At 47.1% G+C, this 60948-nt stretch overlaps 1 protein-coding gene across 1 annotated transcript; it reads left to right on the top strand.

Annotated features, from left to right (window-relative positions):
• The first annotated feature begins 5193 nt into the window (after positions 1-5193).
• Positions 5194-29733, top strand: GRP (gastrin releasing peptide). Its single transcript, XM_068271853.1, has 3 exons — positions 5194-5690; positions 25899-26146; positions 29370-29733. The coding sequence occupies exons 1-3, from the start codon at positions 5528-5530 to the stop codon at positions 29415-29417; spliced, it is 459 nt and encodes a 152-aa protein (XP_068127954.1). The 5' UTR covers positions 5194-5527; the 3' UTR covers positions 29418-29733.
• The last annotated feature ends 31215 nt before the right edge of the window (positions 29734-60948 follow it).

Genomic DNA, 60948 nt, shown 5'->3' with positions numbered 1-60948 from the left:
GTATGTGGGTGTGTTTGTGTGTCTGTGTACATTGTGTGTCTGTGTATTTGTGGCTCTGTGTATGGGTGTGCCTTTGTAAGTTGTGCCTCTATGTCTGTGTGTTTTGGTACAGATGCTTAGAGCTGGCGGCGTGCTGACAGTCTGATCAGATAACGGACAGCTTCTGCTATAACATAATTTATATATGCCAATACATTGTGCGTTTGCCAGAAAACGTTTGTGAGGCTTCTGTCTGCCCTGATAGACATTTTAAGAGGGCGAGATAGCATTGAGAAGCTCCCATGTGTCCCTGATGTGTTGTTTGCAGCCAATAACAACTTGGCGAAAATTATCAGACATTTATTGTGTCTCTTAATTGTAAAACAGACCTATTCTTTTCATCTCAGTACAGAAAAACAATAAGCACCATGAATCAGAGAACAAGGAGAATGGCGTTATTTGCATAATGTATATCTGATGTCACAGGATGATGCGGTTGCTGCATACTGTGCGTACTAAACGAGTCTAACACGTCACTCTGCTACGTCTACCGCACTAACAAAAGAGGTGGAAACAAATGTATGGAATGAATACAGCTGAAAACTATGTATAGCTATGTAAAGAAATGTGATGTCATTTCCCACATTCAGGAAAAGGCCTATTATAAGTGGTCGTAAGTTTTCAGTGTAAATCCTTAGCTCATCCTTCCTGATTTGCCACTATTAGGTGAATAGGGGACAATGGGCTTGATTTACAAAGCCGTGATAACTGTTATATCATTACTAACACAATTTACAATGGTATATTATAATTTATAATGTCATTTAAGATTCAACTTCTCCACCACTAGTTATTTCCCCTTTAAAACCCAGAGCAATATTCATACACCACGCTCCTCCCATTCATTTGCCAATAACTTTATCGCTACGTATCACTCCTAAATGATCTATACATGGGGGGGGGGGGGGGGGGGGAGCTTGCCACAAAGTAGGCTTTCTTTGGGTGGTATGTTTTGCTAAGAATTATTTTATTTTATCTGCATTTTTAAGGGAATAGGAAGAAAACAATGAATCATTATTTCTCAGTTTCCAGCTAATATAGTTTTAAAATAAAAAGTGCTACTGTAGATAAAACCCACACGTTTTATTTTCCTATTTTCCCGGTTATTACAGCATTTCAATTGTGTCCCTAGTACAAAGTATGGCAACAGTGTTTTATTTGGAAAATAAAGGTGTATTTTTTTCCATTTTGTGTTTCCTTATACTATAACAATGATTACAATCCCTAATTTGCAAAAAATAATAGTGCTATACCCTTATGACATATATATTAAAAGAGCTGAGTCCCTAAGGTAACTGAATTTTTTTATGCTATCACTTTTTTTTTTATAACTATAGTGGAGCAGGAAATAAGGAGTTAATGCAGTCCTAGAGACATTTCCTTTGGAAAAGTCAGTCATGTGACTCAGGATCCATTCACAAAATCTTTCAGTGTTTTTTTCCTTCCCCAGCTAGGAAGCAGTGCTCACTGCTAGGCATGGTATGAACACACTAATCCAGTGATCTGCAAACTTGGTTCTCCAGCTGTTAAGGAACTCCAAGTCCCACAATGCATTTGCCTTTATGAATCATGACTGTGGCTGTCAGACTCCCACAATACATTGAGGGACTTGTAGTTCCTTAACAGCTGGAGAGCCAAGTTTGCCTATCCCTGCACTAACCTCCTTCCTTATGTTACTTAGAGATTAACTCTTTGTGTCCAGCACTGCATCTCTAGTAGGTTCTTATCCTAATAAGACTCTTCTGTAGCTGTGCTGTCACACTCCCACCAGCAGAGGGAGGAGGTGGGAGAGGTCAGATGAACAGTGAGTGGGAAAGACTAGTAGATGCCCCCTTGCAGCTACTTCCTGACTACCTCATGGCATAGGGCAGGAGGCGGAACAGTTTTCTGGCCAGTAAAACTGTACTGTTGTCTAAACAGGAAATTAAACTGCAGGAGCCAGACAACCAAGCACTAGTTATATATTTACTATTTAAACTACAGGCATTTACAGCACAAAACACTGTATGTTGCAAATAAATGCACACTTTCCAACAAAAGCAACAAAACTGAGGGAAAAAAACTTGTACAACCTAAGAACCCAACATTAAAATACAAGCAAATCAAACTGGTGTATGTATGTATGCCAGTGTACTAAAGAGTGCAGATTTGTACATTACTGATACCAAGCAACCCTTTAGTAAGTGAATGGCCCAACATAGCAGGGCTGACTCTGCAGGCTGCCTACACCATTGGAAGTAAGGATACTCCTTTTAGGATGATTAGGTGGACAGAGAAGTCATTTTGCTAACAAGTGGAGTGAAAGAGGTCATGTATGGCAAACCTTAACAACCATACCTAAAAAGGGGGAGGGCCTTCAACACTATTTGTCATCAACATGCAGAGCTGTTTTATCCGGTTTGTCGTTTTGGAGGCAGTACACACGTTCAGTCAGCCAATGGCTGAAGTATGCAGATTACCAATACTTATAACATGCCCAGAAATATCCTCCACTCATTAAAGGGAACCCGAGGGGAGAGGGATATGGAGACTGACAAATGTATTTCCTTGTAAATGATGACAGTTGCCTGGCAGTCCTGTTGACCTTTTGGCATAAGTAGTGTCTGAGTCAAAACCCCGGAACAAGCTTACGGCTAATCTAGTAAATCCTGAGTCAGCTGAGTCAGAGTACCGGATCTGCTGCATGCTTGTTCAGGGTCTATGGTTAAAAGTATTAGAGGTGCAGGATCAGCAGGACTGCCAGGCAACTGGTGTTGTTTAAAAGGAAATAAATATGTTAGCTTCCATATCCGTTTCACCTCAGGTTCCCTTTAAAACTGTAGAAGTGACAAAACAACTTCTAAAAAAAAGTTTTAAATTGAAGCTGAAATGTTTTAAAGTAAATAATAAAAATTATGGGAAAGTAGATATTAAGAAATTAATTTTAATAATTGATATACCTAGTAAGATATAACTACAGTAGTTAGATACTTTAAAGGACACTTGAACTGAGAGGGATATGGCCACTGCCATATTTATTTCCCTTTAAACAATACCGGTTGCCTGGCTGCCATGCTGATCCTCTGCCTCTAATATTTGTAGCCATAGACCCTGAAGAAGCATGCAGATCAGGTGTTTTTGGCTGAAGTCTGACTGGATTAGCTGCATGCTTGTTCCAGGTGTGTGATTCAGACAGGGCCGGGCCGAGGCAGAGGCTGGAGAGGCTCCAGCCTCAGGGCGCAGTGTAGGAGGGGGACGCACAACTCATTCAGCTGCCATTCCCAATTGTGTTTGAAGCAGAAATAAATAAGAAAAGGGGATACATGACAGTGACTGCAAACCAGATAACTAGAGATTAAGGTGTTGGGGAGGTTGGGGGCTCTGGGGCACCTATTTATCTAATAGCAATCTGTGTGTGACAGCTGGGGTGGGAGGGATGGAGGGGCGCACTTTGCTGTCTCAGCCTTGGGTGCTGAAGGACCTTGTCCCGGCTCTGGATTCAGACAGCCAGATATTAGCAGGGCTGCCAGACAACTGGTATTGCTTAAAAGTAAATAAATATGATAGCTTCCATATCCCTCTCATTTTAGGTGTCCTTTTAAGAGAATCTGTACTGTAAAATTCTTACAATAAAAAGCATACCATTCTATTCCTTATGTTCTCCTGGGCCCCTCTGTGCTGTTTCTGACACTCCCTGCTGCAATCCTGGCTTGTAATTGCCAGTTTTAGGCAATGTTCACAAACAAAAGACATAGCTGCTAACCAGAGTGTGATAGGCTCAGAGGAGAGCTTGGAGAGGGTGTGTAAAGTTTCTGCCCATCACAAGCAGTGCTGCACATTCCACACATTCCAGCCTGAGCCCGACAGAGCCGACAGAGGAAAGAAGATAAGATTTATTACAGAGACAGTGCAACTAGAAAAGGCTGCAGTATGCCAGAGCACATTAGAACAGGTATAGGAACTTATAGGATAGAAGAAATAAGGCTCAACATGTTGTTACAGAGTCTCTTTAAAGGACACCCGAGGTGACATGTGACATGATGAGATAGACATGGGTATGTACAGTGCCTAGCACACAATTACTAGGCTGTGTTCCTTTTTTTCTTTCTCTGCCTGAAAAAGTAAAAAATCAGCAATGCAAGTGACAGTCTCTGTCAGGGTCGGGACTGGGTCAGACTGGGTCAGACTATAGCATAACTCTCACTGATAAGTAATTACAGCCGTAAAAAACACTTTCCTGTCAGTAAATGGCTTCTGAGAGCAGGAATGAGACAAAAAGGGTCAATAATTCATAGATTTGAGCTCTGACATACTTAAGTGAAGGTGTCATTGGGCAGAGACAATGAAACAGTAAAAACTCAAAAAAAATACATTTAAATATAAAATAAAACCATGGGATATCTAAAAAAAAAGTCATTTTTAGGAGAAGGAGGGTGGATACAATTAATTTTTTCATCAGTTTATTTTCACCTCAGATGTCGTTTAACAAATCTTCCAGTTCCCCTTTAACTATTGCATCGATTGTTGTCCACTGACATAAACCTGATATAGTATCCCAGTTATCTAAATTCCATTAAAAATGTCCTAACTCATCTCCACTTTCTCTATCTTTTTTTTTTTTTAATGTTCATCTGAAAAGCGCTCCTTAGAGACAATATTACGTTGTAGAAATATTGACATGCCTGACATTTGCCTCTGACATGAAAAACCCCGCCAAACCAAAATGAAGAATGTGCGTGTAGAGATAAATACTGGCCACCAATATGGGCTTCTGATGACGCAGCTGGGCTAATCTAATTACAAAATGTCATGTATCCACAGTGTCACTTGTAAACTGTCCCCTCATCCATTCATAGATTCAGTGTTTTCTAATGATAGCTGGCTGAACCGCCTGCACACACCCCGCGTGACCCCAGCAAACATTGGTGATGAGGATTTGGTGAAAGGTGTCGGCCATTGCCCATAGGTACAAAAGGGGCAGGGAAAAAAGTGAGATTTATGGCTGGAAACGGCAATAAGGTTTGATTGACACGGGCGGTAGCGGATACTGTCTTGGGTGACTCAGACGGAGGTGTTTGTTGGTAGAGATACCAGGTTGGGTGGCTGGTTGAGGTCAGTAAGTTACTTGTGGAGGAGGTGCTAGACTGATAAATTCTGACACCAAGACCTTCCTCCTTCACTTATAAATGCTGTTGAGAGAGGCAGAGGTGGCAGAACAGCTACAAAGCATCCAAGGAGAAAGGGAGAGAGAGAAGACTGACTTCACAGCCAATTAAAACTCCCAAACTTCCACTAGACTTGTATTCAGAATCAGCACTACTAGAGTCCCTGTGCAGAGCTTCAGCACCGCGGAGAGCGCAGCAGCCAGCTTCAGCACTGCGGACACAGATTCAGCACCGAGGACAGCTCCTGCCATTCGCTCCATAGACTGCTATAGAGTTCAGCACCACCAGAGACTGATCACCAGTTCAGCACCACAGACAGCTACTCTCGCTACTGACCAAGCAGGATGGAAGGGGCGCTGGTCTTCTGGAGATACCGCACGCTATTCTCTCTCATTCTCTGCTCTCTCATCCTCTTCAAGGTGCATTCCCAGGCAGCCCCTTCCCAGCAGAACGCCGACTCAGCCGTCCTATCCAAAATATACCCCCGGGGCAGCCACTGGGCTGTGGGTAAGTGATTGTTATTATTCTTACCCTAATCTTACATTACTGTCCATCTACCTGAGCTGAGGCAGCCTCCGTGCAGCTTAAAGGAGAACTGTAGAGAGAAGTGTATGTGGGCTGCCATATTTATTTACATTTAAGCAATACCAGTTACCTGGCTATCCTGCTGATCCTCTGCCCCTGAACAAGCATGCAGCAGATCAGGTTTTTCTGACAATTTTGACAGATCTGACAAGATTAGCTGCATGCTTGTTTCTGGTGTGATTCAGACACTTCTTCAGCCAAATAGATCAGCAGGGCTGCCAGGCAACTGGTATTGCTTAAAAGGAAATAAATATGGCAGCCTCCTTATACCTCTCACTACAGTTCTCCTTTAACCAGCTGAACTTTGTCTCATTTCCAGAGGCAGGCTCACATCTTTCCTGGGTTGTCCCTAGAAATTTTGGTAATTAGATTTTTCAAGCTGGTCCAGTCCATGTCTGTCAGTCATTAAGATTGAAGTCTACACTTCTGATACTCGCCTGTTTAAGTTGCTTTTGTAGGTGAAGTAATAGAACTTTAAAAGCAGCAAAATAGTTATTTGTTAGTGCAAGAGATGTATTAGGATGTACACTCTATTTTTTTTATTTTCTGCTTAGCCTTTGCTGATGGGCATAGCTTAGATACTCTTGCCTGTGTCTATATGGGTTTCCTTCCAGGTTTTCAACCCATCCCCAAAATCTACTTCGAGGTCAAACGGCTTTCACCCAACTGTCCCTAAACTCCCGGACATTAGATTGTGAGCGCCTGAGAGACAATTGCTGACTAGTGTTGGGCGAACAGTGTTCGCCACTGTTCGGGTTCTGCAGAACATCACCCTGTTCGGGTGATGTTCGAGTTCGGCCGAACACCTGACGGTGCTCGGCCAAACCGTTCGGCCATATGGCCGAACTAAGAGCGCATGGCCGAACGTTCCCCGAACGTTCGGCTAGCGCTGTGATTGGCCGAACGGGTCACGTGGTTCGGACCCGAACGCGCTCTGATTGGCCGAACTGTCACGTGGTTCGGGTAAATAAATACCCGAACCACGTCATATCTCCGCCATTTGTCTGTGGGTTTAGCTTTGGGTAGGCAGGCAGGGTAGTTCGCGCTCCAGCCACGCTAGCCAGGGTCCCCCCCAGTCATTGTGTGTCGCTGCTGGGAATAGTAGTACACCGCTCGCTCAGCATTCTGTTTACTGCCACTCTGTGTACCTCGCTCAGCCACACTATATAGCATTCTGTTTACTGCCACTCTGTGTCTGCTGGGAATAGTAGTACACCGCTTGCACAGCCACACTATATAGCATTCTGTTTACTGCCACTCTGTGTACCTCGCTCAGCCACACTATATAGCATTCTGTTTACTGCCACTCTGTGTCTGCTGGGAATAGTGGTACACCGCTCGCTCAGCCACACTATATAGCATTCTGTTCACTGTTCTGTGTCTGCTTGGAATAGTGGTACACCGCTCGTTCAGCCACACTATATAGCATTCTGTGTACTGTTCTGTGTCTGCTGGGAACAGTAGTACACCGCTCGTTCAGCCACACTATATAGCATTCTGTGTACTGTTCTGTGTCTGCTGGGAACAGTAGTACACCGCTCGCTCAGCCACACTATATAGCATTCTGTTCACTGTTCTGTGTCTGCTGGGAATAGTGGTACACCGCTCGCTCAGCCACACTATATAGCATTCTGTTCACTGTTCTGTGTCTGCTGGGAATAGTGGTACACCGCTCGCTCAGCCACACTATATAGCATTCTGTTCACTGTTCTGTGTCTGCTGGGAATAGTGGTACACCGCTCGCTCAGCCACACTATATAGCATTCTGTTCACTGTTCTGTGTCTGCTGGGAATAGTGGTACACCGCTCGCTCAGCCACACTATATAGCATTCTGTTTACTGTTCTGTGTCTGCTGGGAATAGTGGTACACCGCTCGCTCAGCCACACTATATAGCATTCTGTTCACTGTTCTGTGTCTGCTGGGAATAGTGGTACACCGCTCGCTCAGCCACACTATATAGCATTCTGTTCACTGTTCTGTGTCTGCTGGGAACAGTAGTACACCGCTCGTTCAGCCACACTATATAGCATTCTGTGTACTGTTCTGTGTCTGCTGGGAACAGTAGTACACCGCTCGTTCAGCCACACTATATAGCATTCTGTGTACTGTTCTGTGTCTGCTGGGAACAGTAGTACACCGCTCGTTCAGCCACACTATATAGCATTCTGTTCACTGTTCTGTGTCTGCTGGGAATAGTGGTACACCGCTCGCTCAGCCACACTATATAGCATTCTGTTCACTGTTCTGTGTCTGCTGGGAATAGTGGTACACCGCTCACCCGTCACTGTATAGCATTGTGCTCTGTGTCGCTGCTGGGAATAGTGGTACTGTATAGCATTTCTGTACTGCCACTGTACTGCTGCCAGTCAGCGTGTACTGTAAGGATAAGTGAAATGAGGAAGAAATCCGGTGAAAGAGGGAGGGGCAAGGGAAGAGGTGTTTCCCCTGACGGTTCACGTACAGGCCACAGGGGAGCACCCAAGAAAACCCACTCAATACCACCCATGTTGTCCAGGACAACAACCCTCACAAATCCAAAAGAACAGGACCAGATAATTACTTGGATGACCTCTCAAGCGTCCAGCAGTGGGTTAAGCAGCACCAGCACATCACGCACGAGGTCCGAGTCCTCAGCCAGTTACAAGGAGCCAGTGGGCACAAAGCTGACACAACCGGCAGCGACACCACGCACACAACTGCCAGATAACCAGTCCGATGAATTACCTCAGGACACAATGGGGTATTCGCAGGAGCTATTCCCAGCCCAACAAACTTCCACCTTTCAAAGGTCAATGGAGGAACAGCCAGAAATGTTGTGCCTGGATTCACAACCGTTAACTGTGGGAAATGTACCGCGCACTGAAATACGAGGCGAGTCCGAAGAGGACTCGGAAACCCAAATCCCAGAGCAATTTGGGCAGGAGGGGTTGCAATTGCAGGAGGTCGGCCGACAAGATCTGGAAGACGACGTTGGAGTGTGCTGCGCAGAGGTTGTTGTGGGGAGCTCTACTCCACGGCGGTGGCCCACAATGACATATGACGAGTTTGAGGAGATGGAAGAGGAGGGTATGGACAATGTGGACAGAGACCCAGATTTTGTTTGTGAACGAGAACATCGCCGTCGTAGCAGCAGCACAGATGAGTCTGTTGAAGAACACACTGCTGCACGAGTTCGCCTTGTGCCACAAGGTAGGCGGCGCGCAATTTCAGGCACCACAAGCGTGGAAGTTCAAGTGAGAGGCAAAAGAGGAGCAAACAGAAATCGCCAGCAAGGAGGCAGGTGCTCCAAAGTCTGGGCTTTCTTTGAAGACTGCACTGAGGATGTTACCATGGCGATTTGCAAGGTGTGCAAGACCCGCCTGAGCAGGGGGAAAAATATTAACAACCTCTCCACCACCAGCATGAGCCGTCACATGCTATCCAAACATCCCACTCTTTGGGCAAACGCGTCAGGACAGGGTACCAGAAACAACACTGCCTCCCTTGGGTTCACCAGACCCGCCTCAGCAGCAGCAGTAGCCCAGCCATTGCGTGGTTCACAACATTCACAAACATCAGACGACGCTGACACTGTCACTTTCCGGAGTAGTGCTCTTGAGGTCTCCCAGTGTTCATCAAACACAACAACCAACAGCCCTTCCGTGTGCAGCGCTACGGTTCAGTTGTCTGTGTCGGAGATGTTTGAGCGCAAGAGGAAATTGCCAGCAAATGACCCCCGGGCCGTGGCAGTAACAGCCAGCATAGCCAAGCTTCTGGCCTGCGAAATGCTGCCATATCGATTGGTGGAGACAAACAGCTTCAAGGGCATGATGTCAGTGGCCATCCCACGTTACGTGGTTCCCAGCCGCTACCACTTTGCACGCTCTGCAGTGCCTGAGTTGCATGAGCACGTGGTCAGCAAAATAACCCGAAGCTTGAAGAATGCCGTTGCCTGCAAGGTTCACCTCACCACTGACACCTGGACGAGTGCGTTCGGCCAGGGTCGATACATCTCCCTTACCGCGCACTGGGTGAACCTTGTGGAGCCTGGCAGCGATTCCTCACCTGCTACGGCACGGGTGTTGCCCACGCCACAAACAGCTGCACCGCCGTCCCTCCCACTGGATAACAGCAGCACCTACCTCTCTGACTCCTTCTCCTCCAACGCATCTCAAAGCTGTACCTCATCCGGAAACGCTAACCCAGCAGCAGTAGGATCGTGGAAGCAGTGCAGCACAGCTGTTGGCATGCGTCAGCAAGCGTTGCTGAAGCTAATCTGCCTTGGGGATAAGCAGCACACAGGGGAGGAAATTTGGAGGGGAATAAAGGAACAGACGGATTTGTGGCTGGCACCGCTGGACCTGAAACCGGGCATGGTTGTGTGTGATAATGGGAGTAATCTCATTCGCGCTTTAAGGTTGGCTAAGCTGACACACATCCCTTGCCTGGCGCACGTGATGAACCTAGTAGTTCAGCGGTTCCTGAGGACATACCCAGGCGTGCCCGATCTGCTGTTGAAGGTGCGTCGAGTGTCCAAACATTGTAGAAATTCCAGTACTGCTTCGGGGGCACTCGCCAAGATGCAGGAGCGCTTCAATCTCCCCCACCATCGCTTGCTGTGTGATGTCCCTACGCGCTGGAATTCTACGCTGCACATGCTAGCCCGCTTTTGCGAGCAGAAGAGTGCAGTGGTCCAGTACATGACGGCGCAGTACCGAGGCGCATCCGGCCAGCTGCCAAGCTTCTGTGGATCCGATTGGGCCAACATGTTGGACCTCTGCCAAGTCCTCCAAAATTTTGAGCAATCCACGTTGCTTGTGAGCAGTGACAACTCTTCAGTCAGCATTACCATACCACTGCTGTGTTTACTGAAGAGGTCGATGTTAAAAATCAAGGAAACAGCTGTCATGATGCAACTGGGGGAATCTGAAGGAGAAAACGATCAGCGTGATGGTACCAACATCAGGCCATCCGCCTCAGGGAACGCTGGCCCCAGCAGCTATGACGAAGAAGAGGAGGAGGAACAGCTGGAGTTGGAGCAGGAATTTCATGCCACCACTGACGAGGGCCAGAGCGGTGCACGTTGGACTTCAACAATTCAACGCGAATGGTCAGCAGAAGCAGACCAGGAGGAAGGTGACGACTATGATGCATCACAACAACTATCACAACGCTCACAAGAGGATGATGAGGATTCTGGTAGGACTCTGGCACACATGGCTCAATTCATGCTAGACTGCATTGAACGTGACCCACGCATTGTGCGCATTCTGGACAACACCAATTACTGGGTTTATACCCTTCTGGATCCACGGTACAAACACAATGTTCCAAAACTGCTTGAAGAAAGAGTCAGACAGGTCAAAATGGAAGAATACCAGCAGGCCCTTGTGGAGACTTTAGAGAGGAGATTGACATCCTCCCCCTCCTCTAGCCAGTTGTACGCAGACAGACTGACTTCCGCAAACCCAGGACGACCAGGAGGGCAGCAAACAACGCAAGCCGCAGCTAGTACCCAAAAGGGAATGGTATCGGCAGTGTCCTTGGAGTGGGAAAATTTTCTGACACCCATGCAGCCGCAGCCCACTGAACAGCAAGCGTGCAGATCCACCTCCAACACCGATCGCCTGGAGAAGATGGTCAAGGACTACATGTCAGATGGCGTAGCTGTGTCGAACCATCCATCTGCACCCTTCAACTATTGGGTATCGAAGCTAGACACCTGGCACGAACTGGCAATGTACGCAATAGAGGTGCTGGCTTGCCCGGCAGCCAGCGTTATGTCGGAACGCTGTTTCAGTGCTGCCGGAGGCATCGTCACAGATCGGCGTATCCGCCTCTCTACAGACAATGCAGACCGTCTGACTCAAATTAAAATGAATCAATCCTGGATTGGAAATGACTACGCAACACTCCAGGACCCCAACCAAGTAACATGACCAATGAACATCTGGGATGGTGTTGCGTTTCCGGGCCCTGTTTATTGAACCTCTCATCTGTATTACATTTATGACTGCATGGCGGCAAAAAGCATTGCTGCTATATCCGCACGCTTTTTGTCCACATGCAAGGCCTGGGTTGTTGTGTCTCACAAAGCGTGGCCTTCTCCTCCTGCGCCTGCTCCTGTTCCATCACGTCTGCTGCTGCTGGGTTAGCGTTGCCGCGTGGTCCCTGTTTATTGAACCACTTATCTTTATTACATTTATGACTGCATGGCGGTACAAAGCATGCTATCCGCACGCTTCTTGCCCTCATGCAAGGCCTGGGTTGTTGTGTCTCACAAAGCGTGGCCTTCTCCTCCTGCGCCTCCTCCTGTTCCATCACGTCTGCTGCTGCTGGGTTAGCGTTGCCGCGTGGTCCCTGTTTATTGAACCACTTATCTTTATTACATTTATGACTGCATGGCCGTACAAAGCCTGCTATCCGCACGCTTCTTGCCCTCATGCAAGGCCTGGGTTGTTGTGTCTCACAAAGCGTGGCCTTCTCCTCCTGCGCCTGCTCCTGTTCCATCACGTCTGCTGCTGCTGGGTTAGCGTTGCCGCGTGGTCCCTGTTTATTGAACCACTTATCTTTATTACATTTATGACTGCATGGCGGTACAAAGCCTGCTATCCGCACGCTTCTTGCCCTCATGCAAGGCCTGGGTTGTTGTGTCTCACAAAGCGTGGCCTTCTCCTCCTGCGCCTGCTCCTGTTCCATCACGTCTGCTGCTGCTGGGTTAGCGTTGCCGCGTGGTCCCTGTTTATTGAACCACTTATCTTTATTACATTTATGACTGCATGGCGGTACAAAGCCTGCTATCCGCACGCTTCTTGCCCTCATGCAAGGCCGGGGTTGTTGTGTCTCACAAAGCGTGGCCTTCTTCTCCTCCTGCGCCACCCTCCTCCTGTTCCATCACGTGTGCTGCTGCTGGGTTAGCGTTACCGGTCCCTTTTCCTGGAACCTCTTATATGTATTACATTTATGACTGCATGCCGACAAAAAACATGTTACCTGTGCAAAGAAAACAGACATTTCCCGCATTTAAAAGACAGTTTTCCCTTTGAAACTTTAAAATCGATTTTCTCAAAAACTATAAGCTCTTTTTGCTAATTTTTTTTTCCTCTTGTACCCACTCCCAAGGTGCACATACCCTGCAAATTTGGGGTATGTAGCATGTAAGGAGGCTTTACAAACCACAAAAGTTCGGGTCCCCATTGACTTCCATTATGTTCGGAGTTCGGGTCGAACACCCGAACATCGCGGCCATGTTCGGCCTGTTCGGCCCGAACCCGAACATCTAGATGTTCGCCCAACACTATTGCTGACATGCATTGTTTAAAGTATAAAATGCTGCAGAAAACAAATCAGTGTTGTTTATTAATATTAGGTCATGGTCTAGGAGATGCTAATAACTTTAAGATTATGCAAATATTACGCTACCTGCATAGAGACTGGAAATAGACTGCTTCCTTTGATTGGTCCATTTTCAAGGCTCATAAAATGTATATCAATTTGGAACTATTTTCATCTCATTGTACATCCCCAAATATTATTACTGTTATTAATGTTATTATTAGTATTGGTAGTAGTGGTGTGTTCATGTGGAGCTGTCAGTTGTTGAGTAGCAACAATTATCATAATCAAGCATTTCTGTAGCGCCATTACTTTCTGTAGAACCTGAGAGAGTTATTGAATGACTCCCATCCCTCTCTGTTCCTCAGTCTAATGTCTCAATCACAGTCTAAGGCCAGTTTAGAGTGGAAGTCGCTTCACCTATCTCTATAGCTTTGGGATGTGGTAGTGATTCGGAGTGCCTAGAGGTAACCAAGGCAGCCAGGCACTGGGGAGTAGGGATGGTCAGTGAGATGCAAATATATTCTGAATTGATGCACGATTATGCAAATTCTGTATGTATATTACCGTGGCTGGAAAACCGACCAATCAGATCCCACCAGTTAATGTGATTGGTCCATTTTCAAGCCACCTACATTTTCATACAGAATTTGCATAATCCTGCATCAACTCAGATTTATTTGCGTCTCATTGACCATTCCTATTGGGGTGAACTGAAAAAAATGCAATAATAACAGTGTCCTGGTCAGGATTCAAGTATATGACTCTAGCAGGGAGAGGGATAACCACTTTGCCAAACTATTATTATAATTACATAATAGCAGCAATACTTGTGTGATGATATTTATCCAGCTGTATATAGAAAAGTATTTACACAACACTACTATCTGAGCTATGTAAATAAGTGTTCAGACTGAGTTTATATATTTATACCTAATAGTGAAACTTGCAGCTAGGAAGTCTGAACAAGTCTCACTGATGGAGGGATTATCCCAGGAAGGGAGATCACACCTCTATCTTCAGAGATAAGTGACATCAGAGATCAGTGTCAGAGATAAGTGACCCAGTGCTACCGCCATGCGGCAGTGTGTACGTCTGTACAGCAGCCACATCACACCAAACTATACCTGAATTCTGCTCTTCAAGATTTCCACTTCACATAATTACTATAATCTGGAAATCTAGAGCCTCGGTCAGGTTTACTTGCTGTGTAGGTTCTTCTGACAAGCGAGAGGTCTCCTTACTTCCATCCCAAGTGATAGCGTCAGCGGCATAGAGGACAGGAGGGGTGAGCTCTTCTAGTGGGGTTACAAACAGCCATAAAAACACAGTTTCTATTTAAGCGATGAGAAAAGTTCAAAAGACCCGTGAGATGTTATGTTTATTGCCGGTAAGTGTACCGGCAGACAGATCTTACTGACATCCTGCCCTGGTGAGGGGATCACTCAGAACATGGAGGGAGGGGAAAAGTCAATAACAGGGACACAAACCGTAAAACAAACAAAAAAAATTACTGAGGTGTTGACTCCTGTCCAGTAAATCTAAAATAAAATATATTTAGGATAGAACCTATTTTATCTCCGTCCAAAGAGGGGGGGGGGGGGGGGGGGGGGGGGGAGTCGGCTTTCCTCTTCTGGTGGAAGATGTTTGTTGTGTAATGTTTCCTATATTGGCCAACCAACCATATGCTAATTATTGCTATTATTGAAAGTAATAATAATAATTAATTATAATACAATTGTAGGCAGCCCACCGTGCGGTGTATAAAGTTCTCAGGAGTCTCCCATACTACTAATATACGTACTAACTGCCTGTGAAGGGATAATAATCTTGCACTGTAAGCCACGCAAAAGTGACTTTTTGTACTGATGATGATAACGTTGTGTTACTAATTTATCAAATTAATTTATAAGTTCCCCTCTAATTACACAAATGCGGTAGCGGTGAAATCTTTTTAGGAAACTTATGGTATTGGGCAAATCCTTATCTTACGAATTATTATTATTTTTGGGGGGAAAACAATAGAGGGAATCACTGGGGCGGACTATGCGCGGACTATGCGGAGAAACGGCTGTGATAAGTTTTCTGGCAGCGCAGCGCAGTACTGAGATATCTCTGCCTGTATGAATAACTAATATGTGTGATTTTATTATACTGGGTGTCCCTGACGGTCCTGTGGCTTATCAGGAGACACAGAAAGCAGCGTGTAGGGGGATACTTCTATCTGCACTGTAGGCACTAAGTAAATAATTACATTGGACACAAGTTATGCCTAGTATCGAGTGAACATAACTAAATAACAGACAGAAACAGACAGAACAGAAAACGAATTTTAGAGCTCAGAAACAGAAACCATTATGCATTGTAGCCATACACAGTGTAGAAAGGGGGTCACGCCTTTTGGGGGTTTTAACTGCTGTCTGTGCCCCCGCTGGGACAGTTTGCTTGACTTCCTGTCTATGGTGTACCCAGGGAAATCTATGGCTTTAACCCCTAGGCTGCCAGCTAATATTTGTATTGTGTTTGTTAAATGTCTTGCCCAAATGTACATGTACCTTAGTGCATGTTAGTCAGTTGGGATGTCACTGAGGTGCACATAAATTTGAGATGATTGAGAATGTTGCTATGCTAATTATGATACAGACTTATGCTAATTATTATGAACATCTATTCTAGAACAAACTTTATATATTAGTTTCAGCTTCTAAAGACAGACTGAAGCTAAATAATAAATAAATAAAAAACATACTTACCTAAGGAAAGGTAAGGCTCTGAGTGCGATATAGACCATTTCTTTCCTGATCCCCACATTCAACTGCTGCCTCCCCCAAACCCATTAAAACTCTCCAACCAATAGGTCTCTGCCACAGCCACTGCCCGAGCAGTGTGGTAGCAATAGGGGTTGCAGAGGTAGCGACTGTATTGGGGCCCCTGGACCAGAGGGGCCCTCCTTCATCCAACTTATTAGCTTTTTTGTGTGTGTGTGTGCTATGCTCGTAATGAACACCTCTATGAGCACCGATGTAAGCCTTAACAATCTGTTTACTCGAAATACACCTCTCTGTCGCTGCGGCTGTCCTTGGTAGGTTTTGGGGCTCCATATCAATAGGCGTGCATGGGGCCTCATGTTAAACTTGCACAGGGGCCCCAAGCTCCTTACTTACGCCACTGTGCCCGAGGCTTTGAAAGTCTTTAGGAGCCCGAGTGCTCCCGAAGATGGGCCGCTCCTTACTGCATGTGCGAGAGCATGCTCTCTCGCTCACTCGCGCATGCGCAGTACAAAGCTGCCCCTCTTCAATCAAGAGCACTTGGGTTCCGGAAGACTTCAGAAGCCTCCAGCAGCGGGAGATTTGAATGGAGGAGGCAGCACTGGAATGCAGGACCCGTGTTTGGGTAAAAAAAACAAATCGCTGTGGTGTGCTCCATCCCATTGAAATACATTAGCCAAGCGCTTTTCAAAGCGCAAGCGTTTTTAAAAATGCTCAGAACCTCTCTTGCTGTGCACCAGCCCTTAGGCCTTGTTCACATTGCGTTCGGCTCGTGTGTCCGTCCGCGGTGGGCTTTTTTTCAGTGTTTTTTTAAAAGCGTTTTACTGCGATTTTCTGCACGTTCGCTCGTTTTTGTGGGCGTTTTTGTAAGCGCTTTTGCAGAGCACTTCCGTCTTTTGATCCGGAATAAAATCCAGAAACAATAAATACAATGTGTTTTTTTTTTTTTTTTTAATAAATGCTCACGCAATTGCTTGCCAAAGCGATTTTGTGAGCGTTTTGCTTTTTTCCTATACCTTCCATTGAGGCAAATCTCCTCAAAAATGGCCCAAGGACCGTTTTTTCTAAGCGAATCACAAACTAACTGCTCTGATATGAACTCTCTCATAGAGAATCATTGCACAAGCGCTTTCAGGGCGAATTTGAAAATTACCTGCGCTTACATTTTTACCAAAATGCTTATAATGTGAACAAGACCGCCGTCATTGTTTGCCCATTGTACAATTTTCCAGGGCAGGACTACATTCAGTATTTAATATGCATACATGCATTCTACTACATGTTGTTACAATGCCTCTTGAAAAGGACAACTGTAGTGAGAGGTATATGGAGGCTGCCAATATTTACCTTTTAAGAAATACCAGATGCCTGGCTGGCCTGCTAATCCTCTGCCTCTAATACTTTTAGCCATAGACCCTGACCAAGCATGCTCCATATCAGGTGTTTCTGACATTATTGTCAGATCTGACAAGATTAGCTGCATTTTTGTTTCTGGTGTTATTCAAATACTACTGCAGCCAAATAGACCAGCAGGAAAGCTAGGCAACTGGTATTGCTTAAAGCGGACCCAAACCAAACATTTTTTTAATTACAAATATTTAGTTGCACCACTCTGACACATCCAAAGATAAATAAACACTTCTTTAAACCTGTGATCATTTCAGAGCATGCTTTTCACCCTTCTCTTTTCATAGCTAGGGTTATACTGGGGGCAGCCATTAGCAATTCCTCCATTGCCAGACACCATCTACTCCACCAGTTTGCCTGAAAAATCCCGGCAATTTGAAAGGAAGGGAGGGGTTCCTCCAATAAATGTAAAATATTTTATATTTGTCATCATGCAGCTGAAAAAATGCTGCTATTTATTATTATAATTTAGAAAATAGATGTTATTTCTGAAATCTTGTATTTTTAATTTGGGTCCACTTTAAGGCTGCTTTTACAGTGGAAAGTTAAAGGCGCACGTTAGAGCAGCCTGTAACGCAGCCCAACTCACAGTAATGAAAAATCAATGGGCTGTTCACAGTGCCCACGTTGCATTACAGTGTAACGCTGGACGTTCAAAGAAAGTGCAGCATGCTGTGTGTTATAGGTGGTTTTAGCTGCGTTAGACTGTTTGCACATGCTCAGTAAGGGGAGAGTCCGCTATTGTTCCTAGTCTAGCCTAGCTAATTAATATTCACTGCACTGTAGTGTTGCCAGATCATGAACAATTCGGATCTTTGATCCGGATCTTTTTTGTGAGTTGAATCATCCGGATCATCACAATGAAGGATTCGGTTCACAGTGGATGTCTGGAAGAAACGGGAACTGCAGATTCTGTGCACAAGCACAATCTTCCTGCTGCATCTCTCCCTTCCCCATTAGCACCCTCAATGTGCCCTCATTCTCCTGCACCTCTCACTCTGCTGCACCCCTGCTTCCTGCTTCCCTAGTAAAATGATTCAAACATTCGGTTCAAAGATCCGGATCTTTTCAATGATCCGATTCGAATCATCCGAATCATTGAAAAGATCCGGACTTCCCAGGATAGCACCAAGAGCCTCATAACACTGCTCAATCTGACCTCCAACTTCAAAACCACCATGCGTTGCATTAGGGGCACGTTATGCGACCTTAACGTCCCCTAAAACGCAACGTCTTGGTGTGAAAGAGGTCTAAAAGGAAATAAACATGGCAGCCTCTAAATACCTCTCATTACAGTGGTCCTTTAAGATACAATGTTAAACCAAAATTTGATCAGTGTAACCTGTTATTGTGTCCTGATTCTTGCTCACATAAAATACTTGGCAACTGGTTCCTAATACACCCTTTGGTCGGAGGTCACACTATGCGCATTGCTGCCTGCTGTGTTGCCGCATGTGAACACACTGTCCATAAAACTGTATGGATATATTTTGATTTCTGTGTGGATACAGACATTATCCTAATGCACTTTCTGCAGTGTGTTTACATAGCAATTCTATATGCTATGAAATAATATAATGTGTATCACGCATGTTGCATTATGTTTGCATTATATCATGGGTGTTATGCAGGGCACATAGTGTGAACTTAGTTGTAATTTTCATATGTCGGTTAAAACCATCATATGTAGGGAAGAGCAAGCAAAATTTTTGCAGCGAACCGGCTCCAATCTCGCTTAACGAGATTCTAATGAGATCAGCAGCCACTTTTGTTATGAAGCCAAGCAAACAGTAAAATGTTAGCACGATCAATCTGTTTTAGCCCTTACCATCAATCATAAGATGTGGTTTATCGATTGTTTCACTTCAACTTACGGATTTAGCTCACAGGAGCCTATGTCCTGGCACCTTAGACTTCAGCCTCCATGAACCTACAAACATCCACCAAACTCCACCAAACTCCACCGCAAGTGCGCTGGCTGTCCCAGCTGTCACTCCTCCCTTACTTCCTCTGCTCGTCATAGGTAGCTACAGGTACCCCTTAGTATTATTTATCCAGAGGTATCCCCTCAGTATCACTGTAAGTAGATAGAGATGCCCCCAAGTATTAGGTAGCTACAGAAACCTCAGTATTAAGTTAAGTAGCTAGAAGTACCTCTGACTGAAGGGAGATCTCGTCAGTGGAATGACGAGAGCAGGGGGAGTGACCTCTCATTTACACTTTGCTCAGGACTCTGCATAGGGAGGGAGGGAGGCACTAGGGGAGGGAAGTGAGCCACCTTTCCTTCATCAAATGCCCGTAGGCATGTGCCTACAGTGCCTTATTGTAAATTCAACCCTGAGATGTATGTTCACAACTCTGCATTAAATAAAGATGTGAACATGCCCACACAACTGGATATGCTTAAAGTCGGTTACCTTTAGGTCCACCTGATTCCCATCCAACCTCCTGTACCTATCTGTGGCCAGGAGGACTTTCAACTGGTAAGATGGAAGTTTACATGTTTTTTTCTGCATAGTATAACTAATGACTAGAGAAAGTCAATGTGTAAGGCCTGCTGGACTCTCTGACTTTGCATCAGCCCCAGTCTATCACCGCAATCTTCATCTTGGGTGGCACGTCCCCGCTTGAACAGGAGACAGAGCAGCATCTATCTGACTTTGGTTACACACAGGCCTTAAAGTATACCACAGCTGATAAAAGATAAAAGTTTTATACATATCTGGGGCTTCCTGCAGCCCCATAAGCTTGGATCGTTCCCACGCTGCCGTCCTCAGCCTTCTCCAGCTCTGACACCGGGTCCCGTAACTTCAGCCAGTTGCGGACAGTCTGCACAAGAGAAGTGCGCTCTTTATGTATTTCTCCAGCAGCCACTGGAGAGATACATAGAGGGAGCACTTCTCTTGTGCAGACTGTCCGCAACTGGCTGAAGTTACGGGACCCGGTGTCAGAGCTGGAGAAGGCTGAGGACGGCAGCGTGGGAACGATCCAAGCTTATGGGGCTGGAGGAAGCCCCAGGTATGTATAAAACTTTTACCTTTCATCAGCTCTGGTATACTTTAATACGCAAGGTGATGAGAGGAAATGGCAGAGATACCAACAGTACCCACAAGACTGGACACAGGCAGGGATCATACACAGGAGTCAATACACGTAACAGGGCAATCCAATCTCGTAGTCGAGTCCAGGCAAAGGGTCAATCCAGGCAGAAAACAAGTCTTGGGCAGGAACAGGCAGGGCCGGGCCGAGGCATAGGCTGGAGAGGCTCCAGCCTCAGGGCGCAGTGTAGGAGGGGGCGCACAATTCATTCAGCTGTCATTCCTAATTGTGTATTAAGCAGAAATAAATAAGAATAGGGGATACATAGCAGTGACTGCAAGCCAGATAACGAGTGATTATGGTGTTGGGGGCTCTGGGGCGCCTCTTAGTCTAGTAGCAATTCGTGTGTGATGGCTGTGGTTGGAGGGATGGGGGGCGCACTTTGGTGTCTCAGCCTTGGGTGCTGGAGGACCTTGTCCCAGCTCTGGGAACAGGCTAAGGATCAAAATCAAGGTTATCAATGACAGAAGTAGATCAAATATCGAACAAGGAGCACCAAGCAATTAGTCAAGCTAACGCTATCATGGGCAAATGGGAAGTATCACAGGAAGACTCTTATACTCACAATCCTATGAGGGTAGATATGAAACTTCCAACACAGGTGAGTGGTAATTAATCATTCCTGTGTTCATCTGAACTGCAGGGTGATTGCAGATAGCAATGACTTGCATTACAAATGCTAGCAAACTTATGCAACTGAATGCGTGCAGAGACATCAGAACCACCAGGCTGAAGCTCAGCTGCAGCAAACAGGACGTACTCGAGGGGAGATCATGACACAATGAGATGGTAAATATCAACAGGAAGTGTATTTGCTTGGCTTAATTCCAGGCCTCATGCAATTTGCATTAAATTTACATGCAAGTCAGAATTATTAGCATTTCTTTTAATGTCTATGGCGTAATGATAAAGATAACTCAAAGGGATTAGAAAACTTGTGGCATGATTTATGAATGTAGATGGTTTAATTCTCTGTGAAGGCGGTTTGCATTGAACAACCTGTAATATGCAAATTAGGTTCCTGTTTTCTAATATCCTCAGTCTTTGTTTAGAAGTTGGGTTCTTCCAAGCATAAGCCGATCCCCTGTGGGATCTTCTGCTAGCAAAGTGATATGTGAACGTAAACCATTATTTTTTCATATGTATGGAACAGGCAGGAAGTGAGGAGGCAGCGGGGAGGCACTAGGGAGCAGGGCAGGGCCGAGGCTGAGGCGAGAGAGGCTCCAGCCTCAGGGCGCAGTGTAGGGGGGGCGCCCAATTCACTCAGCTATCATTCCCCTATTGTCTATGAAGCAAAGATAAATAAGAAAAAGGGATACATGCAGGGCCGAGCCTGGGCGGGTGCTGCGGGTGCATTGCACCCAGGCGCCTGTCTCTGACAGGTGCCGCCAGGCCGCCGCTCACCCCCTCTGGCCGCGGCTCCCTCCCTCCCTCTAGCCACCGCGTCACTCAGACCTCGATCAGGCGGCGACCAATCGTGCGGGCGCTAGGACCTAGCACACCGCACTGATATGTGGAAGTGACATCTCTTCCGCATATAGAGTAGGTGAGTCCGGCTCGTACTGGTCGGGTCGCCGCTGATCCTGAGGTCTGCAAGGTGAGAGGGGAGTGGCGGCGGGTAGAGGAGGTGGGCTCCCTGTCACTCACTACCTAAAGGGGCTCCCTGTCACTCACTACCTAAAGGCACTCACTGCCTAAAGGGGCCCCCTGTCACTCACTGCCTAAAGGGGCTCCCTGTCACTCACTACCTAAAGGGGCTCCCTGTCACTCACTGCCTAAAGGCACTCAGTGCCTAAAGGGGCCCCCTGTCACTCACTGCCTAAAGGGGCTCCCTGTCACTCACTACCTAAAGGGGGTCCAGGCTGGCTACATATACTGGGGACACTGGCTGTTTGTCATTATGTGCATTTACTGGTGAAAAGCTGTCTCTCATTATGTGCATTTACTGGGGAAAAGCTGTCTCTTATTATGTGCATTTACTGGGGAAAAGCTGTCTCTCATTATGTGCATTTACTGGGGAAAAGTTTTCTGTCATTACGTGCATTTACTGGTGAAACGCTGTCTCTTATGTGCATTTAGCGGGGACATTTTGTCAGCAAAAATAATCTTTTGTCAGTAACGTGAAAAGGTTGGCAACACTGGCAGGCTGCTCGGCGGGCGCAACGGGAAAGATACAGACAGCCCACCTCACGCTTGGGCTTGGTGGGAGGAGGAGCCGACGACAGCGAGCGAGAGTAGGGTGGCCGCAGGCAGCCATAAATACGCAGTGTGTGACTGCGTCGCACTCGCAGAGATTCTCAACCTGAGTCAGTCCAGAGACTAGCAGACTGGCAGGCAGCCAAAGCCAGCCAGGAGCAAGCCCATGGAAGAGGGGTAGGAATGGGGTATCACATGCATGCGTAAAGAGGTGGAAGGTGTGGGTGTGATTAGGCAGGACATGAGTGTGGTTATGTGGTTGGGCGCGGTTAATTTAACCACTCCCATAGGCGCCAGAGAAAATCTTGCACCCAGGTGCCAGGTACCGCAGGCTCATTCCTGGATACATGGCAGTGACTGCAAGCCAGATAACTAGAGATCAAGGTGTTGGGGGCCCTGGGGTACCTCTTAGTCTAATAGCAATCAGTGTGTGATGGCTGGGGTGGGAGGGCGCACTTTGGTGTCTCAGCCTTGGGTGCTGGAGGACCTGGTCCTGGCTCTGCTAGGGAGGGAGTAAGGAGGTACTGGGGAGGCAGTGGGGAGGTATTGGGGAGGCAGCAGGAAGGCTGTGAGGAAGCAGCGGGGACTGGGGAGGCATTGTGGAAGCAGCATGAGGAAGTGAGGAGACACTAATTAGGCAGTGGGGAGGTATTTGGGAGGCTGCTGGATGGCAGCAGAAAGGCAGCAGGAAGACTGTGGGGAAGCAGTGGCGGGGAGGCATTGGGGAAGCAGCATGGGGAAGTGGGGAGGCACTAATTAGGCAGTGGGGAGGTATTTGGGAGGCAGCAGAAAGGCAGTAGGAAGGCAGTGGGAAAGCAGTGGGGAGGCACTGGTGAGGCAGTGAGAAATTGGAAAAGCAGCATAGTCAACGCAGAGGCAGTGAGGAGGCATTGAGCAAGCAGCAGGGAGGCAGTAGAAAAGCAGAGCGGAGGCAGCAGGGAGGCAGTGTGGAGGCAACGGGGAGGCAGCCAGGAGGCATTGGGGAGGCAGTGGAGGACCACAACAATTACGAAAGATTTTGTAATTTTCCCAGTTTGGCCTTATTGGGATGACTGAATTTTCCCAGCGATTGCATTATTATTACTGGAAGATTGAGTGGCACTGTAATATATTGGAACATGGGGTACAGTACAAACAATAGAACAGCTTCAGAACTGGCATCTCAGGCACAGCAAAGGCTTTGTAAATCCTTCCCTCATTTGTAAAATCTTTACTCAAGCTTTGTACACAGGCTAGATTGATCCCAGAGCCCACAGGGGCCCCCAAGTGCCCCACATGAAAGGGTGTTACTGTTGGGGTGAGGGGGTGTGACACACACTGAACAGTGTGACAGACTTGTTAATGTTCTTACCACTCACAACTGCAAAAACAAAAAAATTATTATACTCGCTTAGCAGTAATGTTCCTAGTGTGTCTCCATGGAAACATACTTGTGGTTAATGCTCCACTCCCTTGCTCCAATAGGTTTTCCCTAAATTAATAAAAGGTGGACCCTTCCCTATACTAGGGTTTTAAGTCCGCAGCACAGGGCGGGCCCTTATAATGCCATTGAGATACACCTGGAATGGAAAATTACTGATAGGTGAGTGTAACAATTTTCCTGTTTCCCTGTTGGCCCTAAAGTTAAGTAGCACACCTGTGAGTATTTACTGCAAAAGACAAGGGAGGGCTATACTTGAAAGAAGACATTTGGATAAAGTATGCTATTCATTGAAGGATGCCCTATTGGGGCAAGTGGGTGGAGCATGGCTCATAACTACAGTATGCTGCCATAGAGACACAAAATAAAGGTTTACTTGAGTCCCTCCTTTGAAGAGGAGCTGTCAGCCATACTATCTCTGAAAAAAAACCCACATATATAAGTAGATAAATACTTGCTCTACTTACAAAACATGTATTGCACTGTCTACATTTTGATTTTAGTGATTTTTCTACAGTAAAAAAAGAGAAAATCCTTCTTAACATTTCCCATAAGTGTGGCTATTTTGAAGCCAATTCTAATGTAATTTCCTCCCTTACTCTTCTCTGCCTGATTTGCCCGCTTTTCACTATAGAAAGTGAATTGTCTCAGCATGAGAAATATTGGCCAATCAGAGAGGAACAGAGGTGTGGGAGGGGAAAGCAGAAGGGAAAGAGGCTTAGGCCAAACAGACTGCATTAGTTAAGTCTGAGGGGAAGTAGAGAAGCAAAAAAGGACAACCCAGCATGCCTTGCAACTTCCTTTTTGTGTACCAAATTTTGTGTGTACCAAATAAGAGTCAGGTAAACTGGGGAATGATCATTTATCAACAAGAAAAGTAATAGTGATTTTAACTTTTGGATTGCCTGATTAACAACCTTATTATTTGTTTACCAGATACATATAAAGAAGTGATTTTTTATATTATGCCCAACAGTTACACTTTAAGTGGACCTGATCTCTTGTACAGGATAGAAGGAAAACAGAAATGCACTCAGTATGTATTTAGCCTGTCTAATCCCCCATCATCTGTGACTGTAAATTGATCTCTCAGCTGTGTCAGTTGGCTGCCTCCACAGAGCAGCGTATGTGTAAACACAGAATGTTAACCCTATGTTTACTTCCATGAAAACAAGAAGTAGATACACTACAGATTTACTGCAGGATTTCTATCAGCTGTAACAAAGAAATGTTTTTGCTTTAAAGAGAGTCTGAAGCGAGAATAAATCTCGCTTCAGACCTCATAGATAGCAGGGGCATGTGTGCCCCTGCTGAACCGCCGCTATCCCGCGGCTTAACGGGGGTCCCTTCACCCCCAAATCCCCTCCGTGCAGCAGGGGAGCGCTTCCGTATTGGGGCAGGGCTAACCGCCGCAGCCCTGCCTCATGCGCGTCTATCAGACGCGTACCTCCGCCTCTCCCCCGCCCCTCTCAGTCTACCTTCACTGAGAGGGGCGGGGGAGAGGCGGCGATGCGCGTCTGATAGAAGCGACTAGAGGCAGGGCTGCAGCCGTTAGCCCTGCCTCCAGGAAGAGAAAATTTTACGACCAAGTTTATGACCAAGTCTTGCGGGGGTGGGTTTGGGGGTGAAGGGACCCCCGTTTAGCTGCGGGATAGCGGCGTTTTAGCAGGGGCACACATGCCCCTGCTAACTATGAGCTCTGAAGCAAGATTTATTCTCGCTTCAGAGTCTCTTTAAAGGTTATTATGCTGTTGCGTCTCTTTTGGAGAAGGATTTCTGAGTTCAGGACTTCAGGTCCACTTTAATAAAAAAAAAACAAGAAACTTGTTTGGTTGTTGTCCAGCTAACCTACACACACACACACACACACAGAGGAATTGTGGTAACAACATTCTTACAATTGCAATGTCTTTCTCCTTTCAAGGACACTTAATGGGCAAGAAGAGTATAGAGGAATATCCTTATTTGTACGATGGAGGGGAGAGGAGCTCAGCCACAGGGTACTCAGAGGGGGACAAGCCAATGGATGGGCCTCACCAGTGGAAGGAAGGCCTGCTCAGCTTACTGAAGATGATGGAGTCAGGTGACAGCAGGAATTCCCAACCAATGAGAGATGCAAAGCTGTATACCAGGAAGTTCTATGATTCCGAGGACAATCTCAACTACAAAGAGGTGAGCAATGCCATTTGTTTTCTTAGACATATGTAAATGTGTATTTGGCTTAAAGCACATGTGTCGAACTCCAGGCCTGGAGGGCCAGATCCATGCCAGTGTTTAGGATGGACTGAGAAAGAAAGGAATGTGTTCTACCTGATGGACCACACCTTCCCTGATTCAGACCCACCAATTCATTTGAGCTGTGTCAAAAATCTGTGAGGACCTCGGCCCCCGTAGGACCAGTTTTAAAGCCAGGGCAACAATGGAATGGTGTAAAACAAAACATATCCATGTGTTAGAATGGCCCAGTCAAAGTCCAGATCTAAATCCAATCGAGAATCTGTGGCATGATCTGAATACTGCTGCTGTTCACAAACGCTGTCCATCTAATCTGACTGAGCTGGAGCTGTTTTGCAAAGAAGAATGGGCAAGGATTACAGTCTCTAGATGTGCAAAGCTGGTAGAGACATACCCTAAAAGACTGGCAGCTGTAATTGCAGCAAAAGGTGGTTCTACAAAGTATTGACTCGGGGCCGAATAATTACGCACACCCCACTTTGCACCTATTGATTTGTAAAAAATGTTTGGAATCATATATGATTTTCAATCCAATTCTCACATGTACACCTCTTTGTATTGGTCTTTCATGTGGAATTCCAATAAAATTGATTCATGTTTGTGGCAGTAATGTGACAAAATGTGGAAATCTTCAAGGGGGCCGAATACTTTTGCAACCCACTGTATTCCCTTTTAAAATGACACTGAAAAAAACCTTCTGATATCATGAATTGTATGTGTAGTACGGATAACGAACAGAACATTAGTAGCAAAGAACAGAGTCTCATATTTTTATTTTCAGTTATACAGCTTTTTTTAAATATCATTGCATCGTTCTGTCAAATTTGCAGTTCACAAACCACACTCTGCATTTTAAACTATGAAACAGAGCAGACCTAATGAGTCTTTGAACTCCCCTGCAGTAAAACCTAATGCCTCTCGCTGTTTCTTTGATGTATAAATGCTTTAGAAAATAGGACTGTCTCCAACCCAATTTCCGTCGGAGAGCTCAAAGAAGGTTTTTTTTTTTTTTTTTTTTTGCATAGATAACAAGTGGTTGTTTTTTTAACTCATCTTGTACTGGAAACAATATGATAATCTATTATTTGCTACTAATGTTCTATTTCTTTCTGTTTAAAACATACAATTCCCAATGTATCTCAAATTTATCTTCGCTTCAGATTCCCTTTAAGCAATACCAATTGCCTGGCATCCCATTGCTCTCTTTGGCTGCAGTAGTGTCTGGATCACACACCTGAAACAAGCATGCAGCTAATCTTGTCGGATTAGCTGCATGCTAATCAGACAAGTTTCCTGTCTGTGAGCCTTGTTGCATTGTGGGAAATAACGTCTGTTTCCAACTGCCAAACAACCAGTATTTCCCTCTGTGCATATGTATATCTATATAAAAAAAAAAAAAAACTTTTAGCCTATCACAATGTCAGTAGGTGTGGTTATAAATAATATTAGCAGTTGGTGCTGTCTGCTTTTTTTTCATGCTTGCTTGCTGGATGATATGGCATGGATGATATGGCAGTATCCTAAACTAGGGCAAAAATCAATAATTCAAAAAGAATACATTATTGTTCAGAGCTCTGTTTTAAACAAGTGATCCTGAACTGAAAATACACATAAGATAAGTAATTGTTTGTGTAGTACTAATGGCAAATAGAATATTAGTAACATAAGGCAGTATTTTTGTTTTCAGCTCAAGTTCTGATTTTTTAACCACTTAACGACGCCTAACGCCGATAGGCGGCGGCTGGTCGTAAGTGGATTTCCATGGAAGCGGCCGTTCCATGTCAGTTCACGGAGGGTGTCTCCGTGAACAGTCTGCAAGCCTCCGATCGCGGCTCGCAGGCTAAATGTAAACACGCGAGGAAGAAATTCCCTGTGTTTACAGGAGTGTTAAAGGAGATCGTGATCCCCGGCCTCTGATTGGCCGGGGATCGCGCGCATTTAATAGGCTGAAGCCTATCAGAGGCGGTACATGACGGATCGCTGTCCTGTACCGCCCATGGTAAGGGAAGGAGAGGGAGGGAGGAATAGCGCTGCGGAAGGGGGGCCTTGAGGAGCCCTCCCCCGCTAAACACATATAGCCGGCGGCGATCAGACCCCCCCCCCCCCCCCCCAGCAGGACATCCCCCTAGTGGGGAAAAAAGGGGGAAAGTCTGATCGCCCTGCCTAAAAGCTGATCTGTGCTGTGGGCTGGAGAGCCCGCCCAGCACAGATCACACACATGTGGCCTGGTCCTTAAAGAGAGTCTGAAGCGAGAATAAATCTCGCTTCAGACCTCATAGTTAGCAGGGGCATGTGTGCCCCTGCTAAAACGCCGCTATCCCGCGGCTTAACGGGAGTCCCTTCACCCCCAAATCCCCTCCGTACAGCCGGGGAGCGCCTCCACATTGGGGCAGGGCTAACCGCCGCAGCCCTGCCCCACACGCATCTGTCAGCGCGTATCTCCGCCTCTCCCCCGCCCCTCTCAGTCTTCCTTCACTGAGAGGGGTGGGGGAGAGGCGGCGATGCGCGTCTGATAGACGCGACTGGAGGCAGGGCTGCAGCCGTTAGCCCTGCCTCCAGGAAGAGAAAATCTGCGACCAAGAAGACGACCAAGGTTTGCGGGGGTGGGTTTGGGGGTGAAGGGAAGGGACCCCCGTTTAGCCGCGCGACAGCGGCGTTTAGCAGGGGCACACATGCCCCTGCTAACTATGAGCTCTGAAGCGAGATTTATTCTCGCTTCAGAGTCTCTTTAAGGAATGAATTCTAAACAGCTTCCATTACAGACTGATGTAAATTCTACTTCATTCAGCAAGAAATGAAACAGAAGTAATGACCTTTTTGAAGTTTCCAGCACTAAAACCTTACCAGCAGTGTTTCCTCAGCCAGATGAGAGTGTTTAGTTTATAGAGAAAGAAAGAAAGAAAAAGCATGTTTACTAAATGAATCTGACAAAGGAATGTAAACAAAAGATGTTATCGCCTCTTCCGATGCGGCCAGAAGCTGCCCACTGAAGCAAGGAGCTTTCCACTGAAGAACAAAGTGCTGTGTTTTACTGTTTTAATGCTGTTCTGCTACAATTTTGTTTTGTGGTAGTAGATTTTAGGCTGTAAATAATCTTTTAGAGCAAAGAGGAAATGCTAAGTTTCATACCAGTTTAATTAACGTCTTCCTGTCTTTGCAGATGTTGGATTACCTGTACCAAATGATGAAGGAGCACTCGCAGAGCTGAGGATGTGGATGGACAATGCAGTTTTTTTGAGCTTCTATTTCACAAAGCATCTGATTGTCCCGGATAAATGAGATTATTTATTTATGTAAACAATGCTAATGATGTAAATGATGTAAGTTCCCCTGTAACGATCTGCCCAATCCCTCCAACGTTTGGACTTACCGGCCTGATCTGTAAATAACAGTGGAAGAGGGTCTTCCAGCATCATCATTATTTTATTTTCAGCACCTCTCTGACAGTTTCATCTTTTTAGTTTGTAGGCACAAATTATTTTGACATTCACAATAAAAAAATCTGAATAAAAATGTGACAGTGTCTTTAACCACTTCACCTCCAAGGGTTTTTACCCTAACGGACCAGAGCAATTTTCACCTGTTAGTGCTCCTCCCTTTTATTCCCTAATAACTTTATTACTACTTATCACAAAAATGATCTATACCTCATTTTGTTCGCTACCAATTAGGCTTTGTGTGGGTAGTACATTTTGCTAAGAATTATTTTATTCTAAATGAGTTTTAATGGGAAAAATAAGAAAATAATGGAAAAAAATTCATTATTTCTCAGTTTTTGGCCATTATAGTTATAGTTTTAAAATTAAACGTTCTCCTGTGGATAAAACCAACACATTTTATTTGCCCAGTTGTCCCAATTATTAAACCATTTAAATTATGTCCCTATCACAATGTATGGTGACAATATATTATTTTGAAATATAGGTGTTATTTTTCTGTTTCGTTTTTTTTTTTTGTCCGGTCCATAATTACCACCCCCCCTATTACCTACTCCTATGTAGTAAAGTAAAAGTAATTTTCCCTCATAAAATATAGATTAAAAAAGCTGAGTCCCTAAGGCAACTATTTATGTTTTTTTTTTTAACTGTTTTTTTTGTTTGTTTTTTTTTGGTAATGTAAGTAATTAATTTTATTAGTATTGTGTAAGTATGTATGTGCCTGTATGTGTAATTTTAATGTTTGGCCACAAGATGGCGGTGGTGAACACTTTCCCCGGTATAGGAAGTGTTCACTTTTTTTTTCTACATTTAACTACACTGTGACTGTTTCCTGGTTTATGAATGGACGTGGCCGCTGATTGCGGTCACGTCCATTCATTCCAGGCATTGCGATTGGGTAGAGGACCGCATACGCGTGGATCGGCAGCAGGAACGCGCAATGTATTAAAATTTCATGTTGCTGTTAACAGGCTCAAACATGACGTTTTAATACACTACAATGTCGTGGTTAATTGCCTGTGTTCAGGTCTGGTTCCTCAACTCCAAAAATAGTGTGAAAATAATTCTGAAAGTTGAGCAGCTGGGCGCGGTGCACAAAAAAAGAAAGCATCTACTTGCTTATAGGAATGGGTGGCAGATGTCAGACAGTGTGGGGAATTGAGACTAGAGATGTTGCAAACATGGAATTCTCCGTTCACGAACTTCCGAAAAATGTTCGCGAACAGGCGAATCTGGCAGACCGCCATAGACTTCAATGGGCAGTCGAATTTTAAAACCTACAAAGACTGTTTCTGGCCACAAAAGTCATGGAAAACGTGTTTTAGAAGGTTTAAAACCTGGACAGGGGCATGACAGAGGGGCATCCATGCCAAAAGTCCCACCAAAAATTACGGAGTTGACGCAGAGTCAGGTTTTAGTCCCTAAAGGGCAGAAATCATATTATGCACAGCTCTGGGTGTCAGTGGGCTGTGGAGTGTCTCACACAGAGAAATGCAATAGTACTATAAGAATACAGAGAAATAATAATGCACTGGAGTGATTCTGTGCCTGCAACTTAATGAGGTGCAGTAGTGTGCACACAGCTCTGGATGTCAGTGGGCTGCGGAGTTTCACACACAAAAAAAACACAGGAGACCAATGTGCTAGCCCTCAAAAGGGCTGTTTGCATTCACAGCTAATGAGGAGGAACAAGAACACAGGCCTAGCTAATGCTTTCCCTACCTATCTGCAGCAAGTCTGACCCTGCTCTCACTAACATTCAGCACAGCAGCCAGCAGAGAATGAATCCAATATGGACACAGCAACTGCTTTTTGATAGGGGGTTGGGGGATCCAGGTGCTAGCTGATTGTCTGCCATGTGTCTGTTGACTATGAGGTAAGGGGTCAAAGTTTAGCTCAATGACGATGTATAGGGGCCGAATCGAACATGCCAAATGTTCGCCGCAAATGCGAACAGCCGATGTTCGCAGAATACTGCTCGCTGGCAAACCGTTTGGGCCATCTCTAATTGAGACATCATTAGCAGAAGAGTATTTGGTTCATGTTGAAGTGGAAAACAAGGCTTTTTTTTTAAGTACTAATTTTTTGTTTGTTTGAATGATTTGAATGATTTATACATTCTGAATAGAATGGGGAGCAAGGGCGTAATAATACACCCTGCAAGGGATGCAGCCACAGGGGGGCCCAGAAGCAGCATGGGGCTCTGTGGGGGGAGAAATTTATTTTCTTCCTGTCCTGAGAGACTGACAACTAAGGGCACGGAGAGAAAAAACTTTCTGCTCACTGCACAATTGTTCTAATGACTGCATCTGCTCAGTGTTCAACCGGGTCTTGTGTACAGCGCTGTTCTACCCCCAGACTTTCTACCCCTCCCCAAGTGCTGTGTCCTGTAGTGATACTTGAGGAGTCTGGGCACGAAGAGAAAAAGCTTTCTTTTCTCTGCACAATTGTTCTAATGACTGCATCTGCTCAGCCACGAATCAAGCAAAGTTTTGTAGACAAAAATTTGTAGGCACTCCCTATTCAGTGTGCAGCAGGTTCTTGTGTACAGTGCCCAGTCCCCAACCTATCTACCCTTGCCCAAGTGCTCTGTACTGTAGTGAAGCTGAAGGAGTCTGTTCTGCACCATCAGAGGAGGTCAGAGTGAGTGTAATAAGCTGAGGCTGGGAACACACTCGTCTGTCGGTTTTCTGCACACCATGGGCTTGATTCACTAAACCGTGATAACTCATATCACGGCCGTGCTAGCGTTTTTGCGCGCATTTTTGTGTTTTTGCATGCGTTTTCTCGATTGCATGTGAAAGTTTGTGATTTAATGCAAAAATGCACACAAAAACACTAGTGCGGCCGTGATATGAGTTATCATGGTTTAGTGAATGAAGCCTCATGTGTGTCTGCATATGTGGGAAAACATGCACGATTTATCACAGAAGCTAATGTAATTGATAGAGAAAATGTCTACAGTGCTTCACTGCTGTTTTCATCTACTTTAGGGCCCGTTCAGATCACAAATGCGGATGGCCATGCGTGCGGAACGCGTGCGGACCACAACGCGTACGAACGCACGCCATCCGCGTTTGTGTGCATTGCGTGGCTGATCCGATCACTGAAAAGTGAATGGGTCAGCCGCGCGTTTTGTCAAAATCTGCGTGCAGCATGCATTCCCGGACCGCACAGGTCCGGAACGCATGCAGTGTGAACATCAGACAGCACACTATATGCACTGTCTGATGTCGTGCGTGTCTGCCTCCTGCACGCGTTTCCAAAACGCGGCTGGAAAGTGTGTGTGTGTGTGTGTGTGTGTGTGCTGTGTGTGTGTACTGGTGTGTGTGTGTGTGTGTGTGTGTGTGCTGTGTGTGTGTGTGTGTGTGTGTACTGGTGTGTGTGTGTGTGGTGTGTGTGTGTACTGGTGTGTGTGTGTGGTTCGTGTGTGTGGTGTGTGTGTGTACTGTGTGGTTGTGTATTTACTGTGTGTGTGTGTGTGTGTATGTGTGTGTGGTGTGTGTGTGTGTGTGTGCTGTGTGTGTGGTGTGTGTGTGTGCGTGCTGGTGTGTGTGTGTGCTGGTGTGTGTGTGTGGTGTGTGTACTGTGTGGTGTGTGTATTTACTGTGTGTGTGTGTGTGTGTGTGTGTGTGTGTGTGTGTGTGTGTGGTGTGTGGTGTGTGGTGTGTGTGGTGTGTGTGTGTGTGTGTGTGTGTGTGTGTGTGTGTGTGTGTGTGTGTGTGTGTGTGTGTGTGTGGTGTGTGTGGGTGGTGTGTGTTGGGTTTTGATTGTTGTCTGAGAAGAATGAAAAAACATTGGGGTGGATTTACTTGCTAACTGTTGGCAAAGTTGCCATGTTACACTAGTTACGCTTCCGTTACCTAGGTAATGTGGGTTGCGCTAGCTGCGCATAATCAATAAAGTACAATTAGCGGTACTATCAGGCAATTCTAACTAAACTTCTAACCTTGCTAGCGTTTTTGCGCGCATTTTTGCGTTTTTGCATGCGTTTTCTCGATTGCATGTGAAAGTTTGTGATTTAATGCGAAAACGCACACGAAAACACTACTGCGGCTGTGATATGAGTTATCACGGTTTAGTGAATGAAGCCTCATGTGTGTCTGCATATGTGGGAAAACATGCACGATTTATCACAGAAGCTAATGTAATTGATAGAGAAAATGTCTACAGTGCTTCACTGCTATTTTGTGCACTAGCCAATTGAATAATATTGGTTCACAGATTACCTGTGCAGAAAGCGTGTGTGTGTGTGTGTGTGGTGTGTGTGTGTGTGTGTGTGTGTGGTGTGTGTGTGGTGTGTGTGTGTGGTGTGTGTGTGGTGTGTGTGTATGTGTGCAGGGGCGCCTCTAGGGATAGGCAGTACAGGCCATTGCCTGGAGTGCCATTGGTCCTGGGGGGCGCCATGTTGCTGGACTAAGCTCCGCCCCAAAATTAAGCCCCACCCCTGGGCTAAGCCCCACCCATTGGGTGTTCTATTACTTGCTTTTGCTGCATCTACTTAGCATAAGTTGCAGGCAGCTGCCACTTCTGTGATTCTTTCTTTGTGCATCCTTCTGTCTCTTTTGTGCCTCCTTCAGTCCCTTGTGCCATGTCTGACCCCCTGTTTGTCTTTTAGTCTCCCTTTGTGCCTTCATCTGTCTCCATGTGCCTCCTTCAGTCCCCCTGTGCCACCTCTGCCTCCTTCTGTTCCCCTTTGTGCCTCCTTCTGTCCCCATGTGCCTCCTTATGTCCCCTTTGCCTTTATTTGTCCCCCGGTGCTACCTCTGGCCCCATTTACTCCTTCAGTCCCACTCTGCCTCCTTCTGTCCTCCTGTGCTTGCTTCTGTCTCCCTTTGTGTCTCCTTCTGTCCCCATGTGCCACCTCTGTCCCCTGCACCTTTCTCTGTCCCCCTGTGCCTCCATCTGTGCCTTCTTCTCCCTGTGGCTCTTTCTGTCCCCCTCTGCCTCCTTCTGTCCCCCTGTGCCTTCTTACATCCCCCTCTACCATCTTCTTTCCCCCTTTTGTGCCTCCTTCTGTCCCCCTTTGTGCATACTTCTGTCCCCCTTTGTGCCTCCTACTGTCTCCCTGTGCTTCCTTCTGCCCTCCTTTGTGTTTTTTTCTGTCCCTCATTGTGCCTCCTTCTGTCCCTTGTGTGTCTCCTTCAGTCCCCCTGTGCCTCCTTTTCTCCTGTGCCTCCTTTTGCCCCCCTTTGTGCCTCAATCTGTCCCCATTGTGCTGCCTCCAGTCCCACTTTGTGCCTCCTTCTCCCCAACTTTGTGCCTCCTTCTGTCCCCCTGTGTGCCTCCTTCAGTCCCCCTGTTCCTCCTTCTGTCCTCTTTTGTGCCTACTTCTGGCCCTCATGCCTTCTTCTGTCCCCCTGTACCTCTCACTGCCCCTCTATGTACCTCCTTCTGTCCTCCTGTGCCTTCTTCTGTACTCCTGTGTGTCTCATTCTGTCCCCCATTGTGCCTCCTTTTGTCCCCAATTGTGCCTCATTCTGTCCCCCTGTGTGCCTCCTTCTGTCCCCATGTGCCACCTCTGTCCCTGCACCTTTCTCTGTCCCCCTGTGCCTCCTTCTGTGCCCCTTTGTGCCTTCTTCTGTCTCCCTGTGGTTCTTTCTGTCCCCCTCTGCCTCCTTCTGTCCCCCTGTGCCTCCTTACATCCCCCTCTACCGTCTTCTGCCCCCCTTTTGTGCCTCCTTTTGTCCCCCTTTGTGCATACTTCTGTCCCCCTTTGTGCCTCCTACTGTCTCCCTGTGCTTCCTTCTGCCCTCCTTTGTGCTTTTTTCTGTCCCCCATTGTGCCTCCTTCTGTCCCCTGTGTGTCTCCTTCAGTCCCCCTGTGCCTCCTTTCCTCCTGTGCCTCTTTTTGCTCCCTTTGTGCCTCAATCTGTCCCCATTGTGCTGCCTCCTGTCCCACTTTGTGCCACCTTCTCCCCCACTTTGTGCCTCCTTCTGTCCCCCTGTGTGCCTCCTTCAGTCCCCCTGTTCCTCCTGTCCTCTTTTGTGCCTCCTTCTGGCCCTCATGCCTTCTTCTGTCCCCCTGTACCTCTCACTGCCCCTCTGTGTACCTCCTCCTGTCCTCCTGTGCCTTCTTCTGTTCTCCTTTGTGCCTTATTCTGTCCCCCTGTGTGCCTCCTTCTGTCCCCTTGTGCCTCCTTCTGTCCTCCTTTGTGACTTCTTCTAACCCCCTTTCCTCCCTATGCCGCCCTGTGTGCCTTCTTCCTTACATGTACTATATTTTCTTTCTTACATGTATTTTCTGGTGAAACGCTGCTGCAATAAGTGTAATTTCTGGTGAAACGCTGCAGCATTACAATTATTTTCTGGTGAAACATTGCCACATTATGATTATTTTTACGGGGGGGAGGGGGGCACCACAGGTTTTCTCGCCTGGAGTGACAATATGGCTAGAGGCGCCCCTGTATGTGTGTGTGGGTGTGTGTGTATGTGTGTGTGGTGTGTGTGTGTGTACTGTGTGTGTGGTGTGTGTGTGTGGTGTGTGTGTGTGTGGTGTGTGTGTGTGTACTGTGTGTGTGGTGTGTGTGTGTGGTGTGTGTGTGTGGTGGGTGGGTGTGGTGTGGGTGTGGTGTGTGTGTGGGTGGGTGTGTACTGTGTGTGTACTGTGTGAGTGTGTACTGTGTGAGTGTGTACTGTGTGTGTGTGTGTGTGTGTGTACTGTGTGTGTGTGTGTGTGTGGGTGTGTGTGTGGGTGTGTGTGTGGGTGTGTGTGTACTGTGTGTGTACTGTGTGTGTGTACTGTGTGTGTTTGTACTGTGTGTGTGTGTGTGTGTGTGTACTGTGTGGTGTGTGTGTTTACTGTGTGTGTGTGGTGTGTGTGTGTGTGTGTGTGTGTGTGTGTGTGTGTGTGTGTGTGTGTGTGTGTGTGTGTGGCGCGTGTGTTGGGTTTTGATTGTTGTCTGAGAAGAATGAAAAAACTTTGGGGTGGATTTACTTGCTAACTGTTGGCAAAGTTGCCATGTTACACTAGTTACGCTTGTGTTACCTAGGTAATGTGGGTTGCGCTAGCTGCGCATCACGCACTACCCACTCAATGTAAGTACCAGTTAAATTGCTGTGCATTCCTTGGCACAGCATCTTTACCAACAGTTTGTAAATACATCGCATAATCAATAAAGTACAATTAGCGGTACTATCAGGCAATTCTAACTAAACTTCTTCCAACCTAAACCACAGGATAACCATTAAATCTAACCTCCCCCTACCCTATGCCCTCACACTAATTTCGGCTAGGTTCACACTAGGCCCAAAAACGCTCCGATCCAAAAGGGTGGAAACACATGTCTAAATGGTTCCTATGTTAAGCATGTGAGACGCACAATCCCGACCAGCACGATTTTTCTGGAGCCCGCAGACGCTGTGTATGCGCAAAAAATCAGTGCACACCTAGGGGAACAGACATAGTCCATTCTCACTAGGCTGTTTTCGCTTCCTTTTACGGATCTTCTCACCTATCTTCTGTGTCTTTGGTGGCCAATAGGGTCACGCATACTGACCGCTGCTGGGCTCGGGGACAAGCGCCGAGTCCCAGAAGAACCATAAGCTTATCATTGGATTGCAAAAGACCAATGGGAATCCTCCCTAGCACCCCAGAGGATTTTCATTGGTGAGCCAATGAGAATCCTACCTGTTGCTAGGTAGGATTACCATTGATTTAGCCCATGGAAGCCCTACGTTTCTGCTGGGGCTCTGAGCTTATCGTCACCAAGTCCAGCAGCAGTGTCAACAGCACGGAGGACCTGAACGGCGACAATGACACCGGCACCGGTGGGCCAGATGCACGAGTCCAGGGGACTAGAAGAAGCCCCAGATAAGTTAAGCTCTTTTTTTATTTCACTTAAAGGAATACTGTAGGGGGTTCGGGGGAAAATGAGTTGAACTTACCCGGGGCTTCTAATGGTCCCCCGCAGACATCCAGTACCCACGCAGCCACTCACCGATGCTCCGGCCCCGCCTCTGGTTCACTTCTGGAATTTCAGACTTTAAAGTCTGAAAACCACTGCGCCTGCGTTGCCGTGTCCTCGCTCCCGCTGATGCCACCAGGAGCGTACTGCACAGGCCCAGTATGGTCTGTGCCTGCGCAGTATGCTCCTGGTGACATCAGCAGGAGCGAGGACACGGCAACGCAGGCACAGCTGGAATTTCAGACTTTAAAGTCTGAAATTCCAGAAGTGACCAGGCGGGGCCAGAGCATCGGTGAGTGGCTGTGCGGGCACAGGATGTCTGTGGGGGACCATTAGAAGCCATAGGTACGTTCAACTCATTTTCTCCCGACCCCCCTACAGTATCCCTTTAAGCTCCCCTTTAAGCTAAGTACTCACCCAAAGATGGAAGATGGGATCCACGGCAACGGTGATGCGACGTATGAGCAGATCCCCAATCCATAGTGCAGGAGTCTATGGGTATCGTAGCATTGGTCCGCTACGGTGCAATGGGATCTGTCATGATGGTGACAATTGCCGCACATTCAGTGGCGTAGCTAAGGAGCTGTGGGCCCCAATGCAAGTTTTACATTGGGGCCCCCCAAGCACTCTATACATAACAATTGATACGGTGCACCAAAACCTGCCAATGGCAACTACAGTCAGAGGTGCTAGAGGGGATGGGGAACAGTTTGTTAATGATTACCACTATTTAAAGCATCTATAGAAGTCATTATTATGAGCACAGGACAAATAGAGAGAGCTAATACTGCCCCTCTGACCCAAGGGCCCCGATGCGGTCGCAACCTCTACAACCCCTATTGCTACGCCTCTGTGCACATTGTTAAAGGTAGTTTAAATTTAGTTACACGATTGTTATAAAAAAAAAGGTTGCCAGTCGTGGGGAAAAAAATTGCTGCAAAAATAGTTTCATGGGTAAGGGCTTTTCACTACAAGCCCACGGCCCACACCAACACATACAGACCTCCCCCCCCCCCCCCCAACCCCCCCCCCCCACAAAACAAAAAAAAACATACCACTAACACCCCCATCCCCCTCAATAAAACCAAACCATATACATACACAGACCCTCCCCCCCCCCTAATAAACCCACTCCACTAACACACACCAATCCCCCCCCCCCCAATAAAGCCAACCAGAGCCAGGACAAGGTCCTCCAGCACCCAAGGCTGGGACACCAAAGTGCGCCCCTCCATTCCTCCCACCCCAGCCGTCACACACTGATTGCTATTAGACTAAGAGACGCCCCAGGGCCCCAACACTAGTTATCTGGTTTGCAGTCACTGCCATGTATCCCCTTTTCTTATGTCTCTCTGTTTCAAACATAATAGGGGAATGATAGCTGAGTGAGTTGTGCACCTCCTCCTACACAGCACCCTGAGGCTGGAGCCTCTCTCACCTCGGACTGGCCCTGAAGCCAACTCCCCTCCCCCACACACCCACCCGCTCCGCTAGACATTCAAGCAGATAGAAAATAGGGGGAAGAATATAACCACAAATGTAACGTTTTAAAGACTCTGTGGCTGGAGCCGCAGCACAGCATTGGGGCACCTGTTCCAGCCTGCCGAGCTGAGGAAGAAAGCGGCTGCAGCGTAAGTGGCTCTGTCCATGCCAACGATCCACGGCCTCTGACCCCCATACTGTATGTGCCTCTACCCTCCTCCTCTCCCGTGGTAGAAGGGCAGCGGGCTAAAGACAGAGTGGGTGGAGGGGGTGTTAAGTAAAATTGCTCTCCCCACTTTTGTTGTACATACAGGGGAGCTGTATGTACATACCTAAAGAGAACCCACTTCTGCCCCATAAGGCGCCTGTAGGCACGTGCCTACCGTGCCTTATGGTAAATCCAGCGCTAGGGTTTGTCAGGGAGGTTTGAAAGACTGATCTTTCTAGATGTTGTACACATGCAAAAGATCAGTATCTGCAAAATGCATTCATAGTCTATGATATCTGGAGATCTCATACACACCTTGTCCTAGTTAACCACCCTGGCATTCTCTTAAGATCGCCAGGGTGGCTGCTGCGTAGTATGTTTTTTTATTTTTTTTAAAATCATGTAGCTAGCCTAGCGCTAGCTACATGATTTCCCCCTCCATGCGGCGTCCCTCCCTGTCCTCCGATCGCCGCCGCCGCTTATGCCCGTCTGGAAATCCCGTTCTGAATGGGATTTCCTTCAGGGCTTCCCCCATCGCCATGGCGACGATCGTGATGACGTCATCGACTTTGTGACGTCATCAGGAGTCCCAATCCACCCCTCAGTGCTGCCTGCCACTGATTAGCCAGGCTGTGCACGGGGTCTGCGGGGGGGGGGGGGACCCTCTTTCGCGGCGGATCGGCGACGAGCGGCGGCGATCGACCCGAACACGCAGCAAGCACTGTGTTTTTTTTAAAAAATCACAAAAATCGGCCCAGCGGGGCCGGAGCGGCGTCCTCTGGCGGTCATTGACGAGCTGAGCTCGTCAATACCGCTAAGATGGTTAATCGACATTCATCTGCAGATCAGATTCATCCTGGCCAATCATAACAAAGTGTGTTTTGGGCTTTACACTTCTCCCAATATTAACCCTTTCTGATGCCTAAACCTAGTCTCTCTCCCACCAGTAATTATACTTTCCTGATGGCTAACCCTAACCTCTCCCTTCCAGAGGCCTAATCCTAACATCCTCCAATATTAACCCTTCCTTATATGTAACCCAAAACTCTCTCCACAACATTAACCCTTTACGATGCCTAACTTTAACCACTTGCCCCAAAGTTAACACCGATGTCGATGCCCATTCCTCCAACTTAGAATCTCCCCAGACTCTTTAAAGGGACCCTGAGCAGGTTATAAAAACAGAATTTACACTTACTTGGGGCTTCTTCCAGCCCACCATAGGCCGCGAGGTCCCCTGGCATCCTCCTGGCTCCTCTCCCGGTTCCGGGTTACACAACGACTTCTGACTGTAGTCATAAGGTCTGCTTCCCGCTGCGGACCTTCGCGTCATCACTCAGTCTTCGTTCCTGTCTGTGTTTCATTACGTGTCATAGGTGTAATGAAAGCCGCGTTCCAGGACTCACTTACACGCTTCCTCCTTCCACTTCAAAGTAGAGGAAGAGGAAGCGTGTTAGTGAGTCCTGAAACACAGCTTCCATTACACCTATGACACGTAATGAAACACAGACGAAACTGAAGATTTCTGGGTAAGTCATTAGACTTCATTTGAATACCGAATTCTAATCATTCTGGACTCGTAAGCCCATGTCTGGTCATCACGCCGGCCGGTTAGGGCCAGATTTGAACTTCTTACTGCCCTAGCCCCCCCCCCCCCCCTAAAAAAAAATGATATATATATATATATATATATATATATATATATATATATATATATATATATATATATATATGCACATCTGATTACCTGGAGCAACTCAAGTTGTAGGCTAGATTGTTTTATTGTTTTTGATAAGAAATAAGAATATATGGTAGATAATGTTAGGGTTAGGCACAAAGGTGGGGGTTAAAGTTAGGAGCAGGTATCCAACATTAGAAAAGCGCAAGGCATTTGAAAATGTTCGGAATGAGTAGAAAGAGTCGGCCGGGTTAGGTAAGGTTTACGAACTGGGAGTGGGAGATAAGGGTGGTTAGATTGTCAGCTCCTCTGAGGACAGTCAGTGACATGACTATGTCAGTGCAGAAGATGTCAGTGCTATATAAATAATAATAATATGGTAGGACATTAGACTATGACTGTGGTAGGATTGGATTGTGAGCTCCTCTGAGGACAGTCAGTAACATGACTATGTACTCTGTAAAGTGCTGCAAAAGATTTCAGTGCTATATACATAATAATAATATTACGGTAGGACGTTAAGACTATGATTATGGTAAGAAGGCATTGTGAGCTCCTCTGGGGACAGTCAGTGACATGACTATGTACTCTTTAAAGTGCTGCAGATGCTAGTACTATATGAATACATTATAATAATATGGGAGGACATTACACTATGACAATGATCGGTGCAAGTTTAGCATTGCCCCCCCCCCCCCCCCCAAGCATTCTGTACATTACAATTGATGTGGCTCACCAAAACCTGCCAAGGACAACCACAGTGTCAGAGGTGCAAGCAGGGGAAGGGGAACAGTGTGTTAATGAGTACTACTATTCAAAGCATAGAAGTGATTATTATCAGCACAGGACGAATAAAGAGTGAGCACTGTGGTTGAGGCAGGGCCCCTTGGGCCCAAGGGCCCCGTTGCGGTCGCTACCTCTGCACCCTCTATTGCTACACCACTGCTCTGCTCCATTGACTACAGGCATCTGCTATCAGCGGGCAACACTGCGCTCTGCAGCACTGGACTGCCTACACTATTAATTCATCATTCTGATCAGTATATACGCTGATCAGAATAATTAATAAATAATGCAGGCAGTGAGTGTCACAGTAGTCAGTGTTTACACAGTGATAGCACAGACATCTGTAGTGCAGGAAGAGCAGCTCTGTCACTTCACACGTGCGTTGCTGTCTTCTGCATCCATCCGGGAGTCGGGACTACAGCCACTCAGCCAGTGAGGAGAGGAGCAGGAAGGAGGGGGGTGGAGATGATTAACGCAGGGCTGCAAAGACGGAAGTCAAGCAGCCCTGCTTTCTTTACATGCCCGCCGGTCTGAAACAGGGCGATCAGACGGGCTAACGGGTGCAAAGTTGTGCGGCCAGGCTCCCCAATAGAGATGGCCCGAACCTCCGATTTTAGGTTCGCGAACCTCCGCAAACGTTCGCGAACATGCAAACTTTTGCAAACTGCAATAGACTCAAATGGGGAGGCGAACTTTGAAGACTAGAAAAATGTATGCTGGCCACAAAAGTGATGGAAAAGATGTTTCAAGGGGTCTAACACCTGGAGGGGGGCATGGCGGAGTGGGATACATGCCCAAAGTCCCGGGGAAAAATCTGGATGTGACGCAAAGCAGCGTTTTAAGGGCAGAAATCACATTGAATGCTAAATTGCAGGCCTAACGTGCTTTAAAACATCTTGCATGTGTATACATCAATCAAGGGGTGTAATTAGAGTACTGCTTCACACTGACACACATTATGGAAAATCCAAGTTGAAAACAAACTGTGAAGATAAACAATTTCATTCATCCTACTCCTGAAAAATGTATTTAATTTTTTAGAACCTCCCAGTTTTATTTTCTGTTTTAAAAAGCTAAAAAAGTAGGTTTAATGCTATTGTCTCATATGATGAGGATTCAGCTTTTCCCATAGTCTCGCAGTTAGCAATCATGTGACCCCCAACAAGACAAATTCAGCAATCATGAGGACCCTATCAAGACAAATTCAGCAATCATGAGGCCCCCAACAAGACAAATTCAGCAATCATGAGGCCTCCAACAAGACAAATTCAGCAATCATGAGGCCCCCAACATGACAAATTCAGCAATCTTGAGGCCCCCAACAAATCATGAGGCTCCCAACAAGACAAATTCAGCAGTCATGAGGCACATAAACAGACAACATTTCACATAAATAGGCAGAATGCCCCCTTAATATGGTAGACACCTCTCACCTGGCTTCTGAATTCTCCTCTACTGGCTGCTGTGCCTGGATGGCAATACTGTTTTTGGCTGGATTAGGGATGATGTGTGGGCTGAAAGGTCTGGCAGTGATGCTGTGGCCGATGCTGTGGCTGGGTTGGCTGGCAGTGATGCTGTGACCTGGCTGGCAGTAATGCTGGGCTGTTGAAGTAAATGCTGGCCTAACTGGTGGTGATGCTGTGGCCTTTTTGACAGTGATTCTGGGCTGGTTGGCTGGTGGTGATACTGGGCTGGCTGGCCTGGATAGTTTAGGTAGTGATAGGTGCCCCCTAGTTAATGTAGTGCCAGGAGTCCCCCAGTTTAGGTAGCTACAGAAGCCCCACAGTTTAGGTAGTGAGTGACAGCGACCCCCGTTAGATAGTGAGTGACAGGGACCCCAGTTAGGTAGTGAGTGACAGGGACCCCCGTTAGATAGTGAGTGACAGGGACCCCAGTTAGGTAGTGAGTGACAGGGCGCCTCCAGTTAGGTAGTGAGTGACAGGCGCCTACGTTAGGTAGTGCGTGACAGGGACCCCCGTTAGATAGTGAGTGACAGGGACCCCGTTAGATAGTGAGTGACAGGGACCTCAGTTAGGCAGTGAGTGACAGGGACCCCAGTTAGATAGTGAGTGACAGGGACCCCCGTTAGATAGTGAGTGACAGGGACCCCATTAGATAGTGAGTGACAGGGACCCCCGTTAGATAGTGAGTGACAGGGACCCCCGTTAGATAGTGAGTAGCAGGGACCTCAGTTAGGTAGTGACAGGGACCCCCGTTAGATAGTGAGTGACAGGGACCCCCGTTAGATAGTGAGTGACAGGGACCTCAGTTAGGTAGTGACAGGGACCCCCGTTAGATAGTGAGTGACAGGGACCCCCGTTAGATAGTGAGCGACAGGGACCCCCGTTAGATAGTGAGTGCCAGGGAACCCATTAGATAGTGAGTGACAGGGACCTCAGTTAGGCAGTGAGTGACAGGGACCCCCGTTAGATAGTGAGTGACAGGGACCCCCGTTAGATAGTGAGTGACAGGGACCTCATTAGATAGTGAGTGACAGGGACCTCAGTTAGGCAGTGAGTGACAGGGACCCCCGTTAGATAGTGAGTGACAGGGACCCCCGTTAGATAGTGAGTGACAGGGACCCCATTAGATAGTGAGTGACAGGGACCCCCGTTAGATAGTGAGTGACAGGGACCCCCGTTAGATAGTGAGTAACAGGGACCTCAGTTAGGTAGTGACAGGGACCCCCGTTAGATAGTGAGTGACAGGGACCCCCGTTAGATAGTGAGCGACAGGGACCCCCGTTAGATAGTGAGTGCCAGGGAACCCATTAGATAGTGAGTGACAGGGACCTCAGTTAGGCAGTGAGTGACAGGGACCCCCGTTAGATAGTGAGTGACAGGGACCCCCCTTTAGATAGTGAGTGACAGGGACCTCATTAGATAGTGAGTGACAGGGACCTCAGTTAGGCAGTGAGTGACAGGGACCCCCGTTAGATAGTGAGTGACAGGGACCCCCGTTAGATAGTGAGTGACAGGGACCTCAGTTAGGTAGTGACAGGGACCCCCGTTAGATAGTGAGTGACAGGGACCCCCGTTAGGTAGTGAGTGACAGGGACCCCCGTTAGGTAGTGAGTGACAGGGACCCCAGTTAGATAGTAGTGAGTGACAGGGACCCCCGTTAGATAGTGAGTGACAGGGACCCCCGTTAGATCGTGAGTGACAGGGACCTCAGTTAGGTAGTGAGTGACAGGGACCCCCGTTAGATAGTGAGTGACAGGCGCCCCCCATTAGATAGTGAGTGACAGGCGCCCCCCCCCATTAGGTAGTGAGGGACAGGGACCCCCCCTCACCTTGCAGCCAGCAGACCTCGATCAGCGGGCGACCCGACCAGATACAGCGGGCGCCAGGAGCACCACGCTGTATATGCGGAAGTGATGTCACTTCCGCATATCAGCGGTGTCCGCTAGGTCCTAGCAACTGCTCTATCTGGTCGCCTGCTGATCGAGGTCTGACGCTCTGGCCGCAGGGGACAGCCGGGGGGGGGGGGGCAGCAGCGGCCAGGAGGGGGCAGCGGGCACCTCTGGGAACGAGATCTGTGGCACCCCAGGACAGATCGGGGGCACGTGCCCCCCCCCTAAAATAGGGCTAGCGACGCCCCTGACAGGTACAGTGATCAGGGCCGGGCCGAGGCAGAGGCTGGAGAGGCTCCAGCCTCAGGGCGCAGTGTAGGAGGGGGCGCACAATTCATTCAGCTCATTCCCAATTGTGTTTGAAGCAGAAAGAAATAAGAAAAGGGGATACATGACAGTGACTGCAAGCCAGATAACTAGAGATTAAGGTGTTGGGGAGGTTGGGGGCCTTGGGGCACCTATTAGTCTAATAGCAATCAGTGTGTGACGGCTGGGGTGGGAGGGATGGGGGGGCGCACTTTGGTGTCTCAGCCTTGGGTGCTGAAGGACCTTGTCCCGCCTCTGACAGTGATTGGTGGTAATAAATATCACACTGTGTGCGCTCACGTGGGTAGGTGAGTGCACTGAACAACAGGTAGGTAGGTATATGCAGTGCTGCTGGGTATTACAAATGTGCACCTGTCACACACACACACACGTACCGTGAACAGGTGCAATGACTGGTGGTATTAACAATGCGTGCGCTCACGTAGGTAGGTAGGTAGGTAGGTGAACTAAACAGTGAACAGGTGCAGTGATTAGGATTACAAATGTGCAGCTGCCTGTCACACACACAGGTAGTCACTGAATGTGCTGGGCCTGGCAGTGGCACAGTAGGAATTAAGGGGCCAAGTGCTAGCTCAGACTGACTGACAGGGCTGTATATAAATACAATGCAAGTGGGCCACACACACACACACACAAAAAAAAATAGATCACAAGAACAAAATTAGCTCTCAAAAGAGCTGTTGATGGGTGCTTTTTTTAGCAATAAATTCAGCAAGGAGCAAGCTAACAAGCCTACAAGAGCCTAACTAAGCTTTCCCTATGAGAGTCTGCAGCAGCTCTCCCTTCTCTAATTACTGCAGGCACAAGAGTGCGTCCAATGCCTGACACTGCCTGCATTTTATAAGGGTGGAGGGCCTCCAGGAGGGAGTGTAGCCTGATTGGCTACAATGTGCCTGCTGACTGTGATGTAGAGGGTCAAAGTTGACCCTAATGATGTACTATGGGGGCGAATCGAACTTCCGGAAAAGTTTGCGGTTCTCCGCGATCGCGAAGCCCGGAAGTTTGCCAGCGAACCGTTCGGGCCATCTCTACTCCCCAAGCTGATGTTGCTTGGGAGTCAGCCGCCCTGCCCTCCAGGCGCCCTAGGCACTGGCCTCGGTGGCCTGTGCAGAAATCCGGCCCTGTGGCTGGTGTGAGAGTCCTGCGCACGTGCGGTTCTCTAAGATTGAACTGCGCATGAGCAGGACGTGTAGCCGGCCAGCGTAATCCTGCAATCGTCCGCAGCGGGAAGCAGACCTGACGATTTCAGGCCGAAGTCATTGTGTATATTGCCGTAGCTAGAAATTATGGTGCCCCATAGCAAAACTTTCATGTGGCCCTCAGATGGAGGCACTCGTCAGCAATGCCACCTGCCCCTACCCTATAGATATGAGTTAACTGGGCAATTTACATTCTCATGCAATCAGCACTGCACTTGTTCATGGGCACTAAGACAAAGTCAGAGGGTGGAGAAACACAAAAAGTTAATGATGAGTACATTAAGTACACACTGGGCCCTCTATGCTCCAAGGCCCTATAGCAGCTGCTATGGCTATAGCTCCGCCCCTGGTCATGTAACCGGAGGCGGAGCCTTGACCGGGACCAGGGAAGGAGCCAGGAGGATGTCGGGGGACCTCCTGGCTTACGGTGGGCTGGAGGAAGCCCCAGGTAAGTGTAAACTCTGTTTGTTTAACCTGTTCAGGGTCCCTTTAAGTGTGAATCCAAGGCGTACCTCCTCCAGAGGCTTCCCAAGTCCTCCTTACCCCTGCTGCAGCTCCCCAGGACCATCTAGAAGATTGGGGAAGCACCGCAAAGTAGTACAGAGCCGCTCCTGCAGGAAGGACTCTGGTTTACTGTGTAGGCGAGGCCATAATCATGTGATTTCTTTTGGGGGTTCATGAGCAGAAACTTACCTTCTTAGGTAAGTATCATTTTTTTGATCCAAGATTCACTTTGGATATACAGATTCAGGGGATCTGGCAGTTTGAATTTCAGTTGTCCCACTCCAGAGACTACCCTTAAAAATAGAAAATCCTACCAATCTGAGAAACCCCATCCTCATTCTCCAATCCTCTACTCAAACTAGAAAGGAATTCCAGAAACTCTGCGGAACATTCCATCCATCACCTCCCAAGTTGGTAGTTGATTCTTTACCAAAATATTTATAAACAAATGAGTAGACAGTACTCCAGATTTCTCAATATTATATACTTCTGTTTGACTGCATGTACTGTGCTGGACAGACCATGACACCTAATGGTGGCAGTTAGGAATGGCAAGCAGTGAAGAATTTTCCATTTGGTTTATCTACTGCAGGCAGGGCCGGATTTAGGGGCATGCACCCAAGGCCTGGGACTAGGGCGACAGAATGAACTGTAATACATGGGGCGCAGGGGCGGGTAACAGGTTTACTGTACCTGTTACCCTCCAAAAGCCGCTCCATTGGTTCGCAGCCAGCTGCCCCGTTTGCACAGTGTGTCTGCAGACTGCTTGCCCGTGTTGACAGGCAGATTAGCTGCCGGGGGCTGCCGCCCTGTATACAGCAGAGCCGGAGCAAGCAGCAGTGAAAGCTGTGAGAGCCTGCATTTGCAGCAGACTCTCTCTCCTGCTCCGGCTGAGCCCCGATTCCATTGTCCTGGCTGATGTCACAGTCGCCCAGTGACCCAGGCGACAGCTCTCAGCTCTGAGCTGCTAAGACAGCGGGCAAGGAGTGCATTGGCTCAGCCCGCTGTCAATCAAAGTACTGGCCGGCCGTGATGTCACCTCCCTGAGCCCGCCCACCCAGGAGTATGTGTGTTGTGTATGGGGAGATCTCGTGGTGCTGCTGGAGCTGAAGACAGTCCAGAATCCCAGGGCACAGGTGCAGCACAGATGGTCTGGAGACCCCCTTCTCCCCTAGAAAGAATGTTTTGCAGCTTCCAGACTTTCTGGCTTGTGTGGTGAATGCTGGGCTCTGATGGACTATTAGTTTGGCAGGTGAGAAAAATGCTGTGAGTGAACTTACTAGTTAGTAAGGTCTCCACCACCCACCTTTCCCTCGCCAGTGTAAAGGGATAAGCATACAAACTTGGAGGGGATGTTTTTCAAAGGATCTCTAAATAGAAGAAAAAAATGCCAAACAGAACTTACCTGGGGCCTCCTCCAGACCCCCCCCCCCCCCTCTTGTAGCCCATGAGGTCCCTCGGTGTTCTCTGGGCTCCCTCCGTTAGACCAATGTCAGCTCCATTAGTGTGCGACTTAACCGAAAGTCGTGTGCAACTGCGCATGCGCGGCCTGTTCGTGCGGCCGTCGCCTTGAGTGTTCTGCACAAGTAGGAAAAACGCATTTGTCCTTTCGAGATCTGTGTGTGCGCAGAATGCTCAAGGTGAAGGGCGCACAAACAAGACGGGCAGCGCATGCTCAGTTGCGCTCGACTCCTGCCAAATAAATGTGCTAACGGAGCCACCAGCGATCGAAAGGAGGGATCACAAAGGACCCCAAGGACCTCACAGGCTATGGGGTGCTGGAGTAAGCCCCAGGCAAGTTCAGTTTGGCATTTTTGTCTTCAGCTCAGGGTTCCTTTAATGCACTTTTGTCTCTGCCTCTGTGCGCTGCGCTCCACATTGCGATACATCTCACCAATACTTTCAGCTGTTAAGGCAGAAGCATTGGTGAGATAGAATGCGATGTGGAGCACAGCACATAGAGGCAGAAACAAGGCGAGTTCAACCCCTATACCACAGTGGCATAAGTACAAATTCAAATTCTGTTTTTCATGCTTTGGAACTCGGTTACAAGTTTGTATGCTCATCCCTGATCTGTACTTGTGAGCAGAAGATAGGATAGGAGTGATGCCATACTGTGAGCAGAAGATAGGCTGGGAGTGATGCCATACTGTGGGCAGAGAGAGGCGGAGGCTGGCTCTGCATCTAGGTTATGTTCAGCTGGATCTACCGAGAGCTTATAGTATATCTGACCCGAGGCAAAGCTACCTATGGTAAGCATCTAATGGATGACCCACATACCTTTGTGCATTTTCTGTTTCTCTGTGTTCACCACTGGCAACAAAATCACTTCCCCGAAGAGGAATGGACAATGCACAGAGGAATGTGGATCCAGAAATTACACAGCTCTTTGGGCCCTTTTCCATTAGAGCGATTGCGATTGCTGAATCGCAAAGTCGCAAATCGCTAGTGATTTTTAAATCGCTAGGGTTGTTACTTTATCATAGAAATCATGAGAAATATTTTCCACTACAGTGATTCGATTTGGAAATCGCAATTGCTTTCTGGAGCGATTTTTACAATGATAATGCAATGCAAATGAAAATCGCAATAATCGCTGGCGTTTGTGATTGCGATTGCTGGTGGAAAAGGGCCCTTTGCTCTTTCCCTGAGTAGCTTTGCCTTGGATCAGTTATCTGCACCTGAAGCGTGCAGAAACTCAAATAAAAATTGAAGGGTGACAGAGCACTTACTGCCGATATGCTTCCTGCTACGCCTTGTCTTCAGGGTCCCCCCTTTCCCCTATTCCACATAGTTTTCTCTTCAAAGTGTTCCCGACGTTTACTGGGCTGTGAACAGGTGCATCTGGACTTCCAAACCATGTGCGCCCAGTGAAAGAAAGAGCCTGTGCACGTCTTCTTTCTTTCATGCACAAGCACTTTCTTTTGCTTGACATGTGTGGTTTAGAACTCGTGCTTGCTAAATTCAGATGTTCCTGTGCATGGCCACAGTCGCTTTCTACAGAGTGAGGGGCCAGTTGAATATTAAAGTGGATGGGAACACAAGGGACCCTGGAGACAACAAACGGCATGAAGATTTTCAGGAGTATGTGAATTCACAAATTATATATATTTATTTTTTTAGGTTTACTTTAAAAATAAAAGCAAGCAGGTGTTACTTTGTGGATGACCCTCTTAAAAGAAATAAAACGGTATACCCAAGCAGCTCAGATACCCAAAACCAGAAAACAAAATGTCTCATTAATTGACTATAGGAAAATGACGGGGGGGGGGGGGGCACTTGGAATCAATGGGCCTAGGGTGATAAAAAGTACAAATCCGGCCCTGACTGCAGGCTTTCTCAACCAGGGGTTCCGTGAGGACTCTGCAGGGGTTCCTTGGCATTTTCCCCCATCGTGGTTGAAGTATAATAGAGCACATTATAATAGGGGGTATTGTAAAAATAAGCACTAAATTAGCATAATGTGCTTAATAAAAAGCACTAGAATAAGGGCCCTTTTCCACTAGCAATCGCTAGCGTTCACGCTGAACGCTAGCGATTGCTGAATCGCAATTAGCGGCGATTCCCCGACGTTCGCGGCCGCGATTTTGCTATGCTATGCACTGCATAGCAAAATCGCGGCAAAAGTCGCTCCGCGGCGCGATCGCGATCAAGTAAAAAACGAATCGCGGTAGTGGAAATGACCTACCGCGATTCCTATGTTAAAAAGCAAACCGTAGCGATTGTAAAATCGCTAGCGGTTTGCGTTTTTGCGATTCAGCCAGCGCAAACGCGCTGGTGGAAAAGGGCCCTTAGGGAGACAGTAAAATGAGTGGCAGTGTAATAGTAGGTAGAGAAATAAACAGCCTCGCCTACTTTTAAAGTGAACCTCCAGACTAAAAATCTACTCAGCAGCACTGAAAAGTCTTGGTGTTTCTTTAACAGTTTCACAGCATCAAAACTTTGTTTTCCTTATAGAAGTCTCATTTTTAGATGCATTTTTAGCTAAGCTCCGCCCCATCAAAGAAAACTGCCCGGGCTTTTTCCCCCTGATGCTGTGCAAAGCATGATGGGATTTCCTATGTTGTTGTTCTCATTGCCTAGCAACTGGGAGGGGTGATCAGGACACAGCAGGGGCGTACCTGGGTAATATAGAGCCTATGGCAAACACTAAAAAATACGCCCCCACCTTCCCCCCATCAGAGTCCCCTTCCCCTCTAAAAACAGCATCCTTTCTTGCGTACATGCATTATAATTGCCTGTGTTTTTTGGCTCCAGATATTGCTGAAGTTGCTTTTCCAGAGTTACTTCTTATTCCCTCTGTCCTGTTTTCTAACACTAAGCCAAGTGCACCCTACATATATAAATTAAAGAGACTCTGAAGCAAATTTTTTTTGCTATATTTACCTTTAAATTTGCTTCAGAAGTCTCATCAGTGGCAAACCGCTGCATCCCCACCGAAATACGAGGGCTGCAAACTCCCCAAACCCCCGGGCAAACATCCACAACCAACTTGGTCATAGATTGTGCTGCCCTGAGAGGCAGAGCTATGAGCTGTAGCTCTGCCTCTTCTGATGTCAATCGCCGCATGGCCTCTCCCCGCCCCTCTCTGTGAAGGACGAGTGAGAAGGACGGAGAGAGGGGGCGATCCTCTGCAGCAGAGAGCTCTGCCCGTTCCAGGAAGCGCCAGCCTTAGTCCTCCCCCAAGGATTTGAGGGGTCTGCAGCCCTCGTTTTTCGGCGGGGATGTGGCGGTTTAGCGCTGGTGAGAGTACTGATGCAAATGACAAGGTAAATTTAGCAAATTTTTTTCGCTTCAGAGTCTCTTTAAGTAGCCATGTTCCCCAGATAAGAAATAACTAATCTGATTTGAGATCTGAGTGATGTGGAGGCATGGGGGTGCAGCACAGGAGCAGCTTGGTGCCCCATGGTGCTAAGGCGCCCATGGCATAAGCCATGCCTGCACCCCTCTAGATACGCCTCTGGGACACAGGACAGTTGGAACTGTCTCATGCTCCCTGTCACCTCCTTTCAATCAAAAAGATGGCTGCCCCCATGAGATCACAAACATTTGCCTGTTCTTTTAAAACAGGGTGGGTGAGAGATTATATTACCTATCTATTTTAATTAAAATAACTAATGTAACTTAATGACAGTATGTTTGTTTAGGCTGGAGTTCCTCTTTAAAGACGATTACCTACTGCAAAATAAATGCAGGGGTTCCTTGGGATCAAAAAATTGTTTGCAGGGGTTCCTCCAGGGTACAAAGGTTGAGAAAGGCTGATCTACTGTATACTCTATATTGCCTAATTTGATGATGTATTCTGAAAAAGCAGGCACAACAGTAACCACCCCAAGCTACTCTCAGTTATTCTGTAATAATAAGCATGCAGCCTGTTCTCCCATGTTTCCACACTATCTATCCTCTTGAGCAACAATCATCCAAATCTCCATATTATTTCACTAGGTCTTTTTTTTTTTTTTGCAAAAAAAAAAGATATGATGAAACTTACGTTTATTATCAACAGTTCCAGTAGCATTGGATGTTTGACTTTAAAAGTTAGATCAATAATTTGCAATAGAACATAAATATGGTCTATAATAAGTATGTATGACATATAATAAGAACCAATAAATTGAACTACTTTTCATTATAGCAGCGCAGACAGATTTTTCTTTTTTGGATGGAGGTCCTCTTTAAAGAAAATCTATAACAAAAAAAACTCCCCTAGGGGGTACTCACCTCGGGTGGGGGAAGCCTCCGGATCCTATTGAGGCTTCCCCATCCTCTTCGGCCCCACGGTGGCGGCAAAAATCCTCCCCTAGTGGCGGCGATGTAAATATTTACCTTTTGGCTCCAGCGCAGGCGCAGTATCCGCTCCTTCCCACGGAGATAGGCGGAAATCGCCGATCTCCGTCGGGCCGCAGGGGCAAACGCAGGATTTTTTAAGGGGGGGATTCCTCAAAGGTCCAGAAGTACTTATGTCCTCGAGTGCTTCCAAATACAGGTGGCTCCATACTGCCCATGCCCAAAAGTGCGCTGGCGTATTACGGAGCTGCCTATCTTTGGAAGTACTCAAGGACACAAGTGTTTTTGAGGGCTTCTGGTAGCAGCAAATTTGAACGGGGGACAGCGCTGGAACAACTCCCCGAAAGAGGAACGGGAGATAGACTTAGTTTGGACAATTCAGTGGAATATGCTACATAGTGTCACATAGCGCAAGCGATACCCATATGATGCAGGGATATATGCATCTGCGGAAGATGGCGGCGCTATATAAATACTAAATAATAATATTTTGCCTCCTTAGAATTGCACTTTTATTTAGCTTTCCTGTATGACAAGAAGACACAGCCAGCACTAGGGGAAGAGGGAAACAAAGGTGAATGAAGGAGGCTGGTGCACACCAAGAGTGCTTCTGAGTGTTTTTCAAATCAACAGTGATTTGAAAAGCGCTTGGCTAATGTTACCCTATGACAGTGTTCTCACAGCAGCATTGTGACTTTTTCAAAATCGCACGTATACTGCATGTAGCATGTTTGTTTCAAAAATCGCTCTGAAAATTGCTTCACAAAATCACACTCACAAATTGCTAGCGATTGCTATTGTCATTTTGGCGTTGCACTAGCCCAGAGATAGAAGTGGAGAAATTAAGAATAGCCTTAGATGGAGCAGAGAACTTATCTGTATTGCAGTCCCACATCAGACAGGTTACTTGCCTGTAATCGGACTCCTGTCCCTGCCAGTCTCCCACACAAGTCAGAAAGAAGCCCTCCTGGGTTCTAGGGAATGTCAAAAACTTTTCAACTTGTTTAACACCCTATCCACACATGCAGTCATTATAACAATGGGGAGAGACCAGACAGATGTTTGCCCACGGACCCTGAGTCCAGGCAAGCTCTGCATCATGCTGTGCATATTTACCAGCTTGACTGCCCTCTAATTGCATCATGTCTGACACTTCTGTGCTGTGGAGAGTCAGGGACTCCAGAATCAACATTCTCTCACTGCAGGCTGCATCTTCTTGTAGGGGAAGCTCGGCTGGCTCTCTCATTCTATTAGCTGGAGGGAGGCACCAGAAGTAAGAAGGGAGGGAGAATGAGGCTGTTTATATTATGCAAGCTTCTCTGGCTGAATACACATCTCAGTGCAGGGGGGATGTTCCAGACACCCGGAATATCCCCCTCCGTTCGCCAGTGCGCCGGTCTACTGCGCAGGCGCAAGTCTCCTGCACCTGTGCAGTAGAGCGGACCCGATGGAGATCGGCTATTTCCGACTATCTCCGTCAGAAGAGCAGCAACAGCGCCCCTGCTGGAGCCTGGAAAGGTAAATATTGAACAGGCTGTCGGGTCTGTCAGGCAACTGTTCGGAGGGCTGCAGCGAGACCCCTGTGGGACAGAGGAGGACGGGGGAAGCCTCATTAGGATCCGGAGGCTTCCCCCTCCCGAGGTGAGTACCCCCTAGGGGAGGTGTTTCTTGTTACAGTGTCTCTTTAAGGTTCCTGACAATTTGGGCATATCAGCTGTGTTGCTTTTGATACAGCAATAACTTTTTATTACCTCTGCCATCAAAATTATACATATATTGTTTTTTTTCAGGACATTCTATGCTTTCTTTGGGTAATGTTTGTTTCCAAGTATTATTCAATTTTAAGAGCACTTTATCAGGGAAAATTAGGCATAAACACACATTTTTTTTCAAGTTTCCTCCTTCCTAACTTTTACATGTCAAGTGCCACAGTTTTAAAACACCTCAAAATACATTACTTGGCTGTCCCGATTAAAACAATACCATACGTGCTATATTTAATCACTAGTTGGGCACGTAGTGTGCTATTAGCACCAGTCTGTACGTCTGTGTAACGATTGGTGTCAGCACGCAGAGAGAATCTGACTATTGGTGATCTGCAGTATCACCTAGAATGCAGATTTATACCCGATTATTGATGATCTGCAGAATCACCGATAATACAGATATATTGCTAACCTCTGGACACCTATAGGTATGTGTGTGTTTGGTATGACAGTAATACTTTGAGTGATGCACCTGCTGAGCAGGCGATATAACCGTAAAGAGACACTGCTTCTGGGAGCACAGGAACCCTCCAGCAGCCTGAGGCTCTCCAAGGGGAGGAGCCAGGCTGGAGACAGGAAGGGCCAGAGAGTGAGTGACACCTAAAGGTGGATGCCACTATCTGATCTGGAGACTATCTCCCAAGGGGAGAGATAGCTTTCGAGGTCGGGCACGCCGGGTTGGCAACACACTGACAGATAAAGCACAAAGACAGAAGGCTGACTCGGTATCCAAGTCAAGCAGGGTCCGGCAACGGAATATCAGATATGCGAGGTACCGAATCAGAAGACAGAGGAGTAGCCAGAAAAGCCACAAGTCACAACATACATCAAACAATGCCCATTCTGGGTGAGAGGTCCCCGGCCTCAGCACCCCGGAACCAGTCCGAAGCATACACAGATGGTAGTACAGTTCCCTAAGCTGGGTGTGAGGTCCTTGGTCTCTACACCCTGGAACTAGCTTGAAGTATAACACAGATGACAACACAGTTCCCCAAGCTGGGTGTGAGGTCCTTGGTCTCTACACCCTGGAACTAGCCCGAGGCACAACACAGATGACAACACACTTCCCTAAGCTGGGTGTGAGGTCCTTGGTCCCCACACCCTGGAACTAACCCAAGCACAAACAGAATACAACACAAACAATCTGGCCAAGTGTGAATTCCCAGGTCCACCCGGCCCAAACACACCGAATGATCCGACCAGGTCTGAGTGCCTCCACGTAGTGATCGCAACAGCAGACAACCTGCAAGTGACCAGCAGGAACTATAATTCCTGGAGTAGTGCTCTCCAGTACTACCCCCAATTGCTCAACCAATAGTATCCAGCTCTGGAGTCAGCTGATCGGCGTGGTCAGCTGACTCTTCCAGCTTAGTATAAGAATTCTGCCTCTCAGCGCGCGCGCATGTATTCCTAAGCCTATGTGCACTAACAGCCACACCAGACACACGCTGCTGCGTGCAAACTGCCGCACTGGACGCGGAACCAGCCGCCTTACTGTTGTTGCATGCGGCGGCTTTTCCGCGTTCTGCCCTGCTACTAGACACATGCTTCCGCGTGCAAACCGCCGCACTGGACGCGGAATCAGCCACCTGCTCAGTAGCACATGCGGCGGCTTTTCCGCGATCTCTCACAGTACCCCCCCGAGGAGTGGACTCCGGACATCTCCTGCCCGGCTTCTCAGGATGCAAGTTATGAAACTCCCTTTTCAACTCCTCTGTATGCATGCGACATTCTGGCACCCAAGTTCCCTCCTCAATGCCATACCCTTTCCAGTGTACCAAATACTGCACAGAGTTCTGCACAAGTCAGGAGTCAAGAATCTTCTCAATCTCATATTCAGGTTGGTCATCAATCAACACAGGGGGGGGGGGGAGCAGAATCCACGTGCACTGCTGGCTTGAGCAAAGACACATGGAATGATCTCACACCCCGCATGCTGCGGGGAGATCAATGGCATAAGTGACATCATTAATTTTCCTTATCACAGGAAACGGACCCACAAATCTGGGACCTAACTTGGGAGACAGTTGCTTCAGAGCCAAATGTCGTGTGGACACCCAGACCAAGTCACCTGGAAGAAACTCCACCTCTATGGAACGTCTTTTATCAGCCTGTTTCTTCTGACTCTGAAAAGCCCTCCTCAAGTTTCTTTCTACCATTCCTCACGTCTGCTTCAAGGACCTCTGCCAATCCTCCAGGGCTGGAAACGGGGTGGCAGCCACTGGCAATGGGGTGAACTTAGGTGACCTTCCAGTCACCACCTGGGATGGAGAAAAACCTGAGGAGGAGCTCCTCAAGTTGTTGTGTGCCAATTCTGCAAATGGCAGGAATTTGACCCAGTTAGTTTGAACATCTGCCACATAACATCTCAAAAACTGTTCCAGAGACTGATTGGTTCTCTCGGTCTGGCCATTGGTCTGTGGGTGGTAGCCTGATGAAAAAGATAGCTCCATGTCTAACTGATGGCAGAATGCCCTCCAAAACTTAGACACAAATTGGACTCCTCGATCTGACACTATATTTTCCGGAATACCATGCATTGCAGCCGGAAAATATGTTGGATGAAGAGATCGGTCAACTCCTGGGCCGAGGGGAGTGCTTTCAGGGGAACAAAATGGGCCATTTTGCTGAAACAATCGACTACCACCCAAATGACCGTCATGCCTTCAGACCTAGGGAGTTCGCCCACAAAATCCATGGACAGATGGGTCCATGGTTCCCTCGGGACTGGCAGTGGTTGTAATGTCCCAACAGGTGCCTGATGGGAGGGTTTGCTTCTCGCACACACTGCACATTCTCTTACATACTCTTTGCAGTCAGTTGCCAATGAAGGCCACCAGGCACATCTCGCTACGAGGTCCTGAGTTCTGGTGGCTCCAGGATGCCCAGCATTCTTGTGAGAATGAAACAACTGCAGTATTTGTAGACAAAAAGGCAGTGGTACAAACATGACTCCTTCAGGTTTTCCCTCAGGTACCTCCCGTTGGAACGGACTCAACGTCTTAGTCCAGTCCCTCCAGGTCTCAGTGGCGGCCAGAACCACTTTCTGCGGCAGAATGGTTTCTGGGTCTGAGGGCTGTGCTGTCTCGGGCTCAAAACATCTGGACAAAGCATCAGCTTTGATGTTTTTACTACCAGGGGTATACGTGATTATAAATCTGAATCTCGAGAAGAACAATGACCACCGAGCCTGTCGGGGGCTAAGTCTCTTAGCGCCCTCAATGTACTCCAAATTCTTGTGTTCAGTATAGACAGTAATGGTATGTTCTGCACCCTCTAGCTAATGTCGCCATTCCTCAAAGGCCAACTTAATGGCTAGAAGTTCCCTATTGCCTATATCGTAGTTTTTCTCAGCGGGTGAAAACCTATGTGAAAAATAGGCACAGGGGTGTAACTTTCCCTGCAACCCCGAACGCTGAGACAGCACAGCCCCTACCCCTACCTCTGAGGCATTTACCTCCACGATAAAGGGGAAGGTGGTGTCAACATGTCTGAAAATGGGTGCAGTACAGAACAATTTCTTTAGAGTGGAGAAAGCATCATGGGCCTCAGGGAACCAGTGGTGAGTATCTGCCCCTTTCTTTGTGAGACTGGTGAGAGGTGAGATCACCGTAGAGTACCCCTTTATGAACCTTCTGTAGTAGTTAGCGAACCCCAGGAACCTCTGGAGAGCCTTCAATCCCACAGGTTGAGGCCAATCTAACACAGCTGAAACTTTCCCAGGGTCCATAGAGAGGCCAGAGGTTGAAATTATGTACCCTAGAAAGGCGACAGAGGTCACTTCAAATAAGCATTTCTCCAGCTTAGCGTACAGCATGTTTTGTCTCAACTTCCGTAACACAAACTTAACATGATCTCTGTGCTCTGAGAGGTTGGACGAGAAAATTAGTATGTCGTCTAAGTATACCAAGACAAATTTGCCCAATACCTCTCTAAAGACCTCATTGATCAGTTCTTGAAAGACGGCCGGGGCATTACACAACCCGAAAGGCATCACAGGCCACCTCTTATTAATGAAGCTGCAGAACTGCGATTACTACAGCAGATTGAAAAAGCTGCAAGTAAAAATGAGGTCATAATTATGGGCGACTTCAACTTTCCAGACATTGACTGGAGTATTGAGGCTACCCATTCTGGTAAAAGCAGCAGATTTCTGGCAGCACTACAGGACAATTACTTGACTCAAATGGTAACGGAACCAACTAGGGGGAATGCGTTACTGGATCTGATCATTTCTAATAGACCAGATAATGTATCAAATGTGCAGGTTCAAGAACATTTGGGAAATAGTGATCACAACATGATAACGTTTGATCTGGTGACTGATAGGCCACGGGGCAGCGGGACCACTAAAACTATGAATTTTAGAAAAGCAAAGTTCAATCAAATTAGGCAGGCACTAAGTTTGGTGAACTGGGATAATGTACTACAAGGGGAAGACACTGAAGGGAAATGGCAAGCTTTTAAACTTATACTCAATCAATATTGTAGTATGTATATCCCATATGGAAACAAAATGTCTAGGAATAAAAAAAGGCCTCTATGGATGAATAGAAAGGTTAAAGATAAAATGAAGAGGAAAAAGAATGCCTATAAGGTCTAAAAATAGGAGGGGACCGAGGCTGCACTAAGCAATTATAAGGAGTGCAATAAAAATTGTAAAAAAGAAATTAGGCAGGCAAAGATTGAAGCTGAAAAACAAATCGCTAGGGATATCAAATCTAACCCAAAAAAGTTTTACAAGTACATTAACTCTAAAAAAAGAAAGGTTGACTGTATAGGACTCCTAAAGGATGAGGGTGGGAACTCAATGGTGGATGACCAAGGTAAGGCAGAGTTATTAAATGCTTTCTTTGCTTCTGTCTTCACAAAAGAAACAGCACTGTTGCAAACTACAGAGGCGGAAGAGTCTCAATCTTCTAACTGTAATATTAAATACTTAACGCAGTAAGAAGTGAAGGCAAGACTAAATAAATTAAAAATAGACAAGGCACCTGGCCCAGATGGCATGCATCCTCGGGTCCTAAGAGAATTAAGTTCAGTTATAGATAAACCCCTTTATCTTATCTTTTGTGACTCTCTTGCAACTGGCAGAGTCCCAGTGGATTGGCGTACAGCCCACGTTTTCCCATTATTTAAGAAGGGCAAAAAATCAGATCCAGGAAATTATAGACCTGTAAGCTTAACATCAGTTGTATGCAAACTATTTGAGGGGTTACTAAGAGATACTATACATGACTTCATAGTAGAAAATAATCTTATTTCTCAGCATCAACATGGGTTTACTAAAGACAGGTCCTGTTTGACTAACATGCTCAGCTTTTATGAGGTAGTGAATGCTAATATGGATATGGGGAATGCTGTAGATGTGATATACTTGGACTTTGCAAAGGCCTTCGACACTGCTCCCCACAAAAGTCTGGTGCAAAAGTTGAGGATGCAAGTACTGGGGAAGAGTCTGTGTTCATGGATAGGGAACTGGCTAATGGACAGAAAACAAAGAGTTGTGGTCAATGGATCGTACTCAAAATGGGAGACTGTTAGCAGTGGGGTCCCGCAGGGGTCTGTACTGGGTCCAGTGCTCTTCAATTTATTTATTAATGACATAGTACAGTGATGGCTAACCTTTCAGAGGCCGAGTGCTCAAACTGCGACCTAACACCGACTTATTTATCTCCGAGAGCCAATGGGGGGTGGGGTTGTGGCGCGCGCAGCGCGCCGCAAAATGGACGTGGCCATGATATTGTATGGGCGGAGCTAACGTAATGATGTAACAGCGAGGCATAAGAAAGCAGTGTTTCCGCCATGGTGTGGTGAAACGAGGATTCGCATCATGGGTGTGCAGAAACTGTATGATGCTATTTATACCCGCCGTAGCCCCAAAGCAGCAAATATAGCCAACTATGACCATTAAGGGCTCATTCACACTATGTGCTGCGCTGTCAGTTTTGACGCAACGCACATAATGTAAGATTCATATGGTAACATGAAAGTCAATAGACTTCCATGTTACCATTCACACTACAGGTGTGCGTTCCCATGCGTTACGTTGTAACGCATCTGGGAACATTTTAACGCACAACGCATACGTTTCCCCGATGGGTACAGCTGCCGACGTCCACGCTTTAGCGCACCACAACGTGCATTCCGTGCGATCCCTGTGCGTTGGCAGCGCATGCATGAAATCGCATTCGTGCATACGTTCTGTAGTGTGAATGAGCCCTTAATAATAAATGCAGCAACAGTTACCCCAGACACCAGAAAATAAATGCAATGTGTGCAACATTTCAGCAGAAAATCTTGCAAT

This window comes from Hyperolius riggenbachi, chromosome 1 (assembly GCF_040937935.1).
Source record: "Hyperolius riggenbachi isolate aHypRig1 chromosome 1, aHypRig1.pri, whole genome shotgun sequence".
In the NCBI taxonomy this organism is placed as follows: domain Eukaryota; kingdom Metazoa; phylum Chordata; class Amphibia; order Anura; family Hyperoliidae; genus Hyperolius; species Hyperolius riggenbachi.
Note: the sequence above shows the minus strand (reverse complement) of the source record. Positions and strands in the feature narration are given on the sequence as shown.

Excerpts from the sequence above, each read along its gene's own strand:
- GRP (XM_068271853.1), top strand. The coding sequence starts at position 5,528 with ATGGAAGGGGCGCTGGTCTTCTGGAGATACCGCACGCTATTCTCTCTC. Across the intron at positions 5,691-25,898 it reads GGGCAGCCACTGGGCTGTGG|GACACTTAATGGGCAAGAAG; the intron begins GTAAGTGATTGT and ends TCTCCTTTCAAG. Across the intron at positions 26,147-29,369 it reads ACAATCTCAACTACAAAGAG|ATGTTGGATTACCTGTACCA; the intron begins GTGAGCAATGCC and ends CTGTCTTTGCAG.